Source organism: Rana temporaria, chromosome 2 (assembly GCF_905171775.1).
Source record: "Rana temporaria chromosome 2, aRanTem1.1, whole genome shotgun sequence".
NCBI classification, from domain to species: Eukaryota; Metazoa; Chordata; class Amphibia; order Anura; family Ranidae; genus Rana; species Rana temporaria.
Window position 1 is genome coordinate 449879175 of NC_053490.1, and position 60948 is coordinate 449940122.

Consider the following 60948-nt stretch of genomic DNA (forward strand, 5'->3'; position numbering starts at 1 on the left):
CAGCTGAGATAATTGGATTGCCAAGTGAGACCAATTAAATGAAAAACTAATAAAGGAGGGTGTTCCACATTATTAAGAAGAGCACCATTTTCAAGCAATATGGAGAAGAAAAAGGATCTCTCTGCTGCCGAAAGAGTGAAATAGTTCAATGCCTTGGACAAGGTATGAAAACATTAGATATTTCATGAAAACTGAAGCGTGATCATCGCACGATTAAGAGATTTGTGGCTGATTCAGAGCACAGACGGGTTTCGTGCAGATTAACCGCTTAAGGACCGCCTCCTGCACATATACGTCGGCAGAATGGCACGGCTGGGCACAAGCACGTACAAGTACGTCCTCTTTAAGTGCCCAGCCGTGGGTCGCGGGCCCCCGCGACCCGGTCCGCAGCTCCGTGACCGCAGGACCCGTAGACCCGATCGCCGCTGGAGTCCCGCGATCGGTCCCTGGAGCTGAACAACGTGGAGAGCTGTGTGTAAACAGAGCTTCCCCGTTCTTCACTGTGGCGCCATCATCGATCGCGTGTTCCCTTTTATAGGGAAACACAATCGATGACGTCACATCTACAGCCACACCCCCTACAGTTAGAAACACAAACTAGGTCACACTTAACCCCTTAAGCGCCCCCTTGTGGTTAACTCCCAAACTGCAATTGTCATTTTCACAGTAAACAATGCATTTTTAATGCAATTTTTGCTGTGAAGAAGTATCCGCCATAATGTCGCAGTCACGAAAAAAATCGCTGATCGCCGCCATTAGTAGTAAAAAATTTTTTTTTTTATAAAAATGCAATAAAACTATCCCCTATTTTGTAAACGCTATAAATTTTGCGCAAACCAATCGATAAACGCTTATTGTGATTTTTTTTTTACCAAAAATAGGTAGAAGAATACGTATCGGCCTAAACTGAGGAAAACATTTTTTTTATATATATATTTTTGGGGGATATTTATTATAGCAAAAGGTAAAAAAAAAAAAAAAATTTTTAAATTGTCGCTCAATTTTTTGTTTATAGCGCAAAAAATAAAAACCGCAGAGGTGATCAAATACCACAAAAAGAAAGCTCTATTTGTGGGGAAAAAAAGGACGCCAATTTTGTTTGGGAGCCACGTCGCATGACCGAGCAATTGTCAGTTAAAGCGACGCAGTGCCGAATCGCAAAAACTGGCCAGGTCCTTTAGCTGCCTAAGGGTCTGGGTCTTAAGTGGTTAAGGCACATTGAGGAAGATTTCTGCCAGATCCATGCATTGAATCAAGAGAGCAGCTGCTAAAACACCATTACATAGCAGAAAACAGATATTTAAAGCTGCTGGTGCCTCTGGAGTCCCACGGACATCGAGGTGTAAAGTGCTCCAGAGTCTTGCAACTGTGCATAAACCTTCCATTCGGCCACCACTAACCAATTCTCACAAGCAGAAACAGATACATTGGGCAGAAAAATACATGAAGACTAATTTTAAAACAGTCCTGTTCACTGATGAGTGCCGCGCAACCCTGGATGGTCCAGATGGATGCAGTAGTGCAGTGTTTCCCAACTCCAGTCCTCAAGGCACACCAACAGGTCATGTTTTCAGGATTTCCCTCAGATGAAACGGCTGTGGTAATTACTAAGGCAGTGAAACTGATCAAATCACCTGTGCAAAATAATGGAAAGCCTGAAAACATGACCTGTTGGTGTGCCTTGAGGACTGGAGTTGGGAAACACTGCAGTAGTGGATGGTTGGTGGACGACCACCCTGTTCCAACAAGGCTGCGACGTCAGCAAGGCGGTGGTGGAGTCATGTTTTGGGCTGGAATCATGGGAAGAGTGCTGGTCGGACCCTTTAGGGCAGGGATCCTCAAACTACGGCCCTACAGCTGTTGCGGAACTACAAATCCCATGAGGCATTGCAAAACTCTGACATTCACAGACATGACTAGGCATGCTGGGAATTGTAGTTCCTGAACACCTGGAGGGCCATAGTTTGAAGACCCCTGCTTTAGGGTCTCTGAAGGTGTAAAAAATGTGGCGTTCCTGACTGACCACTTCCTTCCCTGGTACAGAAGATAGAACTATGCTTTCCGTAATAAAATTATCTTCATGTATGATAATGCACCATCTCATGCTGCAAAGAATACCTCTGCATCAATGGCTGCTATGGGGATGAAAGGAGAGAAAGTCATGATGTGGCCTCCATCCTCGCCTGACCTCAATCCTATTAACGCGGAGCTCCACCCTCCACCTCCACTCCCGCGAATCGGAAACCTTCCCCCCTCCGGTGTCACATTTGACACCTTTCAGGGGGGAGGGGGGTGCAGATACCTGTCTAAAGAACAGAACAGAACACAGCGGGAGCCAGTCAGCACGGCGCAGCGCGACTCGCACATGCGCCGTAGGAAACCGGGCAGTGAAGCCGGAGTGCTTCACTTCCTGGTTCCCTCACCGAGGATGGCGGTGGGGGCAGCAGAGTGATGAGCGATCGCTTGTCCTCTGCTGTGGACGGCGCTGGACTCCAGGACAGGTAAGTGTCCTAATATTAATAGTCAGCAGCTACAGTATTTGTAGCTGCTGGCTTTTAATATTTTTTTTTTAAGGGGACATCTGCTTTAAGAACCTTTGGAGCATCCTAAAGCAAACGATCTATGAGGGTGGGAGGCAGTTTACATCCAAACAGCAGCTCTGGGAGGCTATTCTGACATCTTGCAAACAAATTCAAGCAGAAACTGTCCAAAAACAAGTTCAATGGATGCAAGACTTCTGAAGCTTCTATCAAGGAGGTTTGTTCAATAAAATGTGAATTGTACTCTTAATAGTTGATACCATGAGAATTATGCTGACTGCTGTTTACATCAATTCAGTGCCGTCACTAGGGTTGGTGTCACCTGGTGCGGTAAAACATGGTGTCACCCCCCCCCCCTCCCCAATCATTTTGATTTGATTTTGAAACTAACCTGCTGATACGGTGTGTTGCTTGCTGGACGGGATCTGATGGTCGCAGGAAAGATGGCAAGATGCTTTGGCCTGCCGATAACAAGTCGTGTTGCTACAAGGCCCTGTAGTCAGCAAGCAGAAGACAGTAGCTGAAAAGAAGAAGCACTCTGCAGGGGGCGGGAACACATGATGCAATTGGTTGCTAACATGCTGGCGGTCCTAGCAACCAATGACAGCTCTCAGAAGAGATGTGCCCCATCAAATGCAGCCACTGTGCCCAGTCTAATGACACCACTTGTGCCCATCTACTGCCATCACTGTGCCCCATCTAATGCTGCCACTGTTCCAATTAAATGCAGCCACTTGTTCCCCATCAAATGCAGCCACTTGTGCCCCATTAACTGCAGCGACTGTGCCCCATCTAATGCAGCCCACTGTGCCCCATCAAATGCCACCACTGTGCCCATCAAATCCACCACTGTGCTCGTCAAATGCCACAACTGTGTCCCATCAAAAGCAGCCACTTGTGCCCCATCAAATGCAGTCACTTGTGCCCCATCAAATGCAGTCACTTGTGCCCCATCATATGCAGCCACTTGTGCCCCATCAAATGCGGCCATTGTGTCCCGTCAAATGCAGCCACTTGTGCAGCCACTTGTGCCCCGTGAAATGCAGTCACTGTGCCTCATCAAATGCAGCCACTGTGTCCCAAATGCAGACACTGTGCCCGTCAAATGCCGCCACTGTGCCCCATCAAATGCAGTCAATTGTGCCCCATCAAATTGAGCCATTGTGCCCCATCATATGCAGCCACTTGTGCCCCATCAAATGCAGACACTGTGCCCCATCAAATGCAGACACTGTGCCCATCAAATGCAGACACTGTGCCCATCAAATGCCACCACTGTGCCAAAATCAAATGCAGTCACTGTGTCCAATCAAATGCAGCCACTTGTGTCCCATCAAATGCAGCCATGTGTGCCCCATCATATGCAGCCATTTGTGCCCCATCATATGCAGCCACTTGTGCCCCATCAATTGCAGCCCCTTGTGCCCCATCAAATGCAGCCACTTGTGCCCCATCAAATGCAGCCACTTGTGCCCCATCAAATGCAGCCATGTGTGCCCCATCAAATGCAGCCAATGTGCCTTTCAAATGCCACCACTGTGCCCATCAAATGTCACCACTGTGCCCCAACAAATGCCGCCACTGTGCCTGCCAAATGCCACCACTTTGCCCCATCAAATGCAGCCACTTGTGCCCCATCAAATGCAGTCACTTGTGCCCCATCAAATGCAGCCATTGTGTCCCGTCAAATGCAGCCACTTGTGCCCCGTGAAATGCAGCCACTGTGCCCCATTAAATGCAGCCACTGTGCCCATCAAATGCCACCACTGTGCCCATCAAATGCCACCACTGTGCCCATCAAATGCCACCACTGTGCCCATCAAATTACACCACTGTGCCCCAACAAATGCTGCCACTGTGCCTGCCAAATGCCACCACTTTGCCCCGTCAAATGCAGTCACTTGTGCCCCATCAAATGCAGCCACTTTGCCCGTCATATTCAGTCACTGTGCCCCCCCCCACCCCCCCTTATTAGACCAGCTCGGGACACAGGGCTCCTGACACACTTCTCCTTATCCACACCAGCTCTCTACGGCTAAGGTGTGACTGGGTGGCGGACACTATGCCAACCCCCCGTTACCGCAGTGGCTCGAGTCGGGGCCATGCCTCTGGTACAAGTGACGTTACACCGGTTTGAGGAGGAAGTGAAAAGCTCAGCAGCAAAGTAGTGAGAGGGGAGGCCCCGGAGTACACAGAGCCAGGCAGGCACAGCCGGAGGTGTTCACTGGCTAAAAAAAAATCATAAGGGAGCCAGCGCTTTCGTCAACCTCTGGATGGTGTCCCCCCCCCTCTGACGGGTGTCACCCGGGTGCGGACCACACCCCCCTAGCAACGCCACTGCATCAATTATTTAGATAAATGAGAAAAATATCATTGGCATAATAATTTGGAACAGGGTGTAAAGGATAAGTTCACCTTTTGGAACATGTTACATGTTCCACCCATATTTAGGGTGGGACATGTAACATGTTCCAGCAGCAGCCATTCCCCCCCCCCCCCCCCCCCCCATGAAGTGACTCATGAAGGCATACAAAACTTCTGAATGTATGCTGTAGTATCTGGCACCAAGCTGTCAGTAGCAGATCCTTTAACCACTTCAATACCGGGCCTATTCTGGCACTTCTCTCCTACATGTAAAAATCATCATTCTTTTGCTAGAAAATTACGCAGAACCCCCAAACATTATATATGTTTTTTTATCAGACACCCTAGGGAATAAAACGACGGTCATTGCAACGTTTTATCTTGCACGGTATTTGCGCAATAATTTTTCAAACGCCTTTTTTTGGGGAAAAAAACGGTTTCATGAATAAAAAAAATAACAAAACAGTAAAGTTAGCCCAATTTTTTTGTAAAATATGAAAGATTATGTTACATCGAGTAAATAGATACCTAACATGTCACACTTTAAAATTTCGCAAACTCATGGAATGGCACCAAACTTCGATACTTAAAGCGGTGGTTCCCCCCTAAAAACAACTTTTTTTTAATCCACTGGCCCCCCAAATTACAATCGAATTAAGGCTCTTATTTTTTTTTTGCTGCTGTACATACCTTGATACAGCATCTTCACCCGTGCATCCGGGTTGCGAGTCCCGCGGGAGTGGGCGTTCCTCACATGCTGTTGATTGACGTTTTGCCCAAAAACGAGCTCTCCCCCCGTCGCGTAAGCCGCGTCACGATTGGCGAAAGGAGCCGAACGGCGATGCGCATGCGCAGTATAGTGCCGACTCGCCGTTCGGCTCCTTTCGCCAACCGTGACGCGGCTTACGCGACAGGGGGGAGCTCGTTTTTGGGAAAAATGTCAATCAAACACATGTGAGGAACGCCCACTCCCGCGGGACTCGCAACCCGGATGCACGGGTGAAGATGCTGTATCAAGGTATGTACAGCAGCAAAAAAAAAATAAGAGCCTTAATTCGATTGTAATGTGGGGGGCCAGTGGAATAAAAAAAAGTTGTTTTTAAGGGGGAACCACCGCTTTAAAAAATCTCCATAGGCAACGCTTTGACATTTTTTACAGGTTACCAGTTTAGATTTACAGAGGAGATCTAGTGCTAGAATACCTCACATATGTGGCGATACCTCACATATGTGGTTTAAACAGCGCTTACATATGTCGGCGGGACTTAAGTGTGCGTTCACTTCTGCGCGCAAGATACCGGGGGCAGGGGCGTTTTAATTGTTTTTATAATTTTTTATTTTTTACTTATTTATTTTGTTACACTTTTTTTTTTTTATTTATTACTTTTCTTCCTATTACAAGGAATGTAAACATCTCTTGTAATAGGAAATGTGTGTGACAGGTCCTCTTTATGGAGAGATGCGGGGTCAAAAAGACACTGCATCTCTCCTCCAGGCTGGAAAGCATGAGATCGGTGAAAAAAATGTCACCGATCTCATGATTACTGTTGCTTACTAGCCGCAATCGCGGCTTTGTTTACTTACGGGGACCCGGGCGTGACGTCATCACATCGCGCCCAGGCCTCCGACGGTCATAGAGATAACTGGTGACCATCTGGTCACCAGTCATCTCTATGCTTCCTGTCTACGCCGGATGATTCTTTCTCCGGGCCCCCGATGGCACGGGAGAGCCCGGAGAAGCACCGGATGGCGGCGGGAGGGGGGATGTCCCCTCCCGCCGCCTATAAGAACAATCAAGAGGCGGAACCGCCGCTATGATCATTCTTATGGTGCGCAGAATCGCCGGCACTAAGGAATGATATCTGAATGATGCCTCTAGCTGCAGGCATCATTTAGATATCCCCCCGCAAAGCCCAGGACGTCATATGACGTCCACCCAGGATGGGAGATCCCATCTGTGGACGTCATATGTCTATGGGCTAGTATTGAAGTGTTTAAAGTGGTTGTAAACTGAAAATAAAAAAAAACCTGCAAGACAACGGCATAATGAGCTAGTATGCATACTAGGCGATTATGAAATGTTTACCTTAGATTGAAGCTGTTGCAGGCGGTCCCTGCACACCACTGTGACCGGCAACATGTCTCCCGGGGTTATTTCTGGGTTTGCGGGCTCCGGCACTGTGAATAGTCGAAACCTCGATGATGTCACTCCCACGCATGCGCGCGGGAACGGACGGGCACGGCTCCTTAAGAAAAGGCACGAGCAGGCCGTTACTTCAGTGCGCATGTTGCGATGACATCGGCACATGCGGATACAGCGAATATTTCCTAAACTGTGCAAGTGTAACAGCGCTGAAAGCGGAAAATTGTCCTGGCTAGGAAGGGCCGAAAGTACCTGGTATTGAAGTGGTCAATAAACACAGAAAACGGCTGGAACTCTGCTTTAAGAAAAAATAAATAATGCTCAGCTTCACAATGTCACTGGCTGCGAAGATGCGAGTGCTCCGGAAGCTGCCAGCATCCTAGCAACCAATGAAACTTGAGGGCACAGAGTCCTTGAGACCTGATGTTAGATGTAAGGTGGTGCAGACACTATTCTTTATGAATTCCATATAATTGAAAAACTGCAATTTTTAAAACTTATAGTCAAGTTTCACTTTAAAATCAAAATAATTTATTATAATAAATATGCTTTCTAACTTGCTGTCAACTATGTGACTTTAACACAAAAACGGGCCAACTTTCATTGCTAAACTTTTCCAGGGACAAATTTTTTTGTGAGGCGCACCAGCACTGCATTACACAACATGGCGCCCTAGCATCCCTCACCTCGTACGCTGCTCTTCTTCTGCGTGCTGACGCCGACGCGCAGCCGCGGCGTGCTGTCATGTCATCCTGTGTTGGGGGTTACTGTTGGCGGGAGATTCCAGCATGGCAGTCCAACCGACTGAAAGCTGTCTATGGACAGCGGCTTCCTCAGCTTTTACTTCAGCATGCCGGATACCACCTTGCGGGTGTTCGGCAGGAGCGACTTCTACACCTTCGCCGCCAAGGAGGTCTTCAAGACCAATGGGCTTATCAAGTACGGGCCTCGCTCCTGTCTGTCTATAGGACCCTGGACCGCGTGTGGGACTACAACTCCCAGCATGCCATGAACAGAACAAGTCAGGGGTAATGCTGGGACTTGTAGTTCTGTCATAGAGCTGTATTCTGTGCTGGTGGGCTGTGTGTGTTTAATATAGCTGAGATGAGGATTCCTTTATCATACACATTCATTCCTTTTATTGGTGGGCTCTACACATGTGGGAACATTGTTATTGCAAATACCTTCACTTATTAGATACACGAGGCATCATTGCTCCCCACCAATCTAAAGTGGCTAGAAAAAAAATTGTCATTCTCGCCCAGGTTCTAAAGCCCTGTGGCCTTAGGGAAACACAAGGTGTGCAGGGTCCCTATTACCCTGAAATACACTATATTACCAAAAGTATTAGCATGCATGTCTTTACACACATGAACATTAACCCCTTCCATACAGGGCATTTTCACCCCCTTCCTGCCCAGACCAATTTTTAGTTTTCAGCGCTGTTGCACTTTCAATGACAATTGCGTGGTCATGCAACACTGTACCCAAACTAAATCTTTGTTATTTTACCCCCACAAAATAGAGCTTTCATTTGGTATTTGATCATCTCTGTGGTTTTTATTTTTTGCGCTATAAACAAAAGAAGAGCGATAATTTAAAAAAAAAAAAAAAAAACGTGTTTTTTCCCTCAGTTTAGGCCGATACGTATTCTCTTTTTTTTTTTTTTTTTTTATACTGTGACATTGCGGCGAACACATCGGACACTTTTAACACGTTTTTGGGACCATTCACATTTTATACAGCGATTAATGCTATAAATATGCATTGATTACTGTGTAAATGTGACTGGCAGAGAAGGGGTTAACCACTAGGGGCGCTGAAGGGGTTAATATGTTGTCTACGGCAGTGTTTTTCAACTCCAGTCCTCAAGGCACACCAACAGGTCATGTTTTCAGGATTTCCTTTAGATGAAACGGCTGTGGTGATTACGAAGGCAGTGAAACTGATCAAATCACCTGTGCAAAATAATGGAAAGCCTGAAAACATGACCTGTTGGTGTGCCTTGAGGACTGGAGTTGAAAAACACTGGTCTACGGTGTGTTCTAACTGTAGTGGGGAGGGGACTCTCAAGGGGAGTAGACCGATGTGTGATCCTCTGTACTGGGAACACACATTGGTCTCCTCACCGCTGACAGGAGGTGGACCTGTGTGTTTACACACACAGATCCACACTCCTGCCGTGATTACCGACAATCGCGGGCACCCGTCGGCACCCGCGCCGGGTCACGAGCGTTGGCCCTTGATCGCCGGGAATACAGGACGTCCACCCGGATCGGGGAGGGGTTCCTGCCGCTGTCATTTCACAATGACGCGTTATGGAAGTGGTTAATGGCATCCCGGTCTTGGGGCCAGTTTACACCGTAGAAACGCAGTCCGCATGCGTTCCATGCATGTGTGTTTTTGGTGCTGTCCAGTGCATCCCCCCCCTCCTTTTATTAACCACTTCAATACTGGGCATTTTCACCCCCTTCCTGCCCAGGCCAATTTTCAGCACTGTCGCGCTTTGAATGACAATTGCGCGGACGTGCGACGTGGCTCTCAAACAAAATTGACATCCATTTTTAATTTTTTTTCCACAAGTAGAGCTTTCTTTTCATGGTATTTGATCATCTCTGCGTTTTTTTTTTTTTTTCCGCTATAATCAGAAAAATACTGACAATTTTGAAAAAAACTCAATTTTTTACTTTTTGCTATAATAACCAAATTTAAAAAATATATAATTTTTCTAATTTTAAGCCGATATGTATTCTACATATTTTTGGTAAATGGCATGCGGTTCCCCCACCGCTCCTGTGTGAGTCCAGGCTGAAGCCACTGTGACGAGCCTGGGTTCACACAAGAGCCGTGCGGTAAACTGCATGTGATTCGGACAGGAATCGCAATGCATACCTGTTCAAATCACCAATTGGTAAGTACTTGCTCTTACGGATGCATCAGTTCCTGTGTTTTTTTTTTTTTTAAAGATTGAGTACTTGCCGATGTCACATTGACTCCATGACACCATGGGTTCACACAGGAGCGGTGCAGGAAACTGCATGTGATTCTTTACAGTGCGATTGGAGCCCATTCATTTTGTATGAGCTCAAATTGCACAACGTGGTATTCAATATCGGCGAGTACTTGAGCACAAGTATCGGTACTCCGTACACATAAAAAAGAAAAACAGTTGTTGATGCATCCCTATGTAAAACATTGCAGGATGGGTTAGAGTGGGGTGGAAGGGGCTCATGGTTTATCTGGAGTGTTCATTTATTATTATTATTATTATTATTATTATTATACAGGATTTATATAGCGCCAACAGTTTACGCAGCGCTTTACAACATCAGGGAAGACATTATAGTTACAATACAATTTAATACAGGAATGATCAGAGGGCCCTGCTCGTTAGAGCTTACAATCTTTAGCACTTTGCTTGGATGTCGCTCTCTCATCATGGAAATGTAACGGGTTCAGCTTTGTGTTTATTTCTCAATTATGCATCTGTTTATCCCCAAGCCACTTAACTGCCTTGTGATCTTCCCTTTTATCCTACCCATAGGTGTATCTTTAAGCTGTACACTGCAAGGTATAATGCTAATATCTCCAAGCAATAGATGGAATAAGCACAGACTCTTTGCATGTTATGATTAAGGATGAGCTCTGGCGTGTTCGCATAGAACACGTGCAGAGCCCGCCAGGAAGTGTGCACGGCGCTGCGCTAATAACAGCCAGGGAGACATTTCGCGATCCCTGCAGCCGAGCATCGGGACAATGTCTCCCTGGCTGTTATTAGCACAGCGCCGTGCTCACTTCCTGGCGGGCTCTGCACGTGTTCTATGTGAACACGCCGGAGCTCATCCTTAGTTATGATGGAATGATTTGTATAATATATGGCAATGCACGTCGTTTATTTGTAAGGAGACTTGTGTAAACAGTGCAGCATAGGATAGTATTTCTCCCATTCTTAACCTATTGACCACTGGGCACTTAAACCCCCTTCCTAACCAGACCAATTTTCAGCTTTCGGTGCTCTCACAATTTGAATGACAATTACTCAGTCATACAACTTTGTGCCCATCTGAAATTTTTGTCCTTTTTTCCCACAAATAGAGCTTTCTTTTGGTGGTATTTGATCACCGTTGGGTTTTTTATTTTTTGCGCTATAAAAGAAAAAACACTGAAAATTCTGTAAAAAAAAAAAAAAAAAAAAACAAACAAACTTGTTTCTGTCATATTAGCAGGTATTGCAGAGTATGGGGGGGTTATTGCAGAGTATTGCACAGGGAGGGATGGATGGCTGGATCTGTGACTGCATTTGTCACAGATCCTGCCCACAGCTGCTGCTTCCGCTCTCCCCCCTCTCCTCTCACACTGTACCGATCGGTACAGAGAGGAGAGGGAGGAACCGGCGTCATGACATGACGCCGTTTGTTTACAAGTGATCGCTCCATCATTTGACGGAGCGATCACGTGGTAAACGGCCGCTATCAGCGGCAATTTACCGCGATCTGTGATGCGCCGGGTCTTCTAGACCCGGCGCTCACAGATGATTCCGGGAGCGCGCCCCAGGGGCCTCCCAGAATAAATAACTCCACCGCGCTGTAGACGTCTTTTGTCTATGGCGCGGTGGGGAAGTGGTTAAAGGGGTTGTAAAGGTAATTTTTTTTTTTTTTTTTTTCCTAAATGGGTTCCTTTAAGCTAGTGGATTGTTGGTTCACTTACCTTTTCCTTCAATTTCCCTTCTAAATGTTTTTTTTCTTTGTCTGAATTTCTCACTTCCTGTTTCTCCTCAGTAAGCTTGCCCCCATCACCCGAGCCGTTCTGGCTGGGGGTTAGTCAGCCAGAACAGCTTACTGAGGAGAAACATGAAGTGAGAAATTCAGACAAAGGGGAAAGAAAACATTTAGAAGGGAAATCGAAGGAAAAGGTAAGTGAACCAACAATGCACTAGCTTAAAGGAACCTATTTAGAAAATAAACAAACCTTTACAACCCCTTTAAAGTGGAGTTCCACCCATTTCTGTGCTTATTAAAAGTCGGCTGCAAAAAGTGTAGCTGTTGACTTGAAATAACATGAACTCACCTGTCCCACGGTCCAGCGATGTCAAAGCCTCTCTTCCCTCCTCCCTGCAGCCCTGGCATTGCAAATGTGGGCACCCGGCTGTGACAGCTTGCGGCTTCGCAGCTGGGTGTGCACTGCGCATGCACGAGTTGTACTTCATGTTCACACTGGCCGTGCAATCTTCTGGGACCTGTGATGTGTCCCAGAAGATTGCAGGGAGGGGGGTAGAAGAGAACTTTCCCTCTGCACCGCGGTGCCATGAGCGGAAGCTGGGTACCCCCATGCCGAATGTGGCATGCAAAGGGGTCAGGAGTGCTTAAAGCAGAAGTTCCAGTTTTTGGTGGAACTTTGTTTTAACAGCAGCAGTGTTTCACCCCTTCCCCATCATGGAACCCTTACCATGAGGTCCCCTCTTCCCATCAGATCTTGGATCAGCATCATGCAATTCAGAGGTGCAGGCAGGAGGTTGATTTACTAAGGCTCTATTCACATCTAGGTGTCCCGGATTGCAAAAACGCTGCAATCGGGGTGCCAATGGAAGTGACAGGGATCGCAAGGGTGCTTCCGCGATTTGCCTAGATGTGAACGGAGCCTAAACCTGGAGAGTGCAGAATCTGGTGCAGCTGTGCATGGTAGCCAATCGTCTTCTAAATTCAGCTTGTTCAATTAAGCTTTGACAAAAAAAAAACCTGGAAGCTGATTGGCTACCATGCACAGCTGCACCAGTTTTTGCTCTCTCCAGTTTAAGGCCCCTTTCACATGGGGCAGCAGAGGTGCGGTGGCGGTATAGCGCCGCTAAAAATAGCGGCGCTATACCGTCGGAATTGCCGCGGCGCGTTGCGGGCGGTATTACCACGGTTTCTCATTGTTTTAAATGGGAAGGAGCGGTATCCACACCGCTCCAAAGGTGCTGCTAGCCAGAGATTTTTTCCATAATCGTCTTTCAGGACAGCCACCTGAGAGACCTTGGCTCCTCCTCTCTGTAGGAAACACAGCGACAAGCCTATAAATTTCCTCCTCCCCTGCTGGCTCCTCAGTTATTTGTTTCCTCCAGAGGGGAGACACTGTTAGGAACCAGCTAGGATAGCCAAGGGAGGCTCAGGCAGACTGTCCAGGAAGGGAGCATGGGCTCTTGGGACAAGCCAGGTCACTAACCTGGATGAAATTGCCGCCCTCACATCCCTGAGTGCAGGTCGGGGGGGGCTCCGTTTGTAGCACTGAGTGCGGTGGAGTGGAGTGCACAGCCAGCAATCCCATGCCCCAAGCAGCGTGTGTGGCAGCAGCAGGAATGGGGATTCCAGAGCACAGCCACGCCAGGTATGGGGACCGCACGGAGCCAACGGCGGATGACGTCGGGTCCCGCAAACGGGGGCGTAAACTTCTGGTGTTCGCGGCTTCCGGTTCCGGCCACGAATTTCAAAAACGGAGCCAGGCAGAGGCTGGAGAGAGCTGCAATTGCTGTGGAGATAGCAGAAGCAGCGCTGGTGACACGGACGTGTCGGGGACAGAAGGAGGGGATACTGCTCCAGCAGAGACCAGCTCCCGCCATACCAAGCTAAGGGAACCCTAGGGTGGATCTCTCCAATCCTAAAACCCACCACCCCTCCCCAGGGAAAAAAGGGAGGGGGAGGTGAATCAAGCCCTCAGTGTCAGGGGGTGATTCATGGGGCCCCTAGTGAGGCACTGCCCACATGATGGCACTGTGCACCTGCCGTGGGCAGGAGGAAGGTCACGGTACTAACTGTGGGGTATATTTTTCCCTTATGTCTTTCAGAAAACTGACAAAGATAGGCCCTCTCACAGCTCAAAGAGGAAGTGTCCATCCTGCAAAGTCAAACTTAGGGATTCATGGAAGAAAGCTATTTGTAGTGATTGTATTAGCAAACTAGTACAGAAACATACTGCGGAACAGAGTGACCTAGCATCATCTGTTAAAGAATTATCCAACACTTTTGAATCTTTTAAAACATTTTTTGAAGGTTTTCAGATCCTGCAGCTTCAGTCAGCTTCTCCTCCTGTACAGGCAGCAGTTATAATACCGGAATTAAGACCTTCCACCAGTGCAGGCCCTTCAGTAGCTCTTAGAGAGGAGGCAGAAGAGGAACCTGACAGCGCAGTGTCCGGTTCCCAAGAGTCAGAGGAGGACGCTCGGGAAGGTGATTCCAGGAAGCCATCCCGTTATAAACTCTCATTAGAGGATTTAGATCACCTCTTGGGAGCCATATATACCACTCTGGGTATTCAGACAGAGAAAAAACCCCTATCCCTGCATGACCAGATGTATGGGGGTTTGGGAAAACAGGACAAGAGGAATTTTCCAGTTCACAAAGTACTAATGGCAATCAAGAAAGAATGTCAGGAACCGGAAAGAAAACCATTTTTTTTTCTAAAGCTTTAAAAAGACGATTTCCATTCTCAGATGACCCATCCTCAATATGGAACAAAACTCCAAAGCTAGATGCCGCCTTCTCACAGGTATCAAGGCACACGGATCTACCATTTGAGGATATGGGCATCTTATCCGAAGCAATGGATAAAAGGATGGACTCATTGTTAAAAAAAAAATCATGGGACTCCACACTGGGAAGTTTAAAACCAGCGATGACAGTCACGGTAGTGGCCAGAAATATGGAGTTTAGGTTAAACCAGATCCAGGCACACATTGAGGAAGGAACTACGAAAGAGCAAATCCTATCCTCCTTTCCCACACTGCTTCGAGGCATAGCCTATATCACAGATGCCTCAGCTAAACTCGTACGGATGACAGCTAAATCATCCGCACTAGCCAACTCCACAAGACGGGCTCTATGGTTAAAGACATGGCAGGGGGACTGCGCTTCTGAAACCAAATTATGTGGCATCCCATTTACAGGGCCAGGGTTGGAGAAGGTGCTAGATCGTACAGCGGATAAAAAGAAAGCATTTCCGCTAAAACGCAAAGCACTTTGGAGTCGGCCACAACAGAACAAAAAGAGGCAAAAAAGGTCCCTGTTTTTCAACACCCAAGGCAGATAACCAGAAAATACCTTGGGTCCAGAAGGGGAAAGGCAAAGGAGGAGCGATTTTTTTTTTTTTTATTTTTTTTCCCCCCCTATCCTCTTGAGCAAGCCTACGACAAAAAATGAATGGGGGGGCCTTCCTCCCGCAGTGGGAAAAGATAACCTCCAATCACTTATTTTGAGAACAATTAAGGACGGTTATCACCTGGAGTTCTCAAAACCACCCCAAAACAAATTCTATTTAACCAAATTCCAAAAAACAGAGGGAAAGCCGAAGGGTTAATGAGAGCCTTAGAGGATCTCAAGAAACAGGAAGTAATTATAGAGGTGCCCAAGGAAGATAGAGGTCTAGGGTTTTACTTTCACATATTCGGAGTACAAAAACCCACGGGGAAGGTCAGACCAATCCTAAACCTCAAACCCCTGAATGTGTCCATAACCTACAAGAGATTCAGAATGGACTCAATATATTCAGTCAAGGCCTTACTACCCCCAAACTGTTTTCTAGTCTCCTTAGACTTAAAGGACACATACCTGCACGTCCCAATACACAAAGAGTGTGGTCCCGCCCTAAGGGTAAGTGCTCGGTTATCTTCTCAGGTGGCTGTCCTGAAAGACGATTGAGGGAAAAACTAAGTTACTTACTGGTAACGTTCTTTCCCGGAGTCTTTCAGGACAGCCGGGTACCCACCCAAATGTGTATTAAAATATGAGATTTCCTTACAGGAAATGTGATATAGTAAACTATGTGTATCATGTATTTTTGTGTCTCCCCAGCAACTGGAGGTGCTCTTGAAAGAGCTGAGGAGCCAGCAGGGGAGGAGGAAATTTATAGGAGGCTGGCGTGGTGTTTCCTACAGAGAGGAGGAGCCAAGGTCTCAGGTGGCTGTCCTGAAAGACTCCGGGAAAGAACGTTACCTGTAAGTAACTTCGTTTTTTTCTCTCCTGCCAGCGTGTCGCCTCAGTGTGAAAGCCCTCGGGCTTTCACATTGAGAAGGCTGGGGCAGGAGTTTTTCAGGCGGTATTTAGGTGCTCTTTTTAGCGCTGTACCGCCTTAAAAACTCAGTGTGAAAGGGGCCTTAGTGAGGGCTAGTTCACACCACATGCAGTCCAGGGTGTTTTTTTTTTCCTGCATCAAAAAGGCATGGAAAGTAGGTTATGGTTTCCAATGGCATAGTTCACACCAGTGCGGTCAGTTTCAGGGCGTTCCAGTTCATGAGAAAAAAGTAGAACATGCTGCATTTTTCTTTATCGTACATCACGGGACACAGAGCAGCATAGCCATTACTATTCGGGTTATAGAGTCTACCTTCAGGTGATGGACACTGGCATTCTCAGACAGGAAGTCCCCTCCCTATATAACTCCCTCCCATAGTGGGAGTGCCTCAGTTTTTTCGCCAGTGTCTTAGGTGTTGGTCACGAAATAGCTATGCCTCTACGTCCTTGGGACCAAGGCAGGCTAACCGGATCTGTCCAAGGTGCCTCAGAGCCAAAGTGGACAGTACCCGGGCCCCAAGCCGTGGGGTTTTGCCTATTATTGATGTAAAGCGCTGCGCAAACTGTTGGCGCTATATAAATCCTGTATAATAATATAACGCCTCTCCTCGGAGGGCTGGATCTTGGGTCCAGAGCTTTGAACCTTTTAAGATTCAAAAGTACCTGCTGCCAGGATGCTGTATAGGTCCAGGGGAGTGGTGTTCCCTCCAGGACCTGAAGGTCTAGCACAAAACCCACGGAGATGGGGGAAGATTGGGCCTCTTGCTATGCAATACCCTGCGGCATGGAGCAGGTAAGATGGGGGGCCTGGGGGACTTGGTTCGACGGCAGGACCCTCTGGGGGAGATCTTGGTGGGTTAGCCTGGGTATGCTCTGCATTGGCAACTTCTCCACTATGTCTGTTATGGCAGGATGGTTAATTTTTACCCACACTCACGGGTCTCCCTGACTGTGTCCCTGACTGTGTTGGCGTTTGTTTTCTCTGCTGCTGCTCCGCATGGCATTGGGGGGGGGGGGTAGGGGCTCTCTCCTGGTTCTTTTGAACAGCAAGGACAGCCCACCCCCTCTATTACTGACAAGGAGGGGCCTTTGGGGTCCAGGATTGTCTTATCTATTCCCAGGTAGCCGCCCTATGTGCTCCATGTGTGTCCTGCATGTCTCCTCCGGTGTAGCACGGCTCCTACCACCTCCGTCAGTCTGGTACGCGCAAGCGTACGTGGTTATTCGGCGACGTGCAGAGGAGGCGGGAGCGTCAGGTTCAGAGGGAGGGGACGTTTCCTCCTCGCCGATATCTTCAGACAGCTCACTGGGAGCCTGAAGCGCTGAAGGCTGGAGGGACACAGCGGCGGTCCGCCGAGGAAACACTGCGGCACCCAGTGGTGGTACAGGGACCTGCGGGTCTGGAGCTTGCTCCTCATTGACTAAAAGTTTGTTAAGCCAAAGGGTCTCTTGCAGCGGTCTGGCAGCTAACACAGTCCTTGGGAGCGGTACTATTTAAAACACTGCCTTCCCAGACGCGTAGGGGCATTAGATGGTTACCTATTCTTACCCTAGCCATATTATTATTCTCCTTGCTATAACAGTTAGTTGTCAGCGGAGTACCTCGGTATTGTATCATGGCTCCAAAAGGTTCAGGAACTAAAGGTGCAAAGAATGCTAAAAAACAGAAGGGTTCCCCCTCTGGCTCTGAGGATCTTAGTCAGGCTATGCCAGTTCTATCCTCACCTGAAAAACCAGAGGACGCCGCCTTGGATGAGCCATAAGGTGTGTTAGGTACTTTGGCTGGCCCTAATCAACCCAACCCTGTGTTTGTCACAGAGGAAATGCTAGCTGCCACCCTAGGTGGGCTAGAACAAAGATTGACAACTTTGATTGCAAATTCTATTCCAGGCAGGAAGCGGACTAGATTCCCCATCGCCTAGATTCGTATCCTCGGATGCAGAGATTCTCTCCCTTGAGGAATTCGAATCTCAAGAGGATCAGATGGAGCAGAACCTAGAGGGTTTGGACATTGAGGAATCTACTATCGAGGAACCGTTCTCGGCCTCCCAAGCGGAGAGTCTGTGGATCCAGTCCTTGACGGACATGGTGCGCTCGGCTTTTAAGCTGCCTTTACCAGGGCCTCAGGTCCCCGCAGTGTCTTCTTTGGGCTCCTTGAAAGCGCCATTAAGTAATGCGGTCTTTCCGGTCCATCCTCTGTTGGAAGATTTGATCTTTCAGGATTGGGTACGGCCTGACAGAATATTTATACCTTCTAAGAGGTTTTCTGTCCTCTACCCTATGGAAGAGAAATTTTCAAAGAGGTGGACGCTCCCGGCTGTGGACGCAGCCATCTCCTGCCTGAATAAATCCTTAACTTGCCCGGTGGAGAACATACAAATGTTCAAAGATCCGGTTGATAAGCTGGTACAAACTCTTTTGAAAGCTTCTTTTACTACGGCAGGAGCAGTCGTGCAGCCAGCAGTGGCTGCGATTGTCATTTGTCAGGCACTAAAGGACCAGACAAAACAGATGTTAAAGGACGTTCCGGCTCAGCAGGCGCGAGAACTGGCCGACCTCCCCAGAGCCCTGTGTTTTGCGGTGGATGCTATAAAAGATTCCATACAACAGACTTCCCGTTTGTCACTGTTCTTGGTGCATATGCGAAGGCTCTTGTGGCTAAAGAATTGGTCAGCCGAGACTCCATGTAAAAAGCTCTTAGCGGGCTTCCCTTTTCACGGAGGAAGACTATTTGGAGAAGATCTAGATAAATATATACAAACAATATCTAGTGGCAAGAGCACTCTCTTGCCGGTCAAAAAGAGATCGCGGGGTCCCACGTTTAAGCGTCCGCTGTCGCCAGGGCCCTCGGCCTCCAGGCAGTATCGACGGCCTCCTGCACGATCAAACTTTAGTAATAAGTCGCAGGGACAGGCCTCGGGTGGCAAGAGACCCTGGTCTCGCAAGCCAGCAAAACCAGCCCCCAAATCAGCTTTATGAAGGGATGCCCCCACTCAATCGGGTGGGGGGAAGGCTTTGATTATTTTCAGAAGTTTGGGAAGCCAATGTCCCCGACAAGTGGGTCCTCTCCTCGGTGGCCACAGGCTACAAACTGGAGTTTTTGGAGTTCCCCCCTCATTTCCAGGAGTCAAGGGTACCAAACGATCCGGTAAAAAAGGCTTCTCTGCTGACAGCATTAGATCACCTTATGTGCCAGGGGGTAATCGTAGAGGTACCAGCCCAGGAGTGCGGGCTAGGGTTTTACTCCAATCTGTTCATCATACCAAAGCCAAATGGCAACGTCAGACCAATTCTGGACCTAAAGGGTTTAAATTCTTACCTAAAGGTTCGCTCCTTTCGGATGGAGTCCATACGGTCAGTGGCCGCTGCCTTGCAGCAGGATGATTTTTTGGCCTCCATAGACATAAAGGACGCATACCTACATGTACCGTGTTTTTTTTTTTTTTTTTTTTCAGGCACATCAAAAGTTCTTGCGCTTTGCGGTGGCACAGCGCCACTAACAGTTTGTAGCTCTCCCGTTCGGGCTAGCAACAGCCCCCCAGGTGTGTACAAAGGTCCTGGCTCCCATCTTAGCCAAATTAAGGACCCAAGGAGTTACGATCCTGGGTTATTTAGACGACCTCTTAATCATAGATCGCTCAGCCCCCTGCCTGGATCGAGCCGTAGCCCTCACGGTTCAGTGCCTCGGTTTTTGGGTGGGTCTTAAACCGAGAAAAATCGGCCTTGCGACCCACAAAGCAGCTGGAATATCTTGGCATGCTACTGGACACGGAACGGCAGATAGCTTCGACCTTTGCTAGGGGTAGGAACACTATCAAAGATGTAATCCAGTTGGTTCTGAGCAAGAAGGAACCAACCATTCACTTGTGTATGTGATTACTGGGCAAGCTGGTGGCCAACTTCGAAGCGGTACCATATGCTCAGGTCCACACTCGTCCTACAGGCCGCCATTCTGTCAGCTTGGTACAAGAAGGCACAAGCCCTGGATCTTCCTTTGACCCTCTTGTCAAAGGTCCGACAAAGTCTTTTCTGGTGGTTAATCCCTCAGAACCTACTGAGGGGAAAGTCTTTCAGCCCCGTTGCCTGGAAGGTAGTGACCACAGATGCCAGACGGGCAGACTCGACAGGGGACTTGGGCAGAGTCGGAGAGGCTTCTACCCATCAACGTCTTGGAGATCAGAGCTGCACGTTTAGCCTTAGAGGCATGGACACCCAGGTTACAAGGGTCTCCGGTGAGGGTGCAGTCCGATAATGCCACAGCGATAGCATTTATAAACCACCAGGGGGGCACAAGGAGTCGAGCCATGAGGGCCTACCTTAACCACTTCAATACCAGCCACCGTCATATGGCATCCACAAAGTGTCTCTACCATCCAGAGTGGACGTCATATGACGTCCTGGACTTTGAAGGGGGATATCTGAATGATGCCTGCAGCGAGAGGCATCATCCAGATATCTATCTCTTGTAGAGGTCGACCGATATGGGTTTTTCTCTGGCCGATGCCGATATTTAGAAATCGGGGCAGCCGATGGCCGATATATGAGGCCGATATTTTGGGCCGATTTTTGGATTGGGATGCATTGTGGAGGAGGATGGATGGTGCTGGGCGTGGGTGGGAGATGCGTTGTGGAGGGGGAAAGATGGTGCTGGCTGTGCCTGGGGGATGCATTGTGGAGGGGGGTGGATGAATGGTGCTGGGCGTGGGTGGGGGATGTGTTGTGGAGGGGGATGGATGGTGCTGGGCGTGGGTGGGAGATGCGTTGTGGAGGGGGAAAGATGGTGCTGGCTGTGCGTGGGGGATGCATTGTGGAGGGGGATAGATGGATGGTGCTGGCGGTGGATGTGTTGTGAAGGGGGATGGATGGATGGAGCTGGCCGTGGGTGGGGGATGTATTGTGAAGGGGGATGGATGGATGCAGCTGGCCGTGGGTGGGGGATGTATTGTGAAGGGGGATGGATGGATGCAGCTGGCCGTGGGTGGGGGATGTATTGTGAAGGGGGATGGATGGATGGAGCTGGCCGTGGGTGGGGGATGTATTGTGAAGGGGAATGGTTGGAGCTGGCCGTGGGTGGGGGATGTATTGTGAAGGGGGATGGATGGATGCAGCTGGCCGTGGGTGGGGGATGTATTGTGAAGGGGGATGGATGGATGAAGCTGGCAGTGGGTGGGGGATGCATTGTGAAGGGGGATGGATGGATGCAGCTGGCCGTGGGTGGGGGATGCATTGTGAAGGGGGATGGATGGATGCAGCTGGCCGTGGGTGGGGGATGCATTGTGAAGGGGGATGGATGGATGCAGCTGGCCGTGGGATGCATTGTGAAGGGGGATGGATGGATGGATGGAGCTGGCCGTGGGTGGGGGATGCATTGTGAAGGGGGATGGATGGATGCAGTTGGCCGTGGGTGGGGGATGCATTGTGAAGGGGGATGGATGGATGGATGGAGCTGGCCGTGGGTGGGGGATGCATTGTGAAGGGGGATGGATGGATGCAGCTGGCCGTGGGTGGGGGATGCATTGTGAAGGGGGATGGATGGATGCAGCTGGCCGTGGGTGGGGGATGCATTGTGAAGGGGGATGGATGGATGGAGCTGGCCGTGGGTGGGGGATGTATTGTGAAGGGGGATGGATGGATGCAGCTGGCCGTGGGTGGGGGACGTATTGTGAAGGGGGATGGATGGAGCTGGCCGTGGGTGGGGGATGTATTGTGAAGGGGGATGGATGGATGCAGCTGGCCGTGGGTGGGGGATGTATTTTGAAGGGGGATGGATGGATGAAGCTGGCAGTGGGTGGGGGATGCATTGTGAAGGGGGATGGATGGATGCAGCTGGCCGTGGGTGGGGGATGCATTGTGAAGGGGGATGGATGGATGCAGCTGGCCGTGGGTGGGGGATGCATTGTGAAGGGGGATGGATGGATGCAGCTGGCCGTGGGATGCATTGTGAAGGGGGATGGATGGATGGAGCTGGCCGTGGGTGGGGGATGCATTGTGAAGGGGGATGGATGGATGCAGCTGGCCGTGGGTGGGGGATGTATTGTGAAGGGGGATGGATGGATGCAGTTGGCCGTGGGTGGGGGATGCATTGTGAAGGGGGATGGATGGATGGATGGAGCTGGCCGTGGGTGGGGGATGCATTGTGAAGGGGGATGGATGGATGCAGCTGGCCGTGGGTGGGGGATGCATTGTGAAGGGGGATGGATGGATGCAGCTGGCCGTGGGTGGGGGATGCATTGTGAAGGGGGATGGATGGATGGAGCTGGCCGTGGGTGGGGGATGCATTGGGAAGGGGGATGGATGGATGCAGCTGGCCGTGGGTGGGGGATGCATTGTGAAGGGGGATGGATGGATGCAGCTGGCCGTGGGTGGGGGATGTATTGTGAAAGGGGATGGATGGATGGATGGATGGAGCTGGCCGTGGGTGGGGGATGCATTGTGGAGGCGGGTGGATGGATGGAGCTGGCTGTGGGTGGGGGATGCATTGCGAAGGGGGATGGATGGATGGAGCTGGCCGTGGGATGCATTGTGAAGGGGGATGGATGGATGGAGCTGGCCGTGGGTGGGAGATGCTTTGTAGAGGGGGGTGGATGGATGCAGCTGGCCGTGGGTGGGGATGGATATATATAAAATGAGTGTGTATACAGGAGAGGGGTGTGCTCTAACATGTACACACTGTTCCCTCCAGCACTGTCCATTGGATGACACCTGTGAGCTCCCACGTGAGTTGGAGTACCATGTACAATCACTAGAGAGCCGAGGCACCTATCAGAGATGATAGGAATACTGTACATTACCCCAGTCTCCAGCAGCACGAGAAATGAATCCTTCAGCCACGCTGCTGGTAGCCTGCGCGCCGGCCCCGCCCCCCCTTACCTCGGCGGGCTGTAGCAGAAAGCAAACTTGTCACAAGCCTGAGCAGCTGCAGTAGTTGTCTGCGCGAAGAGATCACGAAAGCTTCCTGCATGCTGGGACGGTGGCGGGATTACTGAACATGGGCTCTAGGCTACGGCTGGAGCCGTAGCCTAGAGCCCATGTTCAGTAATCCCGCCAACGTCCCAGCATGCAGGAAGCTTTTGTGATCTCTTTGCGCAGACAACTTGTACTGCAGCTGCTCGGGCTTGTGACAAGTTTGCTTTCTGCTACAGCCCGCCGAGGTAAGGGGGGTGGGGCCGGCGCGCAGGCTACCAGCAGCGTGGCTGAAGGATTCATTTCTCGTGCTGCTGTAGGTGGAGCGGGGTTTTAGCGCGGCAGCCGAAAATCGGCCGATTTTTTTTACAATAATCGGCCGATGCCGATTTCTTAAAAACGGCCAAAGATCGGCCGATATATCGGCCGACCGATATATCGGTCGACCTCTAATCTCTTGTGCCGGCGATTCTGCACAACATAAGAATGATCATAGCGGCGGTTCCGCCGCTAGATCGTTCTTACAGGCGGGAGGGGACATCCCCCGCCGCCATCCGGTGCTTCTCCGGGCTCTCCCGTGCCAGCTGGCAGGAAGTATAGAGATGACTGGTGACCAGATGGTCACCAGTCATCTCTGACCGTCGGAGGACCCGGGCGCAATGTGATGACGTCACGCCCGGGTCCCGTAAGTAAACAAAGCCGCGATTGCGGCTGTAAGCCACATTATTCATGAGATCAGTGAATTTTTTTCACCGATCTCATGGTTTCCAGCCCGAAGGAGAGATGTGGGGTCTTATTGACCCCCCCGCATCTCTCCATAAAGAGGACCTGTCACACACATTCCTATTACAAGGGATGTTTACATTCCTTGCAATAGGAATAAAAGGAATAAAAAAGTGTGAAAAAATAAATAAATATGTAAAATAAATTAATAATAATAAAACAAAATTAAAACGCCCCTGTCACCGGTAGCTCGCGCGCAGAAGCGAACGCACTCGCAAGTCCCGCCGACATATGTAAACGCCGTTTAAACCACATATGTGAGGTATCGCCGCGTGCGTTAGAGTAGCAGCAACAATTCTAGCACTAGATCTCCTCTGTAAATCTAAAAATTGGTAACCTGTAAAAAATTTCAAAGCCTTGCCTATGGAGATTTTTAAGTACCGAAGTTTGGCGCCATTCCATGAGTGTGCGCAATTTTAAAGCGTGACATGTTGGGTATCTATTTACTCGGTGTAACCTAATCTTTCATATTTTACAAAAAAATTGGGCTAACTTTACTGTTTTATTTTTTTAAATTCATGAAACAATTTTTTTTTCCCCAAAAAAGGCGTTTGAAAAATTATTGCGCAAATACCGTACAAGATAAAACGTTGCAATGACCATCGTTTTATTTCCTAGGGTGTCTGCTAAAAAAACATATATAATGTTTGGGGGTACTGCGTAATGTTCTAGCAAAAAAATTATGATTTGTACATGTAGGAGAGAAGTGCCAGAATAGGCCCGGTATGGAGGTGTGTATAAAAGCCCTGTATTGAAGTGGTTAAAGCTACAGAAGGGATTCAGAAAACGGATGTGTTGTTCATCCTACCGGATGGCCCCCAAGAAGGGTCAGGCAGCAGCAAAATTTACCATCACTAGATGGATTAAGCAGTTGATTATTCAGGCTTACGGCTTAAAGGGATTACCCCCTCCTTTGTCGGTAAGGGCCCATTCTACCAGGGCCATGGGCACCTCCTGGGCAGCGTACCACCAGATCTCCATGGCTCAGGGTTGCAGGGCGGCGACCTGGTCGTCAGTCCACACGTTCACAAAGTTTTATCAGTTGGACGTTAGAAGGAGGGCAGGCGGTGCTGCAGGCTGCGATATGAGATCCTCAAATCCGGGGCACCCTTGATTTGATTTGATTTAATTCTTGAATTGAGATGTCTCCCTCCCCTCATTAACCACTTCCATACCGGGCACTTACGCCCCTTCCTGCCCAAGCCAATTTTCAGCTTTCAGCACTGTCGCACTTTGAATGACAATTGCGCGGTCGTGCTACACTGTACCCAAACAATTTTTTTATCATTTTGTTCCCAGAAATAGAGCTTTCTTTTGGTGGTATTTGATCACCTCTGCGGTTTTTATTTTTTGCGCTATAAACAAAAGAGTGACAATTTAAAAAAAAAAAACACTATTTTTTACTTTTTTATTTAATAAATATCACAATTTTTTAAAAAAAAAACGTTTTTTTTCCTCAGTTTAGGCCGATATGTATTCTTCTACATATTTTTGGTAAAAAAAATCGCAATGATCATATATTGATTGGTTTGCGCAAAAGTTATAGCGTTTACAAAATAGCTGATAGATTTATGGCATTTTTATTTTATTAATTTTTTTACTAGTATTGGCGGCGATTTGCGATTTTTTTTTTTTTTTACTGTCACCGTGACATTGCGGCGAACACATCGGACACTTTTGACACGTTTTTGGCGCCATTCACATTTATACAGCGATTAATGCGATAAATATGCACTAATTACTGTATAAATGTGACTGGCATTCAAGGGGTTAACACTAGGGGGTGAGGGAGGGGTTAATATGTATACCTAAATTGTGTTCTAACTGTGGGGGAAGGGGGGTGACTGGGGGAGGTGACCGATCTATGTCCCTATGTACAAGGGACACAGATCGGTCTCCTCTCTCCCCTGACAGGACGTGGAGCTCTGTGTTTACACACTCCACGCGCATCGGCATCTCGGGGACGCGCCGGGCGCGCGCCCCCCAGTGGCCGCAAGAATACAGGACGTCAATTGACGTCCTGTATAATTTTCAGAGTCACCGTGGAGCCGTCATTTGACAATGGCCCGGTGCTCTAGTGGTTAAGCATTGCTTTGAGACATCCTGTATAGTAATGGCTATGCTGCTCTGTGTCCCGTGATGTACGATAAAGAAAACGGGATTTTTATATACAGCTTACCTGTAAAATCCTTTTCTTGGAGTACATCACGGGACACAGAGCTCCCACCCCTCTTATGGGGAATATTTTGGGAGGCATACTGCTTGCTACAAAACTGAGGTACTCCCACTATGGGAGGGGGTTATATAGGGAGGGGACTTCCTGTCTGAGAATGCCAGTGTCCATCACCTGAAGGTAGACTCTATAACCCGTATAGTAATGGCTATGCTGCTCTGTCCCGTGATGTACTCCAAGAAAAGGATTTTACAGGTAAGCTGTATATAAAAATCCCTTTTTTTCTATACTGGAACGTGTAAAAAGCACTGGAGTGCATCAAAAACGCAACAGAGCATGTGAAAAGCGCACATGCAGAAATGCATCCGGAACACATCTGAAATGCGATTTTTGTGGCCTGAACTAGCCCTTAACCACTTAAAGCGGTAGTTCACCCACAATCCCATGATTTTACCATCGAGACAGGCATTGTAGCGCGAGCTACAGTATGCCTGTCCCGATTTTTTTAACCCCGTACTCACCTTGTAGTCGTCCATCGTAGATTTCGGCTCCCGCGGGGAATGGGCGTGTCTATGGAGAGGGAGGATGATTGACGGCCGGCCCTGGCACGTCACTCTCCCCGAAGACAGCCGGAGTAGGTCTCGGCTCTTCACGGCGCCTGCGCACAGGCTATGCGCACGCGTCGTGAAGACCAAGCCTATTTCGGCTATTTCCGGAGAAGCGTGACGCGCCAGAGCCGGCCGTCAATCATCCTCCGTCTCCAGAGGCACGCCCATTCCCCGGTATCTTCGATGGACGACTACAAGGTGAGTATGGGGCTAAAAAAAACGGGACAGGCATACTGTAGCTCGCGCTACAATGCCTGATTTTAAGGTAAAAAAAAAAAAAAAATTTTTTTCCCGTCGATAGGGTGAACCCCCGCTTTAAGGACCGCCTCATGTACATATACGTCAGCAGAATGGCACAGGCAGGCACATGTACGTATATATACATCCTCTGCTTGACGTGGGTCGGGGGTCCGATCGGGACCCCCCCCGTACATGCGGCGGTCCCTGTGGCTTCAGGAGCGATCCGGGACGACGGCGCGGCTATTCGTTTATAGCCGCTCCGTCGCGATCGCTCCCCGGAGCTGAAGAACGGGGAGAGCCGTGTGTAAACACGGCTTCCCCGTGCTTCACTGTGTCGGCGCATCGATCGCGTCATTCCCTTTATAGGGAAGACACGATCGATGACGTCATTCCTACAGCCACACCCCCCTACACTAGTAAACACACACAAAGTAAACCCTAACTCCTACAGCGCCTCCTGTGGTTAACTCCCAAACTGCAAACTGTCATTTTCACAATAAAGAATGCAATTTAAATGCATTTTTTGCTGTGAAAATGACAATTGTCCCAAAAATGTGTCAAAATTGTCCGAAGTGTCCGCCATAATGTCGCAGTCACGAAAAAAATCGCTGATCGCCGCCATTAGTAGTAAAAAAATAAAAATAAATAAAAATGCAAAAAAACTATCCCCTATTTTGTAAACACTATAAATTTTGCGCAAACCAACCGATAAACGATTATTGCGATTTTTTTTTTTTTACCAAAAATAGGTAGAAGAATACGTATCGGCCTAAACTGAGGGAAAAAAAATGTTATATGTTTTTGGGGGATATTTATTATAGCAAAAAGTAAAAAAATATAGCATTTTTTTTCAAAATTGTCGCTCTATTTTTGTTTATAGCGCAAAAAATAAAAACCGCAGAGGTGATCAAATACCACCAAAAGAAAGCTCTATTTGTGGGGAAAAAAGACGCCAATTTTGTTTGGGAGCCACGTCGCACGACCGCGCAATTGTCTGTTAAAGCGACGCAGTCCCGAACTGTTAAAACCCCTTGGGTCTTTAGGCAGCATTTTGGTCCGGGGCTTAAGTGGTTAATCAACCCCAGCGTGTCTTGGCCTAGAGCATTAGTTGTTATTGGTCTGGTGGCCTGCCTGTGCAGGGTGGATTTGATTTAAATCACTAGTAAAAAGGCTTGATGTAAAAAAACTTGATTTAAATGGTAATTTTTAAAGAGCAACTGTCATCTCTGTCCTGCAGTGGCTCCTCCTCTGACCCGCTGTTGACTCACTGACAGTCCCATTCACTTTAATAGGGTGTCTGGTGATGCAGCAGTGACACAATAAGGTGAGGGATGTGGCGGCAGCAGGTGAGTGGATGCCCTCTAACGGGCGCTGCCATGATGGATCTGAAATGACAGGTTCTCTTTTAAATGTAAGGACTTATTTTTGCTGGTAGTTGGAATCTTTAATATTTGCAAACAAAATGAAGGTTTTCCATTTAGCCACTTGAGACCCATGCTGTAGATGAAAGACGTCCACAGCGCGGCTCTCAAGTGCCGGGCGGACGTCCTGCTATTTACATTCCCCGCACATGCCGCCAACGGAAAAAACTGTGCCCGGCGTGTCACCTGATGCCGATGCGCATGCCCAGCAGTGACAGAGCAAGGATATGGAGCTCTGACGAGGAGAGAGGAGACCGATACTGTGTCCCTTGTATATAGGGGCACAGATCGGTCACCTCCCCCAGTCAGTGCCCTCCCCCCCCACAGTTAGAATCACTCTTAGGGAATTCATTTAACCCCTTCCTCGCCCCCTAGTGTTAACCCCCTTCCCTGCCAGTCACATTTATACAGTATCGGTGCATATTTATAGCACTGTTCGCTGTATAAATGTAAATGGTCCCAAAATAATGTCAAGTGTCCGATATGTCTGCCGCAATATCGCAGGCCTGACAAAAATCGCAGATCGGCGCCATTACTAGTAAAAAAAAAAAAAAAAATCAAATCATAAAATCCCTATTTTGTAGATGCTATAACTTTCGCTCAAACCAATCAATAAACACTTATTATGATATTTTTGGTAAAAAAAAAAAAAGTCGAATATGTATCGGCCTAAACTGAGAAAAAAAATAGTTATAATAATGTCCCAATTTTTTTTTTTTTTTTTTTGTTTTTTTAATTTTCTATCTTTTTTTAATTATTTTTTTTGTTTATAGCGGAAAAAATAAAAAACGCAGAGTTGATCAAATACCACCAAAAGAAATCTCTATTTGTGGGAAATTCAAAAAATATAATTTGGGTACAGTGTTGTATGACCGCGCAATTGTCATTCAAAATGCATCAGCGCTGAAAATTGGTCTGGGAAGGAAGGGGGTTTAAGTGCCCAGTAATTAAGTGGTTAGAATAATAAGCTGTCAGGTTAGTAAGTCAGTGGTATCGGAACGGATTCAATCATACAGAGTTTGTAGTGTACATAGATTTGTAAAATAATGGAATATTCCTGAACTTTGTTTTATCTCATGGTTACTGTGAAATTATGTGAATGCATCAATGCAGTGCTTGGATTCATTGAATGAGTTTACCAAAAATGTAAATATTGCAAAATATACAGCCTTATGCTACATAACTAAGCTCCATTTCATAAACTAGATTATTGTATCTTAAATCGAAATCCTATCTTTGGATCAATTTTTTTTTTTTTTTTTTTTTCCCTTTTACTGCAAAAGCATTTTATTAAAATAAATATATATAATTACATTTTTTTTTTTTTTTTTTTTTTTTTTTAGGGAACAAGAAATTGGAGAGCGTGGTAATCGGTAAAATTAACTTTGAGTCTGTTGTGAGAGATCTGCTTATTGTTCGTCAGTATCAGGTGGAAGTTTACAAAAAAAATCAAATCCTCCAATGACTGGCACTTGGCATTTAAGGTAAAGGTTACTTTTCCCAGGAGATATGTGAAACGTCAGTTCAAATAGGAGGACAATCAGTGTTTTGGCGATGGGCATCCTATGCAGAGGCGCATTGCGGGCGGTATTGCCACGGTTTCCCATTGTTTTAAATGGGAAGGAGCGGTATGTGAAAGGGGCCTAAGTCATTAGTGTCGCGAGAAGGAAAAAATGCTGCTGCATCAGTGTCTGTTAAAATCAAGGATGGCTGCTTTGGCCTCTGTAGTATGAGGGGCAGAATGATGGGGTGCATTTTCTTTTTGTTGTATGGAAAAAATCTTCTGCCTTTTTGGAATATATGTTATACGTACTTGCTCTGTATAACTGTTTTGCACAGCAGCCCAGCTCCTTTTCCTCTTCTGGTGCTCCTGTCTCATCTTGCCTTCCGAGTGTCCCCCTAGCAAGCTGTATGCTAGGGGTGCACTTGTGCGGGCTAGACCCAGAGCCACACTGTGTGTGTCTGTTTTTTTCTGTTGAAAAGCCTGTGGCGTGCAAAACACAACCCAAAAACTCCACCCGGTGCAGGAAAAATGTGCACACACATAGAGGTGCAACAAAAAACTGTGACAGGTGCATCGTCAAGTGGTCCTCCGAAGAGGACCCAGCTCTGATCCCCCGGGGCGTTAGGCTCCTAGCAGGGAAAAGAGTAAACTGTGGTCCATACAGCCGAAGCCATATGGACCCATCTTGGTCCAAGCAGCCGAAGCCACAAGGACCCAACATCCTCAGAGGGACTGCCGAAACAGAACCCTCCTCGGTGAGGCTCCCCCGAAGGGAGACCCCATGAGAGCCGGCGAACTTAGCCAGAAGGCCGGGTCCACCAACTCCCAAGACTTTCAGAGCGGGTCCGAGGACCTGCACCCTACTCATCACACATAAAGTGCAGTGCACCAAACAAAGTGACAAAACAGACAAACACGGGGAAAATAAAAAAAGAAAGTGGGGAGAAGGAAGATGGGAAAGTGAGGAAAAGTGACCAATGTGTTATACATTGGCCGGCCCTCCGGCCAGGAAACAAAAATTCCACTGGTCCTAGCCAAAAGGCCGGGCCCTAGCGGCAGGTGTCAAAAAGGTGTGTGTGTGTGTGGAGATCAGTGACCTGAAGGTGCCACATGGTGAGTGCCCCTCAAACACTCGTGCAATGTATGGCACCCCTGGACTGCCACTCCAGGGGCACAATCTCCACGGGCTTTTCAACGGTCCCTAGCCCCCGGTCCGGACTGGCAGCACCCTTCCCAGCCAGGAAGGTGGGAGAAGAGGTTGGGGAGAGCCCACTGACGCAGACTCCACCCACAACCCCTAACTCTCCCACCTAATCACATTCTGGAAGTACTACACGCTCCTTCCCGGTTAAAGGAGAAGCAGAGGTTCCCTCCAGAACAACTGACTGGGGCAGATACCACCAAATCCAGGCCAACGGCCAGGGACCCGGCCTCTTGGCTTAGACCTCATGCCTCTCTGTCCACATCAGAAGGCTTCCACCTCCACACCAACAGGCTTAGCGTCCGCCGACTGCCATCCCTTTCCCCCTGCCACAGGGTACCGGGGACAGTCAGCTTAGCACCACCTATTGGCAACTGATAAGAACAGATACTACACTTGATCTTAGCCAAAAGGACACAAACATAGTGGCACTCAGAGTGCCCTGCCCCTCACCACCTCGTCACTGGATTTGATTGACAGAAGCAGGGGCCAATGCAGTAAGAACGGGGAGAGAGCACTGCCAGATCAAGGTCGGTTCCAGGTAAATATTTAAGGGGGGGGCAGAGTGGGAGCTGCACCTTTAAGGTGTGTTTGTTGTGTTTTTGTTCCCCCCTAATGCTGAGAATGCATTTAGGGTAAAAAAAACCTTTAGCCCTTACAACAACTTTAACTAAGGGGTCCTGTGTGGCCCTAGGGAAGCTGAAGTGCTCTGAGGGGGGGTTAAGACAGCTATGAGATTCTTTTGGGCTTTGAAGAGGAGAGGGCAGCTCTGAGGGTTTATTTGCTCCCTCCACCCATTTACAACTGGCCTTTCAGATCTCCTCGTAGCGTCTGCCATGGAATGAAGGCACTCCCAGTGGAAGCATGTACTTGGGTTTCCTCTGAGCATGCCCCCTTCCCTCATTTTGCTCTTTTCTTCCCACTATAGGCTACCATTTGGAGGGAAGAGAGAACAGAATCCTCCCTCCAGGAGCTACTGGGACCTCCGCTTTGGTTGACATGAGTGGTAGTGCCATCAGGCAGCTGCAGAACAGCATGCTTTTGTATAGACTAGGGTTCCTGCAGAGGTTGCAAGGAATTCCTTGAGCAATGAGCAAAAGGATAAGTTCTCATTGATCTTTTTAGCTATCTGTAAGGGGGTAATTCTTCCCAATGATCACAAGTGTAAGAAACATTCTTCCCACTCACCATCACACTAAGGTGTTTAGTATGTTTTTAACCCAGGTTCCCTGAGACCGGAAAGGTTATTTCTAGAATTTTTCTTTGTTGAAATGGTTGAGAAAGGTTGGTATAGAAAGATTGGCTTCCAGGTTTTATTGCCAAAGCTTAAAGAAGCTGAGGTTGGAAGCTAATTTGTTTCTCTGCAGAAGTGAGACTGATTGTACACTCTCCAGCTTTAATAAATAAACCCTAGTGTGTATATTACAATTTTTGTTCCAGGCCTCTCCAGGAAATCTTAACCAATTCAAAAACTTGCGCTAAGTTACTAGATAAAAAAATAAAATATAAATACAAACCTGCAGCCGCTGTGCAAAGGTTCTACCACCTTAATAGTGATGGCGAAAATATCTGAAAGCGCTGGCAGCACATATTCTATACAATTCATGGTAATTGGCAGCATGTATTCTATACAATTCTTGGTATTGAAGCCATACAAAAAAATATATATATTACACAAATCTGTAAAATGCTTATATGGTAATGGAAAAAAGTTCAACGGTGCTCCAAACTTGCAAAGTGTGGGGTGCCACACTCCCCCTTCGGTGACTCACTCGGCAGAAACAATGGACCCTCAGCCATGCAGTCTGGGGTCAAAAAGGCTGTGATCTAATGATCTGGGTCCTGGGATATATAGAATGGTTGCTCAAGACTCTTGGATTGTTTATAGAGAGGATACGCCACACTCCATAGATGGGGAAAGCTTGTAGTGAAATACCGCTAGGATAAAATATAAAGCGCAATCTAGGCACCACTTACAAGATATCTGGCAAAAACAGTCATTGGTAAAAACATCTAAGTCTGCCGCTGTATGCTGTGCATTCCACAGAGGCAGAAATTGTGTCCATGGTTAACATGAATTGGAAGTGCGTTGACACATTTCGCCCCCCCCCCCCCCCCCCCCTTTAGGGAGTCATCAAAAGACGTTTGCACTCTCCAGCTTTAGTAAATCCCAGTGTGTATATTGTAATTTTTGTACCAGGCCTCTCCAGGAAACCTGGCTCAGTTTGAAGAGGTCTTGTTTGGCAGTAATGACATGTCATCTGCGGTTGGAGTTGTTGGTGTCCGTCTGGTAGGCTCTGAAGGTCAGAGAGTGGTCAGTGTGGGTTATGTGGATTTCACTCTGAGGTGGTTGGGAGTATGTGAATTCCCGGATAACGATCAGTTCTCCCATCTGGAAGCCTTGCTGGTTCAGATCGGTGCCGATCAGATCAGTGCCGGAGACATGGCAAAATTGAGTCAGGTAAATGTATATCGGAGCAACAAAATCTTTGACAGACATGGGCAATGGGGATACTTTGTGGATGTGTATTGGTTTGTGTGGTCTTGTACTTACCAAGGGTAAGCTAGCCGTTTTGTGTTAAATTACTGCTAAAGGTAAGCCCACTCCACTGTTCAGTCTTTCTCTTGTTCAGCCTGCGGGCTAAACGAGAGATCATTTGATTTCACTAAACAGCACGAATGGAGGAATTCCCATTGCTGGCTATGGCACTGGTGAGTGATGACTGCATCCAATAGGCAGAAAGTTGTTATCCTTGGTTCACCGAGTGTGTTGCTGATCTGAAACAAGCATGTAGTCCACTGTCAAACACCCATTGAGGTTTATTATTCAGTGACTCTGACTGTGATTATCATACATTTGAAAGTTTCAACAATTTTTAGAAGATGCTGACAAGGATTAGACCCCCTTTTCAAGTTTTTATTGTTGTCTGTACCCGCTAGGGAAATTTTTCCTCTTTGTCAATGAAACAGAAAGTGAGGCTCAATCCATGATTTTCCATTTGTCCTTAAAGGTGGCCCAACTGGAAGATTTACCCTCTCCTCCTTTTCTGGTAACAATTGCTCTCACTTAAGCCAACCATAGATGGTTCAAATCTTGGTGTGTTCAACAGGGACCCGCAGAGATTCTAACTATCTATATGGGCAGGCTGATTGTACCCAAGTCAATCCCATTAATCGACTTGGGTACAACAAGCATGTTGACTTTCTAGCAAATGATTATTGCCAGCGGCTACAGCTGCTAGCGTTAATCACTGTGTTCTCTTGGGTTGCATGGCCAGTGTAGACAGGCGTTTGTTGCTTTATAGCAACTTCTCTCCACAGCATTTAGAAAAGTCGCTTAAAGCAAGTCAAATGTATTTACATGGTTTTGGTCTGATGCATCTCAAATGAAGGCTGGCCATACGTTTATACAATTTTCATGTACAACTTTCCTTTAGACTTACCAAAACCATATAATATGAGGTCAAACCTAAACGCTTTCAGCATGTATGCAATCAGCCAGGCTCTTGCACTACATAGTCGAAAGGTAAATCTAAAGGAAACCAAATAAAATTTTGTATGGCCAGCTTAAAGTGGATGTAAAACCTCACATATAACCCACTGAAGTGAACAGCCTCAGATCATACACAGAGATGAAAATAATCTCCCTATGTAAGTTTTACATGTATATCTGCTGTCTTCAGCTTTATATACTGTTTAGAAAGTGCATGTCCTGTTAGAATTTTTTTCTTCCTCATTCACCTGTCCTGTGGGTGTGGATTCTTGCAATGCACTGAGAGACAGCTGATTGGAGGAAAGGCACACACCCCCTCTCCACATAGGCAGAGACTTGCAGAGCTGTGCTGTGACCAGCTCTTTGCTAATCTATTTATAGCACCCACCCTAACACAATATTCAGGCTGATTTTATCATAGTTGACAGAGAACTTGTCAATTATACTGATAACACAAGAATGGAGCAGGAGAAAGGCACAGGGACTTAGAGCTTTGAAGAGAGATAAGAAAACACTGCAGATGTGCCCATGTCAAATTTCATGAATTGGGTTTACATCCACTTTAAGCCCGTCTACATGTAAGGGGTAGCTGGCGTGGTCGCAAATCATTTAGAGGGGCTCAGACATGGCCGGCGCCACCGTAATAAAGCTCAGGCAGCATTTGGGGGTGAGGTAGTAGGGGGGTGGTAAAATGCAAATCCCCAGCCACTTGCGGAGGGTGTAATCAGAGTGGAGGGATCTGGGGGTGTAAGAGTTAGAGATGGGCTTGGCTGTGTTCGAGATCCTAGTCTCAACCCACCTGCCCCAACCCGCCAGGAAGCCCACACCGCTAATCACAGGCAGTGGGACATTTCCCAGTCCGCAGCTGCACAGACAGGGCAATGTGTTAATGCCTGTGTGCAGTGTTGGCTTCCTAGCGAGTTTGGGCAGGTGGGTTGAGACTAAGATCACGAACACGCCCAAGCCCATCTCTAAAAAGAGTGGAGGGATCTGGGGTGGGGGGGTTGGATCAGGGTGGTGATATCTAAAAGTCCACAAGGTTAGGTGGTGCAAATTACTTGCCTTGTCTGTTTAGGATTGGGGTCATAGTTACTCTGTAACCATTGTATTCAATTTTACAGATTGTCCAGAGAGGTGGGTTTCTGATCACGAACAGGAAATGGGCAGAGCTCACTACAAAGGACAGCATGCCGTTTGTTGAAAGCCAAGAAAGGTGGACAAGTCAATAGTGCTGCATTACCAGAGATAGATGCTCCCGACTGATGCCAGTAGCGGAGGGGCCGCAGATGCTCCCCGACTGATGATGCCTCCGTAGCGGGCGGGCCACTTATGCTCCCCGACTGATGATGCCTCCGTAGTGGGTGGGCCACTAAAGCTCCCTGACTGATGATGCCTCCGTAGTGGGCGGGCCACTGACGCTCCCTGATTGATGATACCTCCGTGGCGAGCCACTGACGCTCCCCGACTGATGCCTCCGTATCGGGCGGGCTGATGATGCTTCCCTAGCGGGCGGACCTCTGACGGGCGGGTTACTGACGCTCCCGGACTGATGTTGCCTCCGTAGCGGGCGGGCCACAGATGCTCCCCGACTGATGTTGCCTCCGTAGCGGGCGGGCCACTGACGCTCCCCGACTGATGCCTCCGTATCAATAGTGCTGCATTACCAGAGATAGATGCTCCCGACTGATGCCAGTAGCGGAGGGGCCGCAGACGCTCCCCGACTGATGATGCCTCCGTAGCGGGCGGGCCACTGACGCTCCCCAACTGATGATGCCTCCGTAGCGGGCGGGCCACTGACGCTCCCCGACTGATGATGCCTCCGTAGCGGGCGGGCCACTGACGCTCCCCGACTGATGATGCCTCCGTGGCGGGCCACTGACGCTCCCCGACTGATGATGCCTCCGTAGCGGGCGGGCCACTGACGCTCCCCGACTGATGATGCCTCCGTAGCGGGCGGGCCACAGATGCTCCCCGATTGATGCCTCCGTATCAATAGTGCTGCATTACCAGAGATAGATGCTCCCGACTGATGCCAGTAGCGGAGGGGCCGCAGATGCTCCCCGACTGATGCCTCCGTAGTGGGCGGGCCACTGACGCTCCTGGACTGATGCCTCCGTAGCGGGCGGGCCACTGACGCTCCTGGACTGATGCCTCCGTAGCGGGCGGGCCACTGACGCTCCTGGACTGATGCCTCCGTAGCGGGCGGGCCACTGATGCCTCCGTAGCGGGCGGGCCACTGACGCTCCTGGACTGATGCCTCTGTAGCGGGCGGGCCACTGACGCTCCTGGACTGATGCCTCCGTAGCGGGCGGGCCACTGACGCTCCTGGACTGATGCCTCCGTAGTGGGCGGGCCACTGATGCCTCCGTAGCGGGCGGGCCACTGACGCTCCTGGACTGATGCCTCCGTAGCGGGCGGGCCACTGACGCTCCTGGACTGATGCCTTCGTAGCGGGCGGGCCACTGACGCTCCTGGACTGATGCCACCGTAGCGGGCGCGCCACTGACGCTCCTGGACTGATGATGCCACCGTAGCGGGCGGGCCACTGACGCTCCTGGACTGATGATGCCTCCGTAGCGGGCGGGCCACTGACGCTCCCCGACTGATGATGCCTCCGTAGCGGGCGGGCCACTGACGCTCCCCGACTGATGATGCCTCCGTAGCGGGCGGGCCACTGACGCTCCCCGACTGATGATGCCTCCGTAGCGGGCGGGCCACTGACGCTCCCCGACTGATGATGCCTCCGTAGCGGGCGGGCCACTGACGCTCCCCGACTGATGATGCCTCCGTAGCGGGCGGGCCACTGACGCTCCCCGACTGATGATGCCTCCGTAGCGGGCGGGCCACTGACGCTCCCCGACTGATGATGCCTCCGTAGCGGGCGGGCCACTGACGCTCCCCGACTGATGATGCCTCCGTAGCGGGCGGGCCACTGACGCTCCCCGACTGATGATGCCTCCGTAGCGGGCGGGCCACTGACGCTCCCCGACTGATGATGCCTCCGTAGCGGGCGGGCCACTGACGCTCCCCGACTGATGCCTCCGTAGCGGGCGGGCCACTGACGCTCCCCGACTGATGATGCCTCCGTAGCGGGCGGGCCACTGACGCTCCCCGACTGATGATGCCTCCGTAGCGGGCGGGCCACTGACGCTCCCCGACTGATGATGCCTCCGTAGTGGGCGGGCCACAGATGCTCCCCGACTGATGTTGCCTCTGTGGCGGGCGGGCCACTGACGCTCCCCGATTGATGCCTCCGTATCAATAGTGCTGCATTACCAGAGATAGATGCTCCCGACTGATGCCAGTAGCGGAGGGGCCGCAGATGCTCCCCGACTGATACCTCCGCAGCGGGGGGGACAATGGCGCTCCCCGACTGATGATGCCTCCGTAGCGGGCGGGCCACTGACGCTCCCCGACTGATGCCTCCGTAGCGGGCGGGCCACTGACTCTCCCCGACTGATGATGCCTCCGTAGCGGGCGGGCCACTGACGCTCCCCGACTGATGCCTCCGTAGCGGGCGGGCCACTGACGCTCCCCGACTGATGCCTCCGTAGCGGGCGGGCCACTGACGCTCCCCGACTGATGCCTCCGTAGCGGGCGGGCCACTGACGCTCCCCGACTGATGCCTCCGTAGCGGGCGGGCCACTGACGCTTCCCGACTGATGATGCCTCCGTAGCGGGCGGGCCACTGACGCTCCCCGACTGATGATGCCTCCGTAGCGGGCGGGCCACTGACGCTCCCCGACTGATGATGCCTCCGTAGCGGGCGGGCCACTGACGCTCCCCGACTGATGATGCCTCCGTAGCGGGCGGGCCACTGACGCTCCCCGACGGATGATGCCTCCGTAGCGGGCGGGCCACTGACGCTCCCCGACTGATGATGCCTCCGTAGCGGGCGGGCCACTGACGCTCCCCGACTGATGATGCCTCCGTAGCGGGCGAGCCACTGACGCTCCCCGACTGATGCCTCCGTAGCGGGGCGAGCCACTGACGCTCCCCGACTGATGCCTCCATAGCGGGCGAGCCACTGACGCTCCCCAACTGATGCCTCCATAGCGGGCGAGCCACTGACGCTCCCCAACTGATGCCTCCATAGCGGGCGAGCCACTGACGCTCCCCAACTGATGCCTCCATAGCGGGCGGGCCACTGACGCTCCCCAACTGATGCCTCCATAGCGGGCGGGCCACCGGCGCTCCCCGACTGATGCCTCCGTAGCGGGCGGACCTCTGATGGGCGGGCTACTAACGCTCCCGGACTGATGATGCCTCCGTAGCCGGGCGGGCCACAGAGGCTCCCGGACTGATGATGCCTCCGTAGCGGGCGGGCCAAAGAGGCTCCCCGACTGATGCCTCCGTAGCGGGCGGGCCACTGACGCTCCCCGTATGATGATGCCTCCGTAGCGGGAGGGCCACTGACGGGCGGGCCACTGATGATGCCGCCGTAGCGGGCGGGCCACAGATGCTCCCCGACTGATGCCTCCATAGCGGGCGGGCCACTGACGCTCCCCAACTGATGCCTACGTAGCGAGCGGGCCACTGATGCCTCCATAGCGGGCGGGCCACTGACGCTCCCCGATTGATGATGCCTCCGTAGCGGGCAGGCCACTGACGCTCCCCGACTGATGATGCATCCGTAGTGGGCGGGCCACTGACGCTCCCCGACTGATGATGCCTCCATAGCGTGCGGGCCACTGACGCTCCCCGACTGATGATGCCTCCGTAGCGGGCAGGCCTCTGACGGGCGGGCCTCTGACGCTCCCCGACCGATGATGCCACAGTAGCGGGCGGGCCTCTGATGCTCCCCGGCTGATGCCTCCTGTAGCGGGCGGGCCACTGACGCAGCCCGACTGATGCCTCCGTAGCGGGCGGGCCACTGATGCCTCCGTAGCGGGTGGGCCACTGACGCTCCCCAACTGATGCCTCCGTAGCAGGCGGGCCTCTGACGCTCCCCGACTGATGATGCCACAGTAGCGTGTGGGCCACTGATGATGCCACAGTAGCGGGCGGGCCACTGACGCTTCCCGACTGATGATGCCACAGTAGCGGGCGGGCCACTGACGCTCCCCGACTGATGATGCCACAGTAGCGGGCGGGCCACTGACGCTCCCCGACTGATGATGCCACAGTAGCGGGCGGGCCACTGACGCTCCCCGACTGATGATGCCACAGTAGCGGGCGGGCCACTGACGCTCCCCGACTGATGATGCCACAGTAGCGGGCGGGCCACTGACGCTCCCCGACTGATGATGCCACAGTAGCGGGCGGGCCACTGACGCTCCCCGACTGATGATGCCACAGTAGCGGGCGGGCCACTGACGCTCCCCGACTGATGATGCCACAGTAGCGGGCGGGCCACTGACGCTCCCCGACTGATGATGCCACAGTAGCGGGCGGGCCACTGACGCTCCCCGACTGATGATGCCACAGTAGCGGGCGGGCCACTGACGCTCCCCGACTGATGATGCCACAGTAGCGGGCGGGCCACTGACGCTCCACGACTGATGATGCCACAGTAGCGGGCGGGCCACTGACGCTCCACGACTGATGATGCCACAGTAGCGGGCGGGCCACTGACGCTCCACGACTGATGATGCCACAGTAGCGGGCGGGCCACTGACGCTCCACGACTGATGATGCCACAGTAGCGGGCGGGCCACTGACGCTCCACGACTGATGATGCCACAGTAGCGGGCGGGCCACTGACGCTCCCCGACTGATGATGCCACAGTAGCGGGCGGGCCACTGACGCTCCCCGACTGATGATGCCACAGTAGCGGGCGGGCCACTGACGCTCCCCGACTGATGATGCCACAGTAGCGGGCGGGCCACTGACGCTCCCCGACTGATGATGCCACAGTAGCGGGCGGGCCACTGACGCTCCCCGACTGATGATGCCACAGTAGCGGGCGGGCCACTGACGCTCCCCGACTGATGATGCCACAGTAGCGGGCGGGCCACTGACGCTCCCCGACTGATGATGCCACAGTAGCGGGCGGGCCACTGACGCTCCCCGACTGATGATGCCACAGTAGCGGGCGGGCCACTGACGCTCCCCGACTGATGATGCCACAGTAGCGGGCGGGCCACTGACGCTCCCCGACTGATGATGCCACAGTAGCGGGCGGGCCACTGACGCTCCCCGACTGATGATGCCACAGTAGCGGGCGGGCCACTGACGCTCCCCGACTGATGATGCCACAGTAGCGGGCGGGCCACTGACGCTCCCCGACTGATGATGCCACAGTAGCGGGCGGGCCACTGACGCTCCCCGACTGATGATGCCACAGTAGCGGGCGGGCCACTGACGCTCCCCGACTGATGATGCCACAGTAGCGGGCGGGCCACTGACGCTCCCCGACTGATGATGCCACAGTAGCGGGCGGGCCACTGACGCTCCCCGACTGATGATGCCACAGTAGCGGGCGGGCCACTGACGCTCCCCGACTGATGATGCCACAGTAGCGGGCGGGCCACTGACGCTCCCCGACTGATGATGCCACAGTAGCGGGCGGGCCACTGACGCTCCCCGACTGATGATGCCACAGTAGCGGGCGGGCCACTGACGCTCCCCGACTGATGATGCCACAGTAGCGGGCGGGCCACTGACGCTCCCCGACTGATGATGCCACAGTAGCGGGCGGGCCACTGACGCTCCCCGACTGATGATGCCACAGTAGCGGGCGGGCCACTGACGCTCCCCGACTGATGATGCCACAGTAGCGGGCGGGCCACTGACGCTCCCCGACTGATGATGCCACAGTAGCGGGCGGGCCACTGACGCTCCCCGACTGATGATGCCACAGTAGCGGGCGGGCCACTGACGCTCCCCGACTGATGATGCCACAGTAGCGGGCGGGCCACTGACGCTCCCCGACTGATGATGCCACAGTAGCGGGCGGGCCACTGACGCTCCCCGACTGATGATGCCACAGTAGCGGGCGGGCCACTGACGCTCCCCGACTGATGATGCCACAGTAGCGGGCGGGCCACTGACGCTCCCCGACTGATGATGCCACAGTAGCGGGCGGGCCACTGACGCTCCCCGACTGATTAAGCTGAGACGGTTGTCTCCGTCTCACCAAGCCTCTTGCTGATGGTCTCGTAGCCCATTCCAGGCTTGTGCAGGTCTCCAATCTTGTCCCTGACGACGTCTTTTGGCAACTCTTTGGTCTTGCCCATGATGTTGGGTTTGAATGAAATAGAGATTCTGTGGACAGTTGTCTTATACGCATAACGAGTTGTGTTTGGGATCACTTTCTTAAATTGATGGGACTTCTCTGTGTATCACATAAGCACATACTGTAGCCAGTCTGTGGGAGCCAGAATTATTGTTGGTTGGTAGCGGTTCAAATACTTATTTTACTAACTGAAGTGCAGCTCAATTTATAACATTTTGTATTGTGCTTTTTAGTTGTTATTCGGTCTCTATCATTTAAAATACACATATGATCAATTTATAGACCCTTCATTTCTTTGTAAGTGGGCAAACCTATAAAATCTGCAGGGGATTAAATCATTATTTTCCTCACTGTAGTTCTACTTAAACCATTTAAGCCCCACACCATTTGGCTGGCCAAAGACCAGAGCACTTTTTTGCGATTCGGCAGTGCGTCGCTTTTAGCTGACAAATGCGCAGTCATGCAACGTTGTACCCAAACAAAATTTACTTTTTTTATTCCCCCATAAGAGCTTTTTTTTGGTGGTATTTAATCACCTCTGTGGTCTTTATTTTTTGCACTATAAACAAATAGAGCGACAATTTAAAAAAAATATCCCCCAAAAAAATATATAAAAAAAACATTTGTTCCTCAGTTTAAGGCGATATGTATTCTTCTACATATTTTTGGTAAAAAAAATCACTAAGCGTTTGATTTGCGCAAAAGTTATAGAGTCTACAAAATAGGGGCTAGTTTGTATGGCATTTTTTGTTATTTTTTGTTTTTCCTAGTAATGGCGGCGATCAGCTTTTTTTTTTTTTTTTTTATATATCATGACTGCAACATTATGGCGGACACATCGGACACTTTTTATGTCATTTTGGGACCATTGTCATTGATACAGCGATTAGTGCTATAAAAATGCACTGATTACTGTAAAAATGACACTGTCAGTGAAGGGGTTAACCACTAGGGGGCTAGGAAGGGCTTAAGTGTGTCATAGGGAGTGATTCTAACTGTTGGGGGCGTGGCTACGAGTGACATGTCACTAATCGCTGTTCCTGTTGAGAGGGAACAGGCGATAAGTGACATGTCACTAGGAAGAATGGGGAGATGTGTTTACACTGACATCTCCCTGTTCTTCAGCTCCGTGACCCGATTGCTTGACACCAGTGGACATCGACCACACTGCAACAAATTTAAAGGGACGTACCTGTGCGCCCATTTGCCTGTCTGTGCCATTCTGTCGACGTAAATGTGTGTGGGCTGGTTCTTCAGTGATTAAGGGCATATTGCGCGTGGAGAAGGTCCCATACTGTCGGTAGTTGAGCAATGTTAGGGAATGTTATGTTGGGTCTGTCTTGGTGCTTTATCAATTTTATATTGTCACGTTTCTAGGCAAATTGCATTCGTCGCCATCTTCTGGTTTTATGTATTGCATTGTTATAGGTTTCAGCAGCTCAGTTTATTCTAGTGCAGTAACATTGTCTCCCATCATGTCTATCCTTCTCTTCTCCAAGTTTGTCAAGTCAAAGAGTCTGCTATTGCTTCTCCTTTCTAGTGCACTGTGATGTTAAACTGCGGTCTCCTTACATTCTAACAAATCCATTATTTTGTGTTTTTAGTGGATAAATTGCGCCGACTATACTAAACAAATATAGGTATATATTCTGTGACAGTGAAAAATCTAATTATTAAAAATGTGTAGTCTAAGCCATGGAAACTATATACACAAATAGCCCCCCAAAAAATTTAGGAATAACAAAGGAAAAATATAAAAATTAAAAAGTTCCTGTGCTTTAATCACAAATAAGTGGTCAAAAGTCCTCCTGGGCTAAGTGTAACATCCACCAATCAGTGCTACATCACCACCTTCCAGACTGAACACTCACCAGAAATTACCATCCCACAATAGCTCAGTGGGGGAGATCAGACGTTAGTACAGTGGTTCTGATCAGACAGGTTTTTTTTTTTTCATTCAACCCGGCTGAATGGTGAAAAAAACTCAGTGTACCAGGCTTAAGTCCCGTACACATGGGCAGAATGTCGGGAGACGTTTACCGGTACAACAAAATACCGGCCAAGATTCGGCCCGTGTGCAGCTAACCAGCTAGTTCTCGCAGGGTTGGGGGCATTCCTCTGTCAGAACACAATAGCTCAGTGGGGGAGATCGCTGGACTAACCTTGCATGGTTAGTACAGTGGCTCGCGGCCAGAGATATCATTTTTTTTTTTTTTTTTTTTTTTTGTGTAACCCACAGTTAAAGATGCAGTTTGCTGTGCAGTTACAGAGCCTTTGTATGTAATGTAATTGGGATAAGTAACTGATCGTAGGGGGAGCCATTTGTCTTGGACTTGGTTTATTGTTATGAGGAACATAGCTGCAGGGCATTGTTTAAAGCCCTAGTGCAAAATGTTAATGTACTTTCCACCTGGCTGGGGAGAACACTCGATAATGGTCTAGATGTGCAAAACCATCATATAAACAAGGAGGTCTGGAGGTTGATTTCATTTTTATTGCTACTGGGCATCCACCACCTTTTAAGCTAAATAAATCTGTTTTTAGATTAAGCCTCTCCTCTTGAAAATGTACTTTGATTATTTATTTTTAAGTCATATCATGGTAGCAAGCAGATTTTCAGAGCAAAATGTAGAGCTGGGGTAGACAACCTTAAAGAGGCGGAGAGCTACCTGAATATTTTGAGAGAAGTCAAAGATCGCCGCCTCCATCATGATTTAAACCACTTATTGGCATACTACCATGTAGCAATCGTGTGCATTGCACGGCAATCGTGGGGTTAAATTAGGTGGTAAGGAGGCAACTTGTCGCCTCTACAGCACTTGTCAAACACACTCGGAAAAACACTTTTTAGGGCAACAGCAGTGCCTGCTGCACTTTTTAATGGACCCTTACTATCCTGAGCTCCCTAGAAGGCAGCTTTTACACCAATGTGCTGCAGTTTACCCACACCACGGGTGCAGTGCATCTGCAACTTTCCTGGGTTGGCTGCGCTTTGCCATAGGCTTCCAATATATCCTGCACATGTGGTGCACTTTCTGAAAGCGCACCAAAATGCCTGCAGGATATAATAGAAGTCAATGGCTAAGCGCAGAAAACCCTCAGAAAAGCTGCAGGTACACTGCGGTGTCAGTAAACTGCAGCACATTAGTGTCAAAGCAGCCTTATACTATTAAAGCGGGATTCCACCCGCAAATTTTTATTTTTTAAAGTCGGCAGCTACAAACAGTGTAGCTGCTGACCTTTAATAAGGACACTTACCTGTCCTACTTGCCCGCGCTGATGGGGCCCCCCCCCCCCCCAATGCCGATCCCTCGATGGGTACAGGTCCCGCACCACCATTCACTACCCATTTCCTACTGCGCATGCGCGAGTCTTGCGCCGACTTGTGAATGGGCGGCTGCTCTCTGGGAACATACACAGTTCCCAGAAAGCAGCGCGCCCCATTCACTAGGAAAAGATAAAGACAACAGACCGCGGCTACAGAAAAGGGCAGATTATGGACGAACGCATAGCAACAGGTATTTCCAGTGGGTATATATTTATTTATTTTTGGGGCTAAAAAAAATTCCTGGGTGGAACTCCAATTTAAGTGTATTGCTTCAAACTGATCCGAATATGTCTTCTTTCCTGCTGCTGGCACCTCTCTGGAGACTGGCATGACGGATAAGAGAGGGAGTGCAGTTGGTATCGCTCCCCATGGGACAGTAATCACTCCAACACAACAGAGAAGGCATCTGCTTATGTGGCTCTTGCTCCCTACTACAGCTCCAACTTTACAAGCAGTCCCTCTGCATTGCACTCTGTCCGATGCTCTGTAATGGCGGGTCAGTAATCCCAGATCACAATCTACCAGTCACCTGGCCACGATCTACTGGTTGAGGACCCCCTGATGTAGTGGATCTAAATGTGAATATTAGAGCAAAGTACCAGAATGTCCCCCCATTGCAGAGACAAGATAATGGATATGAATATGTGAAATTGTGTCACCGGTGCAATAATTTTAGATATGAGTTATTCTAAATATTGGGTCTGCTGCAGTCTCAAATTCCCCACCAATGGTAAGGGATATGTAATGTGGTGTTTTTAGTGGATAAACTGCGCCAACCCTATACTAAACAAATATAGGTATGTATTCGGTGACAGTGAAAAATCAATAATTATTAATAATTCGTAGTTTAAACCAAGGTGTAAATACCAAAAAGTAAAAAAAAAAAATTGTATGCATAACAAAGGAAAAGTCCCTGTGCTTTAATCACAAAAGTGGTCAAAAGTCCTTCTGGGCTAAGTGTAACTTTCACCAATCTGTGCTACACCACCACCTTCCAGACTGAACACTCACCAGAAATCAATATCAAAAATGCCTTTATATGAGCCTGGATCAGCTGCTTCTTATCAGTTACTATAATCTGCCTGGGATTTCCCAACCGATCATCAAGAATCGCTCCTTGTTAATCTTTAAAAACTCATAGAAAACATACGGCCATCATTGTGTAACATTCTTGTGCTTTTATTCAAAAAACAATCTTTAAAAAGTGATTGCACTCACATGGTATAGTGCCTTAGACCGGTATCTTGTCGAGAAATGCCCCCTGTTGAAAAATGCCTGCCCGGAATTGCGCATGCGCAGTACGGAGCCGCCGAACAATGGAATTGACGATCAGCTGTAGACGTCGCCTGCACACAATAGCCGACAATGTGCCACACGCTCCCAATGCTCGTGCAAGTCTTCAAGATGGGCACGTGTGAGGAGCGAATGCCTACAGAAGGGGGCATATTTTGGGCAGTGCTGTTAAGAAGGGGCGGAATTGTTCACGAAACTCACACATCTCTTAAACAAATATATCTCTGCTATTCTTCCTACACGTGTTTGCGGGGCGAGAATAGCAGAGATATATTTGTTTAAGAGATGTGTTTGAGTTTTGTGAACAATTCCGCCCCCTTAACAGCACTGCCCATCATTACAAAATATGCCCCCTTCTGTAGGCATCCGCCCCTCACACCTGCCAATCTTGAACAAATCCGCCCCTTGCAAAATTGCCCGGGTATCGGGAACGTGTGGCACAATGTTGGCTATTGTGCACAGGCGCCATCTACAGCTGGTCGTCAATTCAGATGAACGGAAGCTTTCGGTAGCTCCGTACTGCACAGGCGCTGCTCATTCACAGTACCGGGCCGGCACATCTCGACGGGGGGCATTTCTGGTCGGAACACCGGCACCAAGTCCTTCCAGCGATCTGTTAGGGCTTGTATTTTGATTTTCCGTCTTTTGGAAGCGGCGTGCGTTGCAAAGATTTGACGTCGGCAATACCCATCCAATCATGCGTCTTCAAGAAGCTTCAGACGCCATCTTACTTTAGGTATTTGTGCCCATACTACGGAGTTAGTTAACCAATCGGCTGACTTCAAAAGCAGAAAGATTGCTTGCCGCCATTTAGGTTATTTGTACTGATTCACCCATAGTTTGCTCTGATTCTCTACTCGCCCCCTGCTTACATTTAACTCAAAAACAAACTATAAAAGTCAAAGTCCCCCTTTAAAATGTAAATTACAATTAATATACCCATTATTTTGTCATCATTCTCTACAAAAATATCGGCGTGTGCAGAAATAGATAACCTTAGATTGCCCTAATAAGATGGCTGGAAGAACTTTACAATCTTAATCCACATTTCATATTACATAATACAAATAAAAACAAAACATTTATATGGAAATCAAGAATTTAAAAAATATATAAAAAGTACCAACTCAATATTATTGATCTTATTACATCTACTATCATTGTTGCTAAACGGCCTACACTTGATTTATGTGAATTACTATAAAAAAATTAAAATAAATAATAATGTAGGGAAAAATAAAAAATAAAAGGAAATATAAATGAAATATAAATAAAATATAAATAAAATAAAAGTAAATAATATAAATAAAATAAAAGTAAATATAAATAAAAAAAATAAAATAAAAGTATGTCAAGTGTAGGTTGTTTCGCAATAATGATAGTAGATGTAATAAGAACAATAATATAGAGATGGTGCTTTTTATATATTAAATTCTTGATTTTCCATTTTATATATATATATATATATATATATTATATTATATTATATTACATTACATTTGTATTTGTAATATGAAATGGGGATTAAGATTGTAAAGTTCTTGCAGCCATTTTAGGGAAGTCTAAGTTTATCTATTTCTGCACACTCCGGTATTTTACATTACGTTTTAAATGGGGACTTTGGTTTTTCTAGTTCCGTTTTTGAATGAAATGTAAGCAAGGAGTGAGTAGAGAATCATTACAGTAAACTATGGGCGAATCGGTACCAATAACCTAAAGGGCAGCAAGCAAACTTCATGTTTTTGCGGCCAGCGGATTGCTTAACTAACTCCATAGTATCGGCATAAATACCTAAAGTAAGATGGCGTCTGAAGCTTCCTGAAGATGTATGATTGGATGTGAAACACGTAGAGGCTTGGGGGTAATGCCAATGTCCTGTCCTGAACCCGCACAAGAGCGAGACTTGCAACACATGCCAGTTTCCATAGATGGAACGGCAAAATACAAGCCCTTACAGATCTCTGGAAGGACTCTGGTGGTCTAAGGCACTATACCATGTGAGTGCAATAACTTTTTAAAGATTGTTTGTTGTATAAAAGCACAAGAATGTTGCACAATGATTGCCGTATGTTTCTATGAGTTTTTAAAGTTCCTCTTAAAGTGAAAATGACAAGGAGCGATTGATCGGTTGGGAAATCCCAGGCAGATTATGGTACACTCTGAGAAGCAGCTGATCCAGGCTCATATTTCTGGTGAGTGTTCAGTCTGGAAGGTGGTGGTGTAGCACGGTTTGGTGGAAGTTGCACTTGTCCCAGGAGGACTTTTGACCACTTATTTGTGATTAAAGCACAGGACTTTTTTTTTTTTTTTTACCTTTTGTTGTTCATTAACAATGAATTTGAGACTGCAGCAGACCCAATATTTAAAATAACGCAAATATAAAATTATTGCACCGGTGATACAATTTCTCATATTCATATCCATTATCTTGTCTCTGCAATGGGGGAACATTCTGGTACTTTGCTTTAATATTCACATTTAGATCCTCTACATCAGGGGGTCCTCAACCAGTAGATCATGGCCAGGTGACTGGTAGATTGCGGTCTGGCCTTACTGACCCGCCATCACAGAGCATCGGACAGAGTGCAACGCAGCGGGACTGCTTGTTAAGTTGGAGCTGTAGTAGGGAGCAAGAGCCACATAAGCAGATGCCTTCTCTGTAGTGCCGGCTCCTGTCCCATGCGGAGTGATACCAACTGCACTCCACCTCTTATCCCTGATGCCCATCTCCAGAGTGGTGCCAGCAGCAGGAAAGGAGAGCTATTCAGATCCGTGTGAAGCAATACGCTTAATAGTATAAGGCTACTTTCACACTAATGTGCTGCAGTTTACCGACACCGCAGGTGCAGTGTCCCTGCAACTTTCCTGAGGGTTTTCTGCGCTTAGCCAAAATATTCAGGTAGATCTCCACCTCTTTAAAGTTGTCTACCCCAGCTCTACATTTTGCTCTGAAAATCTGTTTGCTACAATGATATGGCTTTAAAATAATTAAAGTACATTTCCAAGAGGAGAGGATTAAAGGGGTTGTAAAGACAAAAATATTTTCCTCTTAAATTAAAGTCTGACAGTAGCTGATAAAGTAAAAAGTAATGTTTTGCATTATAACTAGTTTGATACCTGTTGTTGAAATCAAGCTTTTATTCACCTCCGTCACTCCTGAATCGTTATTCTCACTGACTTCCTGGTTTGCGGTGCGCATTCATTCTTGCTACATCACAGCCTAATGGGAACTACAGTTCCCATTAGGCTTAGCCTCCATGCCTGTGAGGGATAAGAGAGCATCTTCACGCAGGGCTGTAGTCATAGGGAGGGGTGAGCACATTCTGCTTTCCACCATGCAAAACAGCTCAGATGCTGGTGGGAAGCAGGAAGAGGAGAGACAGGAAATGGCATTTTCAAACCTGGATTACTGTATTTTGGAGGTCAAAAGGAAAAACGAGGTAAGTGATATTTAAATGCTCTAGCTTACAGCAATCAATTGATCTAATAAAAAAACGTACCTTTAGTGTTCCTTTAATCTAAAACCGATTTAGTTCGCTTAAAGGTGGTGGATGCCCGGTAGCAATAAAAATGAAATCAACCTCCAGACCTCCTTGTTTATATGGCGGGTTTGAACAGCTAGACTATTACCGAGTGTTCTCCCCAGCCAGCTGGAAAGTACATGAACATTTTGCACTATGGCTTTAGGCAATGCCCTGCAGCTATGTTCCTCATAAAAATAAACTAAGTCCAAGACAAATGGCTCCCCCTACGATCAGTTACTTATCCCAATTGCATTACATACAAATGCTCTGTAACTGCACAGCAAACTGTATCTTTAACCACTTAAGGACCGCCTCCTGCACATATATGTCGGCAGAATGGCACGGCTGGGCACATGTACGTACAGGTACGTCCTGTACTAGTACCCAGCCGTGGGGCGCGCGCCCGCGTCCCGGTCCGAAGCTCTGTGAACGGGACCGCGGTCCCGCTGACCCGATCGCCGCTGGAGTGTGGCGATCGGTCCCCGGAGCTGAAGAACGGGGAGAGCCGTGTGTAAACACGGCTTCCCCGTTCTTCGCTGTGGTGGCTACATCGATCGTGTGATCCCTTTTATAGGGAGACACGATCGATGACGTCAGACCTACAGCCACACCCCCCTACAGTTGTAAACACACACTAGGTGAAACGAAACTCCTTCAGCGCCCCCTGTGGTTAACTCCCAAACTGCAACTGTCTTTTTCACAATAAACAATGCAATTTAAATGCATTTTTTGCTGTGAAAATGACAATGGTCCCAAAAATGTGTCAAAATTTTCCGAAGTGTCCGCCATAATGTCGCAGTCACGAAAAAAATCGTTGATCACCGCCATAAGTAGTTAACTATCCCCTATTTTGTAAACGCTATAAATTTTGCGCAAACTAACCGATAAACGCTTATTGCGATTTTTTGGTAAAAAAAAAAAAAAAAAAAAAAATAGGTAAAAGAATACGTATCGGCCTAAACTGAGGAAATTTTTTTTTTTTATATATATATATATTATTGGGGAATATTTATTATAGCGCAAAATAAAAAATGATTGCATTTTTTTCAAAATTGTCGCTCTATTTTTGTTTATAGCGCAAAAAATAAAAACCGCAGAGGTGATCAAATACCACCAAAAGAAAGCTCTATTTGTGGGAAAAAAAGGACGCCAATTTTGTTTGGGAGCCACGTCGCACGACCGCGCAATTGTCTGTTAAAGCGACGCAGTGCCGAATTGTAAAAAACCCTTGGGTCATTTAGCAGCATATTGGTCCGGTCCTTAAGTGGTTAACCCAGGTACACACTACAGGGTTTTTTTCATGTGGGTTACAAGAAAAAAACTGTACTAACCATGCAAGGTTAGTCTAGCGATCTCCCCCGCTGAGCTATTGTGTTCTGACAGAGGGATGCCCCCAAACCCCCCCACCCGCCCCCCCCCCCCCCCCCCGCCACCAGAACTCTCCAATCAGCGCTCTCTGCCATTGGAGATACAGTATGCCTGTGCTTATCCAAAAACCTTATATATACTTAACATGTGGTCACACTTGTATAGCTCCTTAGGCGTTAACACTGAAGTTTTGAAATCACTCAATGCACACTGTTATACACCCTTACCTATTTTAGGCTAACTTTTGCATCGGAACAGGTATTCTGAGTTTGCTTACTGCAGGCATGCTCAACCCGTGGCCCTCGGAGCTGTCTGATGGTGCCCACGACCCCAAACCTATGGCTCCTTCGGGTGCATGCCGCTCTACTGAATGATTGTTGGTGCTCTATGATCCCGGCAGCTGTCGCACATAAGCTGCTACCCGCTGATTCTCTCCAGCACAAGCCGATCAGTGGGTGCTAGCCAATGATTTATGGGCAGCTGAGGAAATGACAGAAGAGAGCCCTGTGTTGGTAAACATCACAGGGCTCTCTACAGACAGCAGCAATATTTTTTTTTTTTTTTTACATCACTCATCGTAAAATCCATTTCTCTGAGTTCATGGACACAGCACCCACCCCTCCTTTGTTTGTACTGCTTGTTACGAACTGGAAGCTACTAGAGCAGGGTGTGGGTTATACCCAGGGAACCACGCCCCCTGGGAAGAGCTGCACTGAGGAAAGTGTTGTTAACACTTAAAGTGCTTTGTTTCTGCCTAAACTCTCCTGAAGGAAGCGGATATAATCCTAAGGTCAATTGCTGCTGTGTCCGTCCATGAACTCGGAGAAATGTATTTTACGGTGAGTACAAAAATCCTATTTTTTTTACTTATTTTAAAAATGTTAAGTAAATTTGTTTCCATTGGTTTGTTTTTGATGTAATATTCCAGTCGTATCATTTGCAAGACAAAACAGTTATTGTATATTACATAACCCTCTAGCCATATACATGTATCCAAAAACTGTTTACATGTACTCTTTGCAATCAGAAATGTAATCAGCATTAGTGTGGTTTGCTCATAAATTGGACATGTATGTGCACGTTATAAAATAAGCACATGCATACTGAGCTTGTAAATTTAGATGGTACTTTTTCTTTGGTCTTTGGAACCACTTTACATTAAAGAGGAACTGCAGTCTGCTCACATAATTTTGTAAAAAAAATATCTTTGCCATTCTGAAGCTCCCTTCCAAAACTCTGTGATTCTGTACTTGCCAAATATGCTGCAGAAGTCTCCTTCCACTGAGTCTGGCTGCAAGCGTTTTTACTGTGGGCAGCTGAAGCTTCTGCCTGTTCACTTCCTGGATTTATAGGTAAAGATTTACGCAGCTCTGCAGTTCTCTTTGGCCTACTTATGACTCTCCCCCTCCCTTCCTGGCAAACTCTCACAAGAGTGAGGGAGAGAGTTATGTCTTAAGCCTAGGCTTTTTCCAGACCAGAAACAGGAAGGTATTTATTGGCAGAAAAAAAATGTTTTACTATCCAAAGTTAAAACAACAAGGGCAGAAGATTTAAAAGATGGAAAGATTAAAAATGACTGAAGTTCTGCTTTAATGCATTGTATGCCATGAAGTAAAAAACAATTTGCATGCAGCTCCCCACCCTAGCCTCCTTTTTTATATTTGAGCCCAATCTCCATCCAGTGCTGTCCCTGAGAGCAGCAGCTCTCTTCTCACTAGACAGCTCTCTTCTCACTAGACAGAGGCAGCAGTGGGAGCCATTGGCTCCTGCTGCTGTCAATTACAGCCAGTGAGCAGAGTGCACGGCTGAGCTGTGCTTTGAGTGCAACTCTGGATCAAACCTGCATGAATACCCTTGTAGCAAGTGGCTTCCTTTGGGGGCTCTTGGCAGGGGAAGGACCCAGGAGTGCTGGTGGGGGGGGACCCAAGAAGAGGACGATCAGGACTGTTCTGTGCAAAACCATTGCACAGAGCAAGTAAGTATAACAACATATTTTTGTTTGTAAACCTACAAAAAAATATTTTTTAAAACCCTTTAACCACTTACTGACTGCTTACAGTAAATATAATGTGGGAGGTAGGTACAGGCACGCGCACATAAATGTATGAGATTGGCCGCCTTCTGGATCGGCATCCACTGTGGACCTGTGCTGTGACTGGATGCAGCAGATTTTAGCTAATGATTTTGGCTGAAACCTGATCACTCACACATTGTTGGGCATACAGTTAACCCCTTGATTGCCCCTAGGTGTTAACCCCCTCCCAACCAGTGTCATTAGTTAGTGTCAGTGTACAATATCACTGAGCCCTGTTTGTCACTAGCTACAGCAGTGTCAGTGACCCTCCCAGCCAGTGTTTGTTAGTGGCAGATTGCCTGCCACACTATCACAGTCCCACTATAAGCTGCTGATCCCAGCCATTATAGTATTGCGTCTATATAGCTGTGTAAATTCCTATATATAGATGTACATCTCAGTTTGTAGGCACTATACAGTGGGGGAAATAATTTGATGCACTGCATATTTTTTAAGTTTGCCCACTTTCAAAGAAATGAGGGGTCTATAATTTTTATCATAGGTGTATTTTTAATGATGGACAAAATGCCAACCAAAAATCCAGAAAAAACGCATGATACAAATGTTATAAATTGAGTTGCAGTTCAGTGAGTTAAAAGTATCTGATCCCCAAGCAAAACATGACTTGGTGGAGAAACCCTTGTTGGCAAGCACCAGAGGTAAGATGTTTCTTGTAGTTAGTAGCCAGGTTTTCACACAGGTCCACTCTGACAGATCTTCTCTAAATCCTTAAGGTTTCTTGGCAACTCAAAGTTTCATCTCCCTCCATAAATGTTCTATGGGATTAAGTTCTGGAGACTGGCTAGGCCACTCCATGACCTTAACGTGCTTTTTGAGCCTCACCTTTGTTGACTTGGCGATATATTTTGAGCTGCACCTTTGTTGCTTTGGCAAATATATTTTGGATCATTGTCAATCCTTCCAAGGATTCATCAGACAGCTGATTAACCCTTCAGAGTTGCTGTGCAATCCTCTTATCGAAACCAAACCTATGAAAAAATTTGGGGGCAACCATGGGCTTCATAAGACTTCCTAAAAAAGTGGAAGATCAGTATTCACTAATCTCATCCACATTGTATAGAATAAGTGCAGCGTTCATGAAAAATAAGTGATAATCAGCAAATACATTCATATATAAATGCAACATATATAAATATAATGTGAAAAAAGTCCATATATTTGTATGTGAAAACAACACAAACATTGTGTAGAAATGAAAATATCCCAAAAACAAAAATGATAAGTCCTTCAGTAGAAGATGGACAGGCTTTTCCTGCTACTAGTTTTGTCACCGATCACATGACTTTCTCGAAAGGTCTCTTGAGGCCTCTTTAGAGAGTCACGTGATCTGATAAAACGCGTTGGGACGGAGCCTGTGACATCATCGCATACCACCAGGAAGCAGCCTGGGAGTTTTGTGGTGGTTAAAGCGGATGTGCATCCAAAAAAAAAAAATTTTTTTAATAATCGGACACTTAACCTGTCCTGGAGTCCAGCGATGTCGGCCCCGCAGCTGATGTTTCCATCAGCTGTCGAGTGCTGCCGCCGCCATTGCGGGTAAGGGTGCCCGGCAGTGTAGCCTTTCGGCTTCATGCTGGGAACCCTACGGCGCATTCGCGAGGCCCCCTCCTCTCTCCTACTGGCCCGGCAGCAGGGGAGGAGGAGGGAGCCACGGCTGAGGCTCCCGGAAGTGGGAAAGGATACCTTTCAAAGACAGGACAAAGCCTCTCTTCTACTGGTTTACAACCACTTTAAAGTTTTGGCATAGCCCAGCCAGAGCCTAGACCTGAATCCGATTTGGAAATCTGTGGGGTGATCTGAAGAGGGCTGTGCACAGGAAATGCCCTCACAATCTGACAGATTTGGCGTGTTTTTGCAAAGGGTGGGCAAATATTGCCAAGTCAAGATGTGCCATGCTGATAGACTCATACCCAAAAAGACAGTGCTGTAATAAAATCCAAAGGCTCTTCAACAAAGCATTACTTTAACCACTTAATTACTGGGCACTTCCCCCCATTCCTGCCCAGGACAATTTTCAGCACTGTTGCACGCTAAATGACAATTAATGCGGTCATGGAACACTGTACCCAAACTATGTTTTTAGAATTTTCTTCCCACAAATAGCTTTCTTTTGGTGGTATTTGATCACTGCTTTTTTTTTTTTTTTTTTTTTTTTTTGCGCTATAAACAAAAAAAAGACCGGCAATTTTAGAAAGAAAAAAAATGATGGGCACAGATAGGTGGCACTGATTAGGCAGCACTGATGATGAGCTACTGACAGGCATGACTGAGTGGCATCTGAAGTGCACTGATTGTCACTTTTATAGTCACTGTCACTCTCCATACCACGATCGGAGTTGCGGTGTGTCAGACTGCGCGCCGGCTTGTTATCGTGATTATGCCATATGATGTCCGATCAGGATTCCTAAACCCCTTTGCCGCTGTCATACTGCTATATGGCGGGTGGCAAGTGGTTTAAGGTGTGCACACTTATGCGACCATATTTAGTTTTTTTATTTATGCTCATCTCCATCTAAAAGATTTTTTTTTCAACTGAATTGTACAGTTTTTATAGGTCACATTACAGGTGGAAAAAGTTCTGAAATGATTTATCTTTTGTCTCCTTTTTGTTATATCACAGAAACCTAACATTTAACAGGGGTTTGACCTGTTCTATCCACTGTATAGTGAATGTTTCAATTGAACCTCATGCTGCCCTATAGACTTTCCTTCATGGTTGAGTCTTTTCAGACACCATTATGAAGGGATAAAGGAGTTTAGCTCCTACAATCTGTTCTCGTATTATATCAATCCGAAAGAAGCATTATTTGGCTTTATAACCGTTTTATACAAAATGTAACTTGAGTGTGCTTGAGTATTTTTGTTTTTAGGGTCGTCGGATACAATGATTTAACTTAAGAGCAGCAGGAGTTGGGGATTATTTCAACGAGAACTGGTTTCCCTTCAGAGCTTTTTTTCCTCAGAGAAAAGGTGCAGGAATGCAACCCCTTCCCCAGGTCATGCTGGTCTCTGATCCTTACCTCCTAGAACCACCCCTACTTACCTTTTAGCACCGCCCCCTTTTTAGAGAACGCCGAGCCAAGTATTCTTTTGATGTCTGCAAGTCGCAGGTACAGTGGGCTGCCAGCATCCCATAATAATCCATGCCAGGCTGAAATACACAGAAGCTGTATGCATATATACATGCATCCTAGTAGTACTTGCTTACAGGTACGGTTGCATACAGACTGTGTTCTGAGCTTATGTCCCTGTACACATACGTGGGGATGTGTGTCAGCTAGTGTATTTCTGCGTTCTACTGCCAGCACCACCAATAAATGGGGGGGCCCCCTGCAGCAGCACCAATAGATGGGGGTCCCCCTGCTGTAGCAGCAATAGATATGGGCCCCCCTACAGCAGCACCAATAGATATGGGCTCCTTTGCAGCAGCACCAATAGAGCCCCCCCCCCTACAGCAGCACCAATAGATGGGGGGACCCCCCCTTACAGCAGAACCAATAGATGAGGGCCCCCCTACAGCAGTGCTCTCATGCCTAGCTTGGTCAGTTTTTTTATAGGAAACCAGAGGGAATGGCAGGAAGATCAGCGATTTCACACAAAGGAAGCAATACAAAGAAAACGGGATACTTTCATCTAGGTACATATCAGGAATATGAAATGTTAGGGTAACCTATTCTTGTGCTAATACTGCATAATACTCTGCTGCCCTGACACCTACGTCAGGGCTCGACAAATCCCGGTCGCCATGGCGACTAGAAATAGGGTCCTGGCGACTTTTTTTTTGTGAACTGGCACCATCTGGTGGTGAGCCGTTGGTATTACAAGTTATTACCACCAGATGTGTAAGCTGGAGCCATCTGGTGGTGGCCGTTGGTATTACAAGTTAAGCATTACAAGTTAAACAGCAATTCTAATGTAATTTTTCACTATTTTCACTGCCATCTTCTTCCCTCTAATTAGAACCCCCAAACATTATATATATTTTTTATCCTAACACCCTAGAGAATAAAATTGCGATCGTTGCAATACTTTCTGTCACGTTGTATTTGCGCAGCGGTCTTACAAGCGCACTTTTTTGGGAAAAAATTACACTTTTTTAAATTAAAAAATAAGACAACAGTAAAGTTATCCCCATTTGTTTTAATATTATGAAAGATAATGTTACGCCGAGTAAATTCATACCCAACATGTCACGCTTCAAAATTGTGTCCGCTCATGGAATGGCGACAAACTTTTACCTTTTTAAAATCTCCATTGGCGACATTTTAAAAATTCTACAGGTTGCATGTTTTGAGTTACAGAGGAGGTCTAGGGCTAGAATTATTGCTCTCGCTCTACCAATCGCGGCGATACCTCACATGTGTGGTTTGAACACCGTTTACATATGCGGGCGCTGCTCACGTATGTGTTCGCTTCTGCGCGCAAGCTTGTCGGGACGGGGCGCGTTTTCTGGCTCCTAACTTTTTTAGCTGGCTCCTAGATTCCAAGCAAATTTGTCAACCCCCTGACCTACGTTAATGTGTAAAGCTGTCAAATACATACACATAGCTGTGCGCTTTCTCCAGGGTTGTGGTTGGAGCTCATGTGGGCTCTATGAAGGGTGAAGGCTCAGGCAGGTCTAGCCAATCTGTGCTCTGCCTGAAATAGATTTGTTCTTTTGGCCATTCCTGAGCTGAAACACGCTTTTGCAGCAACTTGAACTTATGGACCGACACGTATTGGTAACCAATGACTCGACCTTTAACTGCGGCCAATAGTTTACTAGAGACTGTCGCTGCAGAACTGCGAAGGGAAGCAATTACCGTATGTGCTGGTTAGTGTCAATGAGAGAAGTGTACTATATTATTATATGGAAGAAAAAGAGCAGTTTAAAGTGCAAAAAGATTTGAAAAATGAATACAAAAGTCTCATACAAATAGTTGTATATTATTCCTATTAGCACAATGATTAAAGGGAATAAAGTACCAGTAAATGAGCAAAGTGATTAATTAGAAGCAAGACTGCAGCCACTAGCATTGGCATACCAGGAGGGAAGATTCATGTAATAGAGTTGAAGGCATGATTATGTATGTTAGAAAACTCATCTTCAGATTGCGAACCATAGAATTGATGGAACTTTTAAAGGTTGATTTAATGAATGGCAATTGGAGTTGTACACAAATACTATACATGCAATGATTGTAAGGGGGAACACATTCTGGCAGACCCAATACAACTAATGGCTGAAAGAAAAAAGGGCGGCAAGTTTCAGGATAGTGAACGTCGCACTTGTCTTGTATTGTGGTGGGGAGGATTTTAAGTGATTGTAAACAATCACCATGTAAAACCACCTATTCAGTTTAAAGTAGAAATAAAAGGCAAAACGTGTGTGTGTGTGTGTATAGATAGAGAGAGAGAGATATATAGATACAAAATATGGAAAACGTTTTTTTTTTATAAGTGGTTACATTGCCTCTGTTCTCAGCTGCATAAGGCTCCATTCACATTGTAACGCCGCGTACGCGTCGTATTTTGCAGCGATTAGTTTACTTTTTTTTTTTCACAAATAATTTACATTGATGTCTATGGCCGAACGCCAATGCTGCCTGAAAAAAATGGTCCGGGACTTGTTTTCAGGCGGCAGGCGTACGGCGTTTATGAGATGTGAACCATCTCATAGACATCACAGGAAATTCTCCCCTCCGTCGCGCTTCAGGCGTTTTGTCGCCTAGGTGTGAATGCAGCCTAATAGCTGGGGAGAGGAGAAGCAGCAGTACACTGAGCTTGCCAGTGAATGGCTGTGTAGCGGGGGCATGTCAGGACAAGTCTGATCATTGGAGGAGATTACACTGATTTTCCAGCCTAGCTAGAGAACTGACCATGGTGTGCTTGGTGTGGTCTTTTTTTTTTTTGCAAAGGGAATAGCAGGGACACCAGGGGTTTCACATAAATACAAAGAGAACAGGATTTGTTCCTCATACAAGTACACGGTGCAGCAGGCACATATCAGGAATAAGAATGAGCTGCGGCGTGTTCGCACAGTCCATGTGCAGAGCTTGTCAGGAAGTCAGCACCACGTTGCGCTTATCACAGGCAGGGAGACATTTCCCGATCTCTGCAGCTGAGCATCGGGACAATGTCTCCCTGCCTGTGATTAGCGCAGCGTGGTACCGACTTCCTAGCGGGCTCTGCACATGGACTGTGCTAACACGCCGGAGCTCAGCCTTAATCAGGGATATAAGGTGTTGGGGTAACAAACGCTTTAAAGCTGAAGCATAGTTCATACAATTCCATCCCCTGTTCTTCCCTCCTCCCTGATCAACATGCAATTTAAAGTTTTCAAACCAGTTATTTTTGTTTTTCAACAATTTCCTCCTGAGACTCATTCACATCATTGCGAGTCTCTGTTGCTCTTTTCTCTGAGTTTGGTGGGGGGCGACATGCTTCTGTATAATTTGCAGCATTCTGCCTTTGTTTTTTGTTTTTTAAATCCATTAAATGAGAGAACACATACCGGGAATCCCTTTAGATGTGTTTGCTCCTCCCTGCTGGCCACTGGTTGGCAGACTTAAGTTGTACAGTCTGCTGATTAGTTGCTTGATCTTGTATGTCTAAAGGGATGCCAGAAATGCGTTCTTACAAATAATGCTTAAAAAATAAATATTTGATGGCCGAGAGAGCCAATTGCTGTGAGATGGGGACTAAAGACTGATGAAGGCAGGCTCAAGATAGCTGCAGCAGATTCAAAGGGTTATATTGTGGAAAAGCACGTTTGCAGGGAATTGAGCGTTATCAGTTGCAACACAGGGCAGGACTTGCTACTAGTTTGGGGAAGAGGGGTAAGGCTGAAGTTCTCCTTTAGGCTGGGTTCACATATATGTGAATTGGATGCATTTTGAACCAGCTCTCAATGGAGCCGATTCACACATGTCTGGGGCATTCGCGGTGCGGTTTCAAAAAGGGTGTTTGTGCGATTTTGATTCTGGTTCAGGTGCAAATTCAGGGAAAAATTCACCCCTGAGAACCGGTGAACACAAACGCTCCATACCCCAGACTGCAAACACGCAGTCCCGCTCCCACTTCTGGTCAGATCTCCGGATGTTTGTATCTAGCAGCAGCTAATCTGCACTTGAAAAATGTGAAATGTTGCCTGCATATAGTTATGGTTTGTTTAGGTGCGGTTAGGCTCGTCAGCGTTTTTCTCACCCCATTGTTGAAAGGGGGGGGGGGGGAAGAGATTTTACACCCCCAGGCACCACCTCTTTCACTTTCTTGGTATTTTTTGGCGAAAAATTATAGAACTGTAATTGGAATTGAGTGCAGAGCAAAGCTGGTGATTTCAGTTGTGTGCAGGCTTGAGAGGAGAAGATGCATGAGGACCGATTCTCACGCACAGCACTATTAAACACGCATGTGCCATGTGATTTGGTGCCCACAAAAGCATAGCGTTGCAATCTGCGTTTGGGACGGCGTTAACAACTGGCACCTGCATGCCGATCGCAAAGGGCAGTGCGGGAAACGCACACAACGCATTTTGTTGCGTTGTGATCAGGGCCCAAACGCCATGCGCGCTTAGATGCAGATAGTCGCCCCTGGGCGCAGCACTATCCTTTTTAAAAACTCAGCTAAACTATCTGCAACTATGCATCGCTAATCCTTATGTTTAACCACTACATTACCGAGCCTATTTCTGAGATTTGGTGTTTACATGTTAAAAACTTTATTTTTTTTGCTAGAAAATTACTTAGAAAAAATATATAAATAATGTT

The 60948-nt window shown here is 48.0% G+C and overlaps 1 long non-coding RNA gene across 1 annotated transcript; it reads left to right on the forward strand.

Moving 5' to 3' along the window:
* Positions 1–7758: 7758 nt before the first annotated feature.
* Positions 7759–36160, forward strand: LOC120927667. Its single transcript, XR_005747119.1, has 3 exons — positions 7759–7986; positions 29560–29700; positions 35536–36160. It is a non-coding gene; the product is annotated as an uncharacterized LOC120927667 (long non-coding RNA).
* The last annotated feature ends 24788 nt before the right edge of the window (positions 36161–60948 follow it).